Source organism: Myzus persicae, unplaced genomic scaffold (genome assembly GCF_001856785.1).
Source record: "Myzus persicae strain clone G006 unplaced genomic scaffold, MPER_G0061.0, whole genome shotgun sequence".
In the NCBI taxonomy this organism is placed as follows: Eukaryota; Metazoa; Arthropoda; class Insecta; order Hemiptera; family Aphididae; genus Myzus; species Myzus persicae.
The window spans coordinates 110,285-182,373 of record NW_019103987.1 but is presented as its reverse complement, the minus strand read 5'-3'; the positions used below and the strand labels follow the sequence as shown (position 1 = coordinate 182,373).

Genomic DNA, 72,089 nt, shown 5'->3' with positions numbered 1-72,089 from the left:
ATTCACATCCCTCTTAGAACAAAAAATAGATTCAATTGAATTTGAAAAACCAAAAATTAACAATTTAAATGAAGTTACACAAAATTTCACAAATGCTATTCTAGAAATAGCCAACTTAACAATAGGACAAACTATATTCTCAGGTAGAAAGCCCCCAGTTCCTTGGTGGAACTCTCATTGTAATGAATCTATCAAATCAAAAAAGACGGCCTTCAACAAATTTAAACGCACTAAATCCCAAGATGATTTCATAGAATTCAAAAAACGCAGAGCCCAAGCCAGACGTACAATTAAAGACAGCAAAACAACGAGTTGGCGCGCCTATACAAGTTCAATCAATTCTAAAGCAAACCCAAAACAAATATGGAATAAAATTAAGGCTTTTAAATGCATCAACAAATACGACAATATACAAATCCTCAAAAACGAAAATGACATAATATACTCAGAACCTTCAGAAATCGCAAACGAACTTGGCTCCTTCTTTTCAAAAGCTAGTAGTACTGAAACCTATCCCCTTGATTTTCAAAGATACAAATGCGCTCAAGAAATTGTACCTATCAATCTCTGTCAAAATCACGATAATACTCATATTAATAGTCCTCTCACTATCCAAGAAATGGAAACAGCCCTCAGTTCCAAGAAAAGCAATGCTTGCGGAATAGACAATATACCTACGATTTTTCTTCTCAATCTTCCAAAAAACGGAAAACTCTACCTACTCAAGATCTTTAATCATATTTGGATGGAAAACCAGTACCCAACAACATGGCTAACCGCTATAATCAAACCGATCCATAAACCCAACAAACCTAAAAACCACGTATCTAGTTACCGTCCTATATCCATTATATGTTCCATGACAAAACTACTAGAAAAAATTATTAACTCTAGACTAATGTGGTACCTAGAATCTAACAATCTAATATCCAATCTTCAACATGGTTTCCGCAAAAATAATTCTACTTTGGACTCTTTAGCAATTATTGAAAATGAAATTAAAGAAACTTTCAATCAAAATCAATACTTGGTATTACTCAGCCTCGACTTACAAAAAGCTTTCGACACTATATGGCGCCACCGTCTTATTAAATACATGGTACAGTTGGATCTTAAGGGTAACATAATTAACTTCATCATAAATTACCTCTCAAATAGAACAATACAAGTATCTAATAATGGTGCACTATCTTCCCCATTCATTCTTCATAATGGCAGTCCTCAAGGTTCTCCTCTAAGCTCAACTCTCTTTCTGTTAGCTATCAATGACCTCCCATCTATCATAAAACCCCCAAACAAAATCACAATGTACGCAGATGATAGTAACATATTTTGCAGGGGCAATAATCTACCAACATTAATTCAGCAGATACAAAATTGTATAAAGTACCTACTACAATGGAGTGAAACTTCAGGTTTTACTTTCTCTCCAATCAAATCACAATTCATTATTTTCTCAAAGAAAAACATCCCCTTCAACCCTTCTCTTAAAATGGAAAACACGAACATTCCTCGAGTATTCAACATAAAAATACTAGGCTTAACCTTTGATTCAAAACTAACATGGCGAACCCACATAAACAACATAAAAAATGAAGCAAAAACTAAACTCAATATAATAAAAACACTAAGTAACCTCGAATGGGGTGCAGAAAGCAAAACATTACAGATAATACACAACTCAATAATCCTCTCAGCACTAGAATATGGCTCAATACTATATGCAGGAGCATCTGCTGTTACAATCAAAACTTTAGATCCTATTCACAATACAGCCTTAAGATTGTCAATTGGTGCTTTCAAAAGCAGCCCAGTTCTTAGCATCATAAACATCACAGGCTCTAAATCTCTTGAAAAAAGGAGAATAAAACATACATTGGAATACTCTTCAAAAACATTAATAGCAACAAAAAATCCCATCAGCACAATATTAAGAAACTCAATCAACCAATTCCAAAATAACGATATAAACGATCTTGGCACTCGTACAGCCACCTATGCCTCGTACCTCAATATTACTTTTACAAACCAACTTAATCCTCAAGTCTCTGAACAGCCACCATGGATTACCTCAAATCTTCTCATCTATTTCAACCTAACTGCACACAAAAAAAAAGAAACCGATTCCTACATTTACAAATCAAACTTCTTCGATCTAAAAAACAGTCTTCCACCACATCAAGAAATATACATTGACGCATCCAAAAACACGGAAGGAACTGCAATTGCAATAATCCAGCCAAACTCCCAAACAGCATTTCAAATCCCATCATACAACTCAATCTATACAGCAGAATATCTAGCTCTTTTAAAAGCCACAGAATTAGCTGCCACCTCGGATATCCAATCTTCAACCATATACACAGACTCTCTCAGCGCCCTCACAAACTTAGCAAATCCACAAAAAAACAACCCAATAGGCAACCTAATATTAAACATTATATTCTTATCCAAAAAAGACATCAGATTTCTATGGGTACCTGGACACAACAACATACCTGGTAACGAAATTGCAGACAAAATAGCCAAAAGGGCAACGAAAGAACCAACTGATTTCTGGAATATAACAACACATTTAGATACAAAACTCCTTATAAACACTAACCTTGACCAAACCTGCCTTCAAGAATGGAGATCAGTACGGAACAACAAGCTAAGAGAAATAAAATCATCCACCCTCCCTTGGCTGCCTAACACATCACTCCCGCGTAGACATCAAATCGTACTCAACAGTTTACGAATTGGCCATACACTTTACACTCATGAACATCTAATGAGCAAAAAGGAACAACCTATATGCACCTCATGCAACACCGTGACTACTGTCAAACACCTTCTAACAGAATGCCTCCTCACAAAAGATGCCAGAGACAAACTCATGCTCCCCAACAACCTTTGTGAAATACTAGCACTAAACACGGAAAGAACATCTTCACTCCTAGAACTTCTCAAAGAAACAAACCTTCTGCAAAAAATATAACACAAATTCTAACATACAACACACAATTCATATTATTATATATTTATTTGTATCATATATCTTATATACTTTTTTTTTTCTTCTTATGCTCTAGTATCATTAAGTAAATTATAATTAAACTGTAACATGTATATCTTAAACGCCAATAACACTGGCAGTTGAGGCGTATTTCTAAATAAAAAAAAAAAAAAAACAATGAAAATGAAACGTTTTGTAATATTTTGATCATATTTTTCATTTATTATTTATTGCTATGTTACATTTAAAAAAAACTATGTATTATGTATACACATTAAAAGAAGTAGGTGTATGAATATATTTGTATTTTCGTGTCCATCGATACATTTGCTAATTTTTGGTCATTATTTGTTGTTCTATGTTATTTTTCTTACGAATTTGTTAAAACATTTAACATTTTTTTTAGAACAAAGACACCGACCGATTTTACCGTGACACTGATCTGCTTCACAGTGACATTTAATAAAACCTTACCCATTGAAAATTGAGAATTGTGCTATTCACGTCAGGACACAAATTTGAGTTTTTGTGCTTTGCTGTTTTCTAAACCATGATTTAAAACTTGTTGCAGTTCTTCTCTGGAACAACAGTTTTTTTATACCTTCCACTGTAAAAACTTGGTAAACGCCATTTGGAGCTTTGTCGTAGTCTTCCTAAGTCTGAATTTTATTTTTTCATGGTCGTCATCATTTAATCTGTATTTGTCATAGTTATTTCTTTATATAATACAGCAATAAATAGTTAATAGAAAATAAAGCTAAATTTTTTTGGTATACTACAAAATGTTTCATTATTTGACTAAATGTCCAGTAGGGCGGTGAAATTGCATACAAATTAAATTCAGTGACTATTTGACGTTATGACAACGACCTATGTAGGATACTTAAAATTGAATTAATTATTAAGTTTGAAATAACTACCTGTTGCGTTTGAGGACAAATCACTTGCATTATCTAAAATGTAATTATTCTAGTATAGACGATGTTTCAAAAATCGGTCCGATTTCAAAACGTTATAAAATTAACAAATGTAAGATACGTAGTTCATCTACTTATGAGATATCATGTTTAAACATTCAACCCTGTTCGAAGAATATTGAACATTTTATAAATGTTTAACTTCAAAATAATTTACAAACTTTTAAAACTGATGAATCTTGTCACAATGATAAATGCATAAAATTATATCGTGTCTATGTATACTTTAGGGGATTCAATCTCAACTGTACGCTTGCAAACGCTACAACTGTTAAAATCATAAAATCAATAACACTAGTTATTTTATTATTTAATTATATTTAATATATGTACACCTAAAACGCTTCAAAGAAAGAACGTAATAACGATAAAACTAAAATATTTTATGTTAGTTAAAATTAACTTACTTTGATAGTAAGTAAACTGAGTTAGAATACCTAAAAGATAAATTTTAAAAATGTAGACAACTTTGCATTAGTAAAATACACATTTGATTATTTAAATCGTTCACTTATAGTATCTAATTATCCAATCATGAGCCACTAAAAATTGCATTAAGGACTAAAATAATTGATTTATTCTATTTAGTGATTTTTTAAGGGAAAAATTCTTGATGTGGGACAGACATAACAGAATTTAGCCTCCAATCTTACCCACTACCTTCATCCAACTCTTATGTTCGGTACATCGTACGAGTGGAAAGTGGTGGCCTTCAATAGGTCAATATAAGATTTCCCTATGAGAAGACCAACTACAAGATAATATTGAAGTCGACAGCCATAGGATAACCGAAAAATTGCATAATTGATAGTATATGCTATATAGCATAGAAATATGTTTACGTGTCTTATCTATAAAGTTATTTTTTAAACATTGCAATGTTCACATATGGCCCCACGACTTCTGCAACGTTCCTGTAGGAATGTAATGGGATGTTCGATATCCATCTCGGTAATAATTCTGAATTCATTTTATTAAGTTTATTTTGAACTGAGTTTACATATGCTTTATTTTAGCTGTAATTCATTTAGGAAGGAATTTAAATGTGCCCGAACTCAATATTATATTGAACTCGTAGGTATTATGTATTATTCTTATGTATGTTAAATAAGGGGAATGTGAATTCTGCCTGAAAAAAACTACAGGAGAAAAAAACGAACATTTACAAAATATATAATTAATGAACACATGATAACTTGAATTAGGGCTTAATTTACAATCTCCCATTTAGTTCAGCGAGCTTCATAACGTTTACTTATGGCCACCTGTTGGTATTATGATATGTATTTGTGGTTCTGATAGTTTGCAGCTTATGGCAGGTGTAAATAGGTGTATTAGGTACCGTATTCCTAAACTCAAATAAGGCTAAATACAGGAGCAACGTAGCTACTATACATCAAAATATCTAATACCTGTACATATTTAGAATTTGTAGATTGTATTTTAACGATCAATTAAACAAACCATTTCGACAGCTATCATTCCTGTCCCCAATTCCGGTATGCGTGCCTACTGACACACACACATCTTTCTTTGTACAGTCCATAATTTTTTTTACAAATTTTTACTGTTGCGAAGTATTAAGTATAAAATAACGATATAGGTACCTAGTATATAATATTAATGATTGTGTATATAACATGGTAAAAAGTTTTTAAAATAGATCCGCTAGTTCGCTGTTTTAATTAACTCCACTTTTACTTGACTCATTTGTATCTACGTTAACTTAAAATCAACTTTTATTATTTTCAATATTCCCAATTAAGTTAATTTTGAATATTCATATTATCCAGGAAAATATTATTTGTATAAGTTATAAATTCGGAAAATATAGAAAATATTATTAGAAAGCAAAGGTATATTAACCAATAATTTCTTAAATATTTTTACACATAAAAACCTGTATTTCGTATTAATTAGGTACTAATTAATATTTAATAATAATATATAATGTGGTAACTGTCAAAAAGTATTCGCAATTCGCCCATATCAAGACATCCATAGATTACGAACCCTCGGACCTACGATTCATAATACACACTCATTAGTTAGTATTACTTATTATTTTTACTATTTAATACAATTATTGTACGATTATCATGGTTTGTTATTATGTCGAGCATACATTGTATTTAATATTATAATTTGTACTGTAACTGTATTACAAAAATAGTGACAATCACTACTTTCCTGTTATTGTGTATAATTATACATTATTTCAATCATAGTTCATACAGGCCTACAGTTTACACTGTTATTCAAATGTAGTAGATATTTTGAATAACCTATAGTCGTAAAATACAAATCTTTTATAATATATATAAATATAATATTCAACACTTATAAGAATACATGTACGTATTTATTTTTATAATTTTTAATGTTTGAGTAACTTTTTTTAAAATTCTACATGTTTAACAATGTATAGTAAGAACAGTTACTCTCAAATTGTTATTAAAAGAGCCCTACGTGAATTAATATGAATGGAGTTCTAAAATGATATAGCCTTACAGGTTTGAAATTAAATACTTTGATGATCTTTTATTTTTTATGATGATTTTATATTAATTTATTAAACATTATTCTTTATTATTTGTGAAATATAACATTTATATACTTAAGGTTACTTCGGCAGATCAAGATGGCTATTAGTCTCAAACATAATATAAGAATACACAATACAATGCATCCGACTTTTAATTTATTTAATTATGAGGTTATCATAAATATTATAAGTTAGATACTATTTACTTATTGATTATTAGTTTAAAATATTACCTTGACATGCATCTGAAAATAAAACAATAATATTTTATTAGTAATCATGATTGTCTCTTTGCTAAAAATCATATTAAATTATTCCATACTTTGTAGAGATTCTACTGGGTTATAAGGTGGAACAGCTAAAATAGCGCAAATTACAATACTTAAAATTGTAAAGGTTATTAAGCTATGCTTAAAAAAAATCATTTTGATTTAATATAATTAAATAATAAAAATTATGTGAACCTTGAACGATAAATAAAATTCTATTCCTTTTCTCGCTGTCTTTTATACACGATCTGATGCTAATCCATTCCCCTTCAACACAAGCTAAATAATGTTCACAACAAGTAGCTTATTTACTTATAATTTAGGAAAATAATATAATTTTCCATCTGTATGCATAAGTCATACCTGTTCATTTCAAGTGCTGTAACACCTGATTAAAATATGTATATTATATAACATTAAATGCATTGTATGCAGCTGGTAGAGTGCCATGGATTGGGAATGAATATGTGGTGGTGGGGTATTTTAGTAGTCGTAATGTTATGTGAGTAACTTTTTACTTGAAATTATAACAAAATTACTTAAATGGTAAAAGAGATTTTTTTTTTAAATTTTTTAACATTTCATTATTTGAGTCTATTTTGTATTTGTTGCATGACACAAAATATTTGTCGTGAATTGTTTCACGTTGAAAATTTTCCATTTTTTCAATCATTCTATATTCTAATGTTGTATATTATTATGTTTAAACTTATAGTTTAAGTACATATATACATGACTAAAATGTATATTCTGTTCAAATATTATCCAACATTTTCAATTTATTTTTTATCTCTTTGTTTAAATTATATTTCTTATATAATTTGAAGTTATTTAGTTTTTATATGTTGGATATAAATATATAATTACTAAATTATGTAAATAGAAACAATTATACTGTTTTAATATTTTTGTATCTTACTAAGTATATAATATCTAGTAGGTATCCGTTTAGTAAAATATTTGTGATTTTTTATTACATAATAAATATACAGTAATAATCTTTTACAAACGTATACACACACACAAATAATATCTCTTTGAAAGACAACTAAATATAAAATAATACTAATTTATAATTTTTAGTTGTTTATTATTATTTGCTAGATTATTACTTACTACTTATTTGATAAGTAAGTACTTTTCTTAAAAAAACAATATAGGTACTATGTGAAAATACTGTATGAAATACAAACATTATAGTTAGGGTTTGGACAAAAAAATAAGTACGCTATTGTTGTATAAAAAAATTTAACTTTTTTTTGGCTTAATAAAAAGTTAAACAAAAATGTGTATTAACTTTAATCTATAACCAAATTAACTTTGAACTTTTTGTTATTGGTGCACATTAACTCAACTTAAGTAAGTTAAAAAAAAAACCATTAACTTGCAAAAGCCTTGACTATAATATTGTATGTATGTATGTCCTGTATTAATTTTCCTTTAATCGTTCTTAAAAAATTACTTAAATAATTTTTGATAATTTACAAATGTACAAAGTTAGATAGGACAAGAACTTTTAGATGGGTTATTAGGTTTATTACTTTCAACGTATCCAATAAAGATATGTATAATAAATTAATTCATCGAACATTTCAATGTGTACACTGCACATCACATTACAAATAGGATTGATGTTATAAAAAGCGGGTAAGTGGATGTCGCTCTGCTGTACATTAGGTGTCTAAGAGGTCGCTGTAATGGATGGTGTTAAATTTGAATTCAATGTTATCAACGCATTGTATACGAAAAACGATTCTGAGTGGAGACAAAATGTCAGTTTAGGATGTTTTATTTTGTTATTACTTATTATGAATATGATAGCCGGTGTTTAATTAACTTTATTCATAAATAATCAGTGATGCTGCAGGAAAATATTAAATACACCTATGTAAAATTGGGCAGTTCTGGAACCGAATTACAACAAAATGATAACCATCATTCTTTATGTTTTTATGCAATATTGTCTATATTTGAACTGAAAATGTTTGTAAAAATATGTTTCATATATTTTTTAGATGTATTAACCTATTTCAGTTATGGAAAAAACTGCTTAAGTTGAACCTTGTTTTAAATGTTCAATCTTTACCTATAAAAATTGAACATTTTACACAATTTAACTACCTACAAAATCATTTTCAATTTGCAACTTGATAAATATCGTCAACATTTTAACTTTAAATGCTTATAAAAAAAAATTGTGCCTATGAATTTCTACCATTTTTCAACTGCTATTGTAACAAGTTATCAAAAGTCTTGCATTAAATTATTATGCTTTTTGACCCCACCAATACTGATACTGATATTGATATTTAAAGAAAGAAAAATGAGATAAAAAGGTATATAGAAATTTCCGCCAACAGCCTAAGACGAGTCAGAATATTTTGAAAATTGTATCAAGTATATGAATAGATGAAATAAACATTTGGTGTAAATTTCAAGTGTCTACCACAATTCGTTTTTCAAAATATGGCTTTGCGTAAAAATTGCCGTTTTTCCTTCATTTTTTGTTTATTTTTCCCATAGCTTTTGAAAACTATTAGGGAAAAAAGAATATTACCTTCCGAATGCACCAACTAGATTCACTTTCCTACTAGAAACGGTGCTATTTAAGAAAATTGAAACACTTTTACTGCAAGATATCGTGATGACAGACACAAAAAAAAAATAAATAACACATCATTGTAAAGACAATACATTCAACGCTCCGCTCGGAGTCTAAAATAATTATTTATTAATTCATCACATTTATTTCTCACTTTGTTGAAAAAAAAGTAGGTAGTAGTTTCTTAAGTTTAATATAATATTATCCTCTCTAAATATCTATATACATATATGAAAAGAGAATGGTTACTTTTTTTCTGAGTTAAAGATATATTTGGTTTTATTTTTTGTAAATCATAGTGCGATACATAAAGATACATAAAAGAAGTATCCATATTGTAATATTCTATAATGACTGAGTTTAATTTCTATAGGAGGCTTTTATCATTTAAGAGTACATATGTAAGAAGATATTATTTCAAATTTTAATCCATTTGTCATATCTGTGTTTTAAAAACTTGATACCGTATACTGGTTCAAAATTCAATTTTGATTTATGAAACTCACAAAAAATTAAAAATATTAACCTGTTTCAGATAAATATATAAGAGAACTCAAAAATATGAAATGCTTAAGTGTCCATATTTAAAAAAAAAACTAAAGAAGGGGACATTTATTATTTGAACAGTGTACCTAAAAGTATATGGATCATAGAACCATTTTATTCCATTTATCAATTATTTTACAACATAATATTATACTTATTTATATTTCAATATCAATGTTTGAAATTCACCAAAAAATATTCTCTATCAAACATTAAATGAGCAATGTAAATACATTGTTTACTCAGTCGCAATAAACAAGTGGAAGAGGCAACAGGCATTTAAAACAGATGTATAATCGTTCTTGTGCGTGGAATAATGATAAACTAGGTTGAATTGATTGTTATTAATAACAATTTCTTTTGAATATGTTTTCGTTAGGTTTAAAATGTAACAATATACATTATATTATTTATATTATGCATTTATAAGCAGGTCTTTGCTCTAAAATTATTTATTCGGGTTTCGCATGTCGGATGTGTTCGGGTGTTCAGACATTGGAATGAAAAATGTGAACAAATATTTTTGTGTTTTAATAACCGTAATTATTTGAGCGAATATTAGTTAATACGGAATTTCAGTAGTCTGGGCCTATATTTAGGCACTGAATCATAAAAATACTTTTTTTATGGAAATCAATCCCCAAAGTTGAAGTAAATTTTTTGTAGATCTCTGAAAAAAAACAGTTGATCAAACCAGACCAGATATAATGAACCATAAAATTAAGAAAAAATGGATATTTTAATTTATGCAACTACAAAATATAATAGATACATTTTTTATTTTATATTTTTATGAAAGTGATGTTTAAAGTACAATATACCTTATGGACAAAATAATATTTCATAACAAATATTCGGTGACGAATACTAAACATTAATTTATTTAAGAAATAAATGGGAAGAATGTATGCAATTATTTTTTATGTCATATATGTAGAGGAATAGTGATTGATTTTGTTTACTTTAATTAAATTAAATTTGTATTGATTATTATTTGTTGAATTTTATAATTGTAACTAAGTTTGGTTGAGTCACATTATTGGTACAGTATTTAATTTTATTTAAACGATTCAACCTTTGATGGGGTTGGGGAATGTTTAAGCTACTTCCACGCTGAGTGGTGATTGGCAGCTATAGTTACCACTGTCACTTCTAATTTGTCTTCTTTATGCAGCACTGAGAAGTCTTACCCTTCTTCTTAATTTTATCAATGCTGTTGCTATTAAACGGGCTGATAGAAAATCAAACTTTGAGTTTTTTTAGTTTTTTCAGCTAGTTTTTTTTTTCTATCATAGGACTTTGAATTTGTTTTGGCTGGTTGTCTTCTTTTTTGCATGACCACATGTTTTCCAAACCCAGTCTTAGTGTATAACATCCATTTGAATTTTGACATTAATATTAATTTTTGATTTTAATTTTTTTTTTCCCATATAGTAGCGTTCATTGACGGTTTCTAGATTAAATTTGTGTTTTCGTGTGATGTGATGTGTGTGCGTTGTGACATCTCCGAATATGTATAATTATGTATTCTGGTGCTCGAGATAAAATCTGTAATCTTTTGTATGTATAATTACGGTCTTCGAATCTCAGTACCCCATTTCACCATAGATAACTTGAGGTACATGGTGCACCACAAGTATTGTTTATTACTTACGTATAAACTAAATCACCATCTTTTTTTTTATAACGAATAATTCAAATTCAAATTTTTTGAGTTATTTTGATAAAACTAAAAAAATTTAGTTAAAAAAATATTACTCTAAAAGACTCCATTATAACGTTATTTTAAATGTAAAAATACATCCTCCTCTATCCAGTGTGAATGTCGAACAATGCAACCTTCAATTTTGTTTATAGACATTGTTTATTGTGTCTATATAAATTATATATTATGTAGTTGTTTAAAAATAAAAAACTAAAATGGAAAAGTGGAATGGAAAATGGATGTCATGTTATTTAAACTTAAATGTTTTTTTACAATTTTTTTGTAACTTTTTTAATTATGTCGTTACAATTTTAAAAATATTTTTATTAAGAACTCCATTACAACAGATTTTAGTCAAATGTAGTATCAAGCTAAAAATAATAATTCCCTTATATCCGGTGCTTGTTGATCGAAGTGTAATATATAAATAATATACTTTATAATTTATAATTCATAATTTATACTCTAATAAATGTATGGGATGAATAATATGTTAGGTGAAGACATATTTTGGTGTATAAAAATAAACGTAATTAAATATACTATTTTAAATATTATTAAGTAATCGACATTTCTAAACGAATACATCATCGTATAATCGTGAAAAGAACAGGAAGTCATTAAAATTCCCAGACGGACGCTCACTAAAAAACATGCTCATATTTGGGCATAAAGTACAAACGAAATTAATCAATGATAAAATTTCGAGCAACAACAACAAGTTATAATGTTCAATAATTTTCTTTATTACTGACACACTGTTTGGTTTCTATTCTTAGTGTTAATATAAGTAACAATATTATTTTGCAGACAGTGGTACACACAATACACTACAGGTACCCCACATTATTATTTAATCGTTATTTTGTCATCATCAGAAATATCACTCCAGTCATGAGTGGTTTTTTAAATATTCGTCATGAACGTTAATAGATATACCTATACCAAATACTATGTAACTATAACACTATGAACAAAGTAAACCTTCATATATTGTTCAGAATGTTTACCATTCGCTAGGTTTAATTATAAATATCTTACACCACGTGACCTTCAACGTTACACACAATAATATTCAAGTGGATTCTCGAATTGGTTGTCTTTTGCGTACATAATATGTGAAAATTTTGAATGCAATTAACTGGTAGGTTAGATAGGTACTTGTATTCACTTCAATCATTTTCGACTAAACTACTTACGAAATACATTTATAAAGTCGGCTGTTCAGGATAGTGTTTCAGTTGATGTTTGGACGCCTTTAAGCACTAATCGTGTAGTTTTTTATAATTAAAAACAAATTTTAAAACGAAAATGGAAAAGTGGAAAGGAAAAGTTGCTGTGGTAACAGGCGCCTCTTCTGGGATCGGAGAGGAGACTTGCCGACAACTGGTTGAAAAGGGTATGATTGTTGTTGGTTTTGCGAGAAGAGAACATAAACTACAGGTACGTTGTGTCGTTGTAGTTGTAAATTAAAATGAAATATTAGGGTTTGAAGAAAATATGTGTAATATATTCAACAAAATATTTGTATCCCTAAAAGGTTCATGGCTTCATATTGATCTATAAAATGGGTCTTACGTGTTTCATATTGTATCAAAATAGATCTTATACCACCATTTATTCATATGAGCATTTTCTATACCCACATGGCATACTAAATACATTTTAAAAATGTTCATACTTTTAACATTTGTACTTCATTACTAACAATTGAAAAATAGTAAAAGATTCCTCAGAAGTTTTTTTAATATAAATTAAAAATAAGCTAACGTAAAACCATATTTATCTCTTATGTGTGATTAAGATTTCGATAACATTGTTTATTCACAATATACGTAAAATTACGATTCATACAAAATATTAAAAATATTTTATTTCCTCACTATTGTTTTGTTTTCATAAACCCAATTTCAAATTTTCAAAATATTTTTATGGATTTTATAGGAATAATAACTTTCAAACCCTTTAAAAAGCTTGACAGTCCAATACACGGATATCCATAATGAAATTGTTTTCATAGATATTTAAAAATATTGTAAGCATATAGATTATGGCTACTATTTTTTTATTAGAGTTAAAGTTAGAGTGTTGACAACATTATTCAAAATCAGAAAATTTACAAAGTATTTTGCAATTAAATGCATGCATTTTTAGATTTTTATGCATTTTAAGCTTGGAAATGTAATATATGTTAATATATGTGAAAAATAAATAATGACAATTTTTTTAAACAGATGTGGACGAAATTGGGACATTAACAGAGAAGTTCAAATTTTACTAATAATTTTTTAATTTGAATTCCAAAAAAGTGATATGTTGAGATTTTTCGCCATTGCGTATATAATTCTTTACTTAATAACACAATCAAATTATTTATATTGATTTTAAACTATTATTTATACCACAAAACTATTCACTTCGTTCCACAGATCTCAGTGATCTCAGTGACGAAGTCTACGTCGTTAATGTAATTATACAAATAACAGAAAGTTATGTTATGTAGAAAAATATTGTAATAATTATTCATAAATAATGTGATTTAATTTTTGATAAATATGAGTTATAAGACAATAGAATGTTTAATAAAAATATAAATTTATAAAATGTTTATTTTGTTATTAATATTTCGTAAGCAGTGACTTATTATTGAATGTAAATAAAATATTTCCCTTGTGAACTTTAACAATAACAAATTCTACTCACACCTAATATTACTAGAATGTTTTTCTAATCCAACATATTTTTTTAGGAATTACAAGAGAATTTAAAAGGAAAACCGGGTACATTTTATTACTTCAAAGTTGATTTGTGTTCAGAAGAAAACATTTTAGAAGCTTTTAATTGGGTAAAGACAACGTTGAAAGCGGTTGATGTTCTAGTTAATAATGCAGGTGTTTGGAAGCAAAGTGACTTATTAGGTAAATTGAATTTATTAATTTATAGTAGTTAGATAATTCCAACGTTTGAGTAACATTGTTTGTATTACATATTATGATAAATAATATGAAATAACATTTTCAAAATATTTACATCAAAAACGATATGTACTATACTTCGAAATTGTTTATTCAACTTTAATATTTACTATTCTAATTCTTTTTGTTGTACTTACTTACCTAATACCTACCCGAAACCTGTGAGTAAAAAACTATAAAAATACTAAAATATATACCTAAATAATTATTAATACTGAATAATAACATTTTGAGCTTTTTTTTGAGTGTTATTGAATTAGAATAAATAAAAAAAAAGAGTGGATTGATCAAGGGTTTTCAGGTATTTTTCAGTTTATTATTCATTGAACGTTTATTATCAATCAATTAAAAATATATTTTTTCATTCAGTATACTTTATGTTCTTCAGTGGAAATATCTTTTTCGTCTATGACATATCTCCAACTTGACAATTGTTTCTGTTTAGCCAACTTTGACTAAAGTGTTTTTTAAAACTTTTTTATATACTTTATTATATTGTATATATATTTTACGTTTATAATAATCCGTTGTACGTTATTTTAAATATTAATGTATATTGATCAGTTATAATAATTAAAGATTAATATATTGTTTTCCTCTTCACGCCCACCCCCTCCTCCCAATATAGTTTATCTTCAACACAGTTCAAGTTTATAAATAGTCGGTTTTTCAGTACAAGTTTGTTACAAAGATGAATATCAAATATTAAGTTAAATAATCAGGTGATCATTTTTACTAACCTATTACCTACATAAATAAGTTTTTTATTTTTGATATTTTAAATTCTTTTTATTTAGGAAAAAAGGTCGTGTATAGTCGTAGTCAAGTATGAACCCAAATGAAAAGGCGTTGTATTAAAAATACTAAATTTTTTTTAAACCTGTATATGAGCGGTTAACCAAAGACCAAATCCATAGCAATATAGAAAGCCGGGTTTAAAAACCAACTCCAAAACCTATGACTTTTATTTTGGTTATTAAAACCGGGGAGCAAAACCTTAAGTATAAAAAACCGGTTTTAAAAACCAAAACCGAAACCGCCAAATTTTTTTGGGTTTTCGTCCCTGATTTAAATACAATGATGAAAAGTATTAGATAAGTGTAATCACTAATCGATGTCATAGCCTCATGTCATCAAAATATTTTTTCTAACTTGTACACTTCTAGGAAATACAAATGATTGGAAACATATGTTCGACACAAATGTCATAGGTCTTAGCGTCTGTACTAGAGAGGCCATAAAAATCATGGAAGAATTAAAAATCAATGAGGGCCATATAATAAATATTAACAGGTAAAAATGTAAATGTAATAAATTCGTATGATTGATAATCTAGTAATAATATAATTTAATAATTGTATTAATAAATAATTTATTTAAAGAAAGATGTATTTTTATTACAATGAGATGTTTTTTAATAAATATTTATTTATTCAGATCATGGTATAAATTGTAATTTATACCTACACTTTGAAATAGTAAATAATTGAATTTTATTAAAGTGTTGTAGGTCATTACCAATTTCCATATATGAAGGATATTTCAGTTTATGCCGCTACCAAACAAAGTATTACTTCAATCACAGACAATTTAAGAGAATTGATGGGCATGAAAGAGTTACCCATCAGAGTCACGGTAATTTATTTGTTTTTTGGTTTATAAAGACTGCACAGTGTATAGATGTATAATATTATATATTATATATTATAGAAAAATTGACTTGTCCGAAACTGTTTTTGATTAAAAATTCCTGCTTTTTTTCTTTTTTTCACTACGCTTTTGAAAAATGGTGAGAATTTTTCTTGCACCCCTTATGGCCCTATGTACTAAGTAGATTCACTTTCCTACCAGAAAAGATACTGAAGCAGAAAATGGAAGCTCTTTTACTGCCCCAAAATGTAATGAGTGATGACAGACACACATAAAACAAATCCAATCATTCACTATCAAAATCAATTCTTTCATCGATCCGTTGAATACCTAAAATTACAACCGTTCACTTATTTTTATTTCGGTCAACATGTTTTTTGTTAAAAATACCTCCTTTTAATTTCAGAGCATCAGTCCGGGTGGAGTGGAAACTGAAATGACTGTAGAGTTCAGCAAATTGGAAGGAGTGAATTTGTTGAAATCTATTGACATTGCTGAAGCTATTATGTACGCTTTGAGTGCGCCGCAACGTGTTAACGTAAGTTGAAAAGTACAAATTTAATAACACTATACTTTTTATTCCCAATTCTAAACAATAAACTAATGAAGGTACCAGAAATATTATTTCATTGTACTTTTATAAGGTTGTAAATATCAACATCGGGTGTACACCACTAATAATTTATTGTTATATAATTATTGCATGGCACTAACATTTGTTGTACACTAAGTTGTTCTGTTTTCTTTAATTATATAACTGTTTGTACTTAGTAAATATAGTTTTTATGACAAAGTTTTAATTTTTACAGGTTGCTGAAATAATCATAAGGCCAACAAGTGAAAATACACTAGGTTTTCTTAAGAATCTTGTATAGATATCATCAATTAGGATATTACAGATCCATACCTCAAGTTTTTGATGGTAAATAGTAATAATAATCATATTCACGGTGATATCGATAAGAGGCAGCAGCGTGACAAAACATAATATGTACTTATGACGTGTGCTAGTACGGTAATGGATTTTAGTCGGCGGAGAAATGCAGCACTTGCCTGCGATTTTAAATTGCTCTCTTCCCTTCCTTGCCGCAAAATTTACATTATTACTATTAATACACGTAACTTTCGCAAATTAAAAAAAAAATTTTTAATTTTAACTAACTTCCCTTTACATAATAAGTATATTTCATTACATACTCGTAGACTCGTAAAATTATATTTTGACGTTTTAGGAAATATAAAATTAGTCATAATATTAACATTAAAAATGGGATTTATAAAAGAAATCTAAAAAACAATCATGAAAAACAAGATTTTATTTGTTCCATATATTTTTGCAATAATTGAAATTATAGAAATTCAATATTGTAGTGATCCCGCGTACAGATGCTGAATGTACAAGGGTGATGGACGATAAGGTGTCATAATTCAAGTCACTTTGATATTTATTAACATGAATTTTATTGTGAACGTAAAAACGGTTTGAATATTTTTCGTGTAAATGAATAATTGCAGAGAGTCTGCTAGCGTGAAGGTGCTTGTACTCACTCTGACAAATCACGTCTGAATATCGGGTGACAGTGTCTCTATTTTATAGGCCTGATCTCCACTACTCCTCTCTTATTGATAAAATAATGTTGACTCCGTTTACTATAGCTTGTGTCCGTTCAGGTCGGGGAAGTGCTATCGTCCCACTCTCTTATGGTCGAATTGCAATATCTCGTGTCGTTGTTATCGACTTAAAATAGCGTAATTTCTACTGTTACAACATTTTAATAACTTAGCTATTACAGTATTGTATTTTAAACTGTCAATATCTACTATTGATTATTTGTCGTAGTCTTGTGCGAGCGTTTCTATTATCGATTATGATTTAGCATTTTAGCCTATTCTATTCGTATGTATTCCGCAACCCAATTTCTCTTATTCAATTCTCAGTAGATACTACTATTAACTATTTTATTGTTGGCCTAGCCTTCCCCGAGGTTAATAACATCAGGTATTCTAATATAAGCATTTTTCGACAATCCGTATATGGCGTTCCTATGCCTATCTCAAGTATATGTATATATGGCGAGATGTCAGTACATAGCAATATCAATCATTAGCCACCCATGTATAACTATGTAAATTTGAATTAAACTACAATTTAAAAACACTTATTCTTGTTTATCAAAGATTATTTATTTTTAAACCGTTACTTTCAAAATGTTAATCTACTATATCTATATGTATACCTATCCTATATGTGACTACGTATAAAAAATGTTAAGGTCCATATAATAATATGTTATACTTATGTAAAATTAGCAATAATATTAAAATTTATATAAATAAGTAAAAATCCAATTTTTAACAAAATTGATTTTTCTTATTTTGTTGTAATAAGTCAATAAACATATAGATACTTACTTGAATTTTTCACCAAATGTTTATGTGAGTATTTTCTTTTTAAAGCAAATGTTTTAAATGAGTTTATAATTATTCATTTGTATTTCACTATACATTTTTTTAAGACAAATTTTTAAAAAATCTAACATTTTAATGATCTTTGACTACCTATAACTTCCAGTACATTGAAAATAACTGATTTTAAAAGAACCCTTTCAATATAATAGTCGTATTGTATTATTGAAAAACTATATTTAAATTTCTTTTTTTTGTTCGTTTTGTAATTTTGTTTCGCATTATACAGATATTAATATATTATGCGTACGTTTTCTTTGTTGAGTTACTTTCAGACTTTTAGACTTTTATGAACAAATAAATAAATAATGAACATTAATTAACAAATTATTTTAATTAAATACTAAAAATTTTGTTTACAAAAAGTATAAAAATGATTTTGATTTCCTAATAAATTGTACTTACTTATTACGATAGTCTAAAAATTAAATTGGATGATTTAATAAGAATTTATAAATAATAAATATACAAATTAATACAATATATTTTGTTGATTTAAATTATTTAGTGGTAAGCTAATAACTATAATAACAGTTATAATATTTTAAAATGTGTATACACTACAACAATTACCAATCAAAGTATAGGTAATCAATATTATTACAAGTGTAATGTCTATAATTCTGTGTATTTTACATACATTTCACACTATTTCATTAATTTTAAATACTTAACTGCACATAACAATATTTTAATACTTATTAATTATAATACAGATTTAGTGAGTCGGCGCCTCCACTGCTTCACATCAGCTAAATTCCGTACTTCCGTTGCAGCATTGATTATAAAAGCTATTTATTTATTTATTTATTCACCTGGCACATTTTGATCTGTTGCCAATTATTGATTCGATTTTTCCTTAAATTCATTTTGATCTGTTTTATTATGAATTTAATTTTATGAACGTATCAGAATACCCCAAGTAGAAGCATATTGTTCCCGTAGATATCCTGAACATAAGAGATTTTTATCACCTAACCGTTATTTTTCGTTGGGACATTTCTATCAGTTTTGTTAAACATTTAATTTGTATTAACTTTTTATTTCCGATTTGTATTTTAGTAGATACCATCATATTATGTGACGAGAAACTAATGCTGCTCTACGCGGACAAAGCCGACTACAACATTACGAAATACTCTCGCCAACATACGATTCGTCCCAAGTAGTAAGTACTATCCATTCAATTCTACCACTCAATCAAAGATCATATCAGAAAATAAGTCACCCTGAGTCATAATTTTTTGATTATGACTTATATTATATTCGTTCATTTTATTGTCAGCCTGCAAGGCACTAAACAATTATTTAAAAAAATTTTGTGAACTTCTAATAATATTTGTTGAAATAAGTAGAACGTGACCAAATTTGACAACCACTAAGAGCGTCGTTAATTTCATTATAATTAGTATAAATGATTACTGAACTTTAGGCTCAGAGATAAAAAGCAAATGCTTAGTCTTATTCTTAATACTCAATCATAATTTATTTCGATCTACAACGATTCTAGGGCAACTTAATATACTCGTAAAGATAATAACAAAGCAAAATCCTCATATTAAACAAAATAATAAAAAATAAAAATCGTCTTAAGGGGAGGGACAAATTCTCCTATTGCCCCCCTACAAATACGCCTCTGGAGTAGTTGAGTCTCCGTCATCACATTTTGCTTACCTCTATTCGGCTCGTCTGCCGAAATAATTGATGAATGAGGTAAAGAAAAAACTATACATGTGGTGGCATGAAATACAGGTACCTATATAATCAACTATTTTATCGTTTTTCCCACCTTAATTTTATAAAAATATTGTAAAAACATATAGGTGTTATTTTTAATAATTCACTTGACTAATATTTATTATTTCAAACCATCTATACTCTACTGAACGTAACAATACGGAAATTGAAGATAAATCATGATGGTAGTCTTAAACTAAGGTACTCTATGCTCTGGGCACGTTTCATGGGTCAGCTTGCGTTTGGGAGAATTTTTAAAAATTGTAAGGTGTATGGGAAATTTAGCATGATATGTTTGAACGAGTTTCTGCTCGGCATTATCACCATCGAGTCTCAATAGAGTTGGCATTTTTAACGGTCAACAAAGTGCACGAGATCAGCTAGTAATATTATATAATGTGAAATAAAATTACAAAATAAACAAACAAATTAATATCGAAGAATTGAGAAACGGTAAGGATAGATTTTTTTATAATAGATATGTTATCATTTACTAACCAGGTTCATTAAAACATTATTACTTTAAACGGTGAAATACGTTCACGTTATAAGTGTGTTGTTTACCTATACTTTAATTATGGATCGCAGATATCGGGATGATATGTATTAATTATAATTGATAACTGCATTACTAATATAAATAATAAAACAAATTACAAACGTATTTTATAGTAATTTATATTTGTTTACTGTAGTTATAACTGCTAACAATAAATTACTTTAACTTTAGGTATACAAATAGTAATGATGTACATTAAAAAAATTTATATTCACTAATGACCAATGGACAGTCCTACTGATCGTAATATATGCGATACTTCTATACTGTCTATATTGCTGAGTGTACTACAAAATGCAGCATACATAAATGCTGAATATTCAACAATATCTACACAAGACTCTTAATAAAATCTAATGTATTTTCACTTGTTGGTCTAATGATGATTTCGGCGACCTGTAAAAATTAAAACTTATGAACACAAACTCTAATAAATGAACCAATTCATTGTACCTAACATAAAATGTACCAGTGTCGCAAGCATATGAACACGAACTTAAGAATCAAACATGGGCTATATGGAAAATGGTCATATAAATTTAGACCAAATACGTATTAGTTAATGTTGACATAGAAAAAAAATGAAAATTTAATGTTCACTCTTTAAAAAAAATTTACATGGATTGGGTAGGACTGTGAGGGTAACAAATTATTTAAAATTACAACATTTGACACAGATTATGTGGATTACAAATATTAGTATCTTTGGTAATTTCATATAAACTATGCAGTAAAATATGGTATAGTAAAACTAATAAAAACATAGAATTTACGATTCGGAATGGTGGCGACGTAATTTTTTAGAAAATGTTATTGCCGCCGAATGTTAAGCGTGCGAATTATTATGAAGATTGTTGTACAAATTCAAATAAATTACATGAAAATAAATATAAATATTTATGATGTTATAGTTTTCAAAAATTCAAAACGGATGGGATCAGCATGGTATATTTCACAAATACGTAATGCATGAAATACTAACAGTACAAAAAATTATAGTGGACGATTACCTTCATAAAATGATTATATCAATTTAATAATAAGTGATACAACTATTTTATACACTTATACTTGTATATTTTTCAAGGTTCATAATATTATAACCAATTTAGCTACCTAACAACAAGTATTAAGATACATAACTATAATTTATAAATAATTAAAGTGGACCAATTGTAATTTATTGATAAAAGTACTTAAAAATTAATTACCCAACCACTCAGGTAAGTATGGTATTATATTAGATACATTTTTTAAAAAATAACGATGAACGCAAAATATAGGTAGTAACTATCTATTATAATATGCAAATCTTAATATATCTACAATTTATCTTAATATTTTTAAATAAATTTTTTTTTAACTTACGTTAACACGTTGCGGTGCACTCAACGCGTATAAAATAGCTTCAGCAATGTCAATAGATTTCAACATTTTAAATCCTTCCAATTTGCTTAACTCTACAGTCATTTCGGTTTCTACTCCGGCCGGACTGATACTCTAAAAATAAAACGATTAATCTTTAACTAAAACTATGTATTTTGAAATTTATAACATTAAAATACATTCGTTTTTCATTTTTGAATTTAAATAGAATATTTTGAAATATATTACATCATTTTGACACGTATTACTTGTAAGGAAAAAAAGAAATATTCTGTAAAAATTGAATATGCAATAAATTATTATATGTGTGATGTTTAACTTTCTAATTTTTAGTTTCAGTTTGAAAATTAGTAAAATGATGTAGGTAATATATGATTCAAATTATTAATTCTAAGATTAATATAACATAGAATTTGTATTGAGTGTATACGTAAATCGATTTAAATACCGTTACTCTGATGGGTAAATTTTTCATGCCCAGCAATTCTCTTAAACTCTCTGTGATTATAGTAACACTATGTTTGGTAGTGCTATAAACTGAAATATCCTTCATAAATGGAAATTGATAATGACCTGCAACACTACAACATATTAAATTAATCATATTACGTTAATAATTCATCAGTTACTGTTAGGAGCTTAGAAAGATATGACAATTTATATCGTGATGAAGTGATCTTATATTTGTTGGTGTTATTCAATTAAAATTCAACAAATAATATAATTATCTAGACAATCAAGCTAGACTAAAAATACTTGAGTACTGAATGACTGAATAATAAATGTAATATATACATATTTATCTTTCTTTAAATTGTATTGTAGAATACATTAAATTCATACGATTTAATTAAAATAAAATTTAAATGGTTACCTGTTAATATTTATTATGTGACCCTCTTTGATTTGTACTTGCTCCATAATTTTTATGGCCTCTCTGCTGCAGATATTAAGTCCTATGACATTAGTGTCAAACATTTGTTTCCAATCTTTTGTGCTTCCTGGAAGTATAAAAATTAGCAAAAAATTTTAATGAATGAAAATCGATATGATTAATAATTATATTGATACTGATTATGAATAACTGATACTTCTTAAAATTTTTTTTTGTATTCAAATATGAAATTACTTGTAACTAAATATAAAAACTATTATGAATTACAACTAAAGTTAATACTTGCTCAAATGCTTTAAGGTTACCTAATACTATGATTTGTTATTTATGTCATAATAATTCATTCAAGTGTATTTTATTCTCCAACATTTTTTTTATAAGTATCCACATCAATATAACCAATAATGATTGCTACATTTCTGCAATCATTTGTTATTCAGCAGGGTGCAGGTTATAATGGTTACTTCTAAATATTAAACTTACTTATTACACATGTATATGGTTAAAAATAATCAATTTAAATCATTTAATATTAATATTTTAGTGAATTCATACCTTTTATCAAAATTTAAAGGTAATAATGTTTATTTGTTGCTTTTATAAAACAATATATTTTTAATTTCAAAACTAGTTACAAGTATTTTAAAATCGACAAAAATAAATAGTAAGCTCTTGACTTGTTGAAAAGGTAAATTTCAAAAATCTTATCTATTAGATATCATAGATCTAATAATTACTCTAATATTAAAAATAACAAGAGAAAATGGATTATTTAGAAATTAAAATGTGATATGTTATAAATTTGTAAAACTGAGACAACACTTGCGAATCTTGTGGATAATATTAATTGTCGTTATATAGACAACACAATATGATATAAATTTATTACAATTTAGCTACCAATTTAACTTTTGATCTGCATAATTAGTAATTATAATAATTTATTATTAATGCATACAGATATAGTTTAGATTCAGAAAAATTAACAAAATTAATTTTATAATTTTTTGACCATGATAAAAAGCTGTAACTACAGTATATGAGTAATTATCCAGTAGGTATTAATATTCTATAAATAATTGTTGTAATTGTATTATTTACGTCATGATTTCAATATTTCTACTTTAAGTTAGGTACCTACATCATAACAATAATTATACATTTTACACATTTATGGTTACCTAAATTAATAATACTGAAGTACAAGAATTCACACGTTTTTAATATTTGTCATATAATATTTGATAGGATATTATTTGACATGCATAGTACGTTTACAGTTAATTATTGTGTTACTGACTTACAGTTACAATCATGTTTTGGAAAATACTTAAATACTATAAATCAATATATTAATGAAATTTACCTAATAAATCAGTTTGCTTCAAAACACCAGCATTGTTAATTAGTACGTCTAACGATTTCAATGTACTCTTTACCCAATTAAAAGCTTCCATAATGTTTTCTTCCGAACATAAATCAACTTTAACGTAATAAAATTTACCCAGTTTTCCTTTTAAATCGTTTTCCAACACCTGAAAAAAAAATGGATTAGATACTATATACTCAATATAGGTCTGGATAACTCAATTTTAAAACTTGAGTAGTCCCTCTGCTGAGTATTGAAAGTGAGTGTACTTTTCATTGAGCAAGTTACTATACTATTGAAGTGTTAAATATTGCAATTCTATTATAAATCATTGTCTACGAAATACCTTAAATACCTATGAATAAATATATATATATATATAATTTATATATTTATACATAACTATTAAAAAAACTATTATTTTTCTGTAGGTGAGACGGTATAGATATAGGTTAGTCATTTTTATCAAAAATGCATTACATACATCTATCTATCTAACTATACATCTATTTATCTTCTAAATTCTATCTATCTTTATAAATAAAAATAAATGTCGCTTTTTTCCACACTATAGTAATCGTTAAAACTACTAGTCTGATTGGCTTGAAATTTGACTTAGATATTCAGCCAGATCAGGTGAAGATTTGGGATACTCTTTATGAATTTTACATTAGCACACCAATCATATTAGTACTCTAAAACATCATGTCTTATTTCAACTATTAGGACAAGAGCAAACACCGTAATTTTTAACTGTAGCACACTAAAACTTTTTTATTAGTGCACTAAAATTTTTGATAAGCTTATTATAGTGGGTATCTATCACACTAATCATCTTTTAGCTTATATATAAACATCGTTGTTAATTTTTTGTGTGATAACAATACAACAATTTGGGTACTTCAAAGTAAACAATTTATTATTGACAAAAATCAAGCGGTGAAAGGCAGTATGTCACCAGAAATACGTTCCCCGGCAACTCGCGGCGCGACGGGTCAGTGGTTATTGGCGCCGCTTGTTGGCGAGACCATCTGGCGACTTGGCAGGGGCCCGGCCCACCCTTGTAGTGACGTACGACCACACGGTTCGATGGATAGTTATTTCGGCGAGGGAACCGATTCCGCCCCGAAGATACTTCGATGATGGCAGAGCGTGCACGAAGGCGAGTTCTGGCGGCGGCGTTGGAGACTTTAAAGTACGGCGGGAGAGTGGTAGAGCTAAGCTAGGAATTGGAAGTCGCAGCGTCACAGAACCCGCAGAAATTCAATTGTGAGTTTCAGGGTGCGGGGTGAAAGACTTCCGGACGGCCACCGGACGTAAACTCGGGCGGCGGGACTCTAGGGCAAGAATCACGGAAGTATCAGAACCGCGGTGCGTCGCAGCGCTGTCCTCAGATGCTCTCCCGTTTTTGTCCGGTGGTGGTCCCACAGGCCTCCGGTGGCCGTCAATTCCACAGCAATCACAGTTGCATTCGCCCACCCAGTGCTTTTGTCTCCGCCGTCGACGCCGCGACAGTCGTCCTCAGCATACCTGCCAATCGTCGATCGCATAACATCGCGCCACTAGCCACTCCACCGCCAATCGCCCAGTCACTTGAGAAGCCGTTGTGGTCGGGCCCAAACAAGTCGTCTGGATGATCGTCTCTGCGAACAAACGCGCAGGCTATTGCGCTCGTCCGTCCACGGGATCGGTCGTAGGGACGTATAGAGGTGACCAGTAGCCATTTGAGTACAAACCCACCTCGACATCCCGTGTCAATCCCCTATAAAGCTTTTGGTGTCTTGACTGGTGTTTCTTTTTTTTTTGTAGTTTAGGTTAACTATTACCTGCCGACTTAAGGCTTTTGGCATTTTTTTAAGGTATAACAGATTATAATTTTTTTTTTTGTTTTTTTTTCCGAATAAATTTGAAAAGGCCATGTTTTTTTGTTTAAATACTAACAATGTATGTTTTCAAAAACGACCACATTGTGTCAAAAATTATTGTACTAAATGACATAAAAAATTTTTTTTTTAATTTACACTTTGTGTCATAACTACATTATCGACACTCACGCTGTATATTTGCGGCTGTAAAATAAAAATACTGTTACTAAACAAGATATTGTTTCTTTTTTTTTTATACTAATAGTGGAAGTACATATTTGTATTTGCATTTATTTTAACAAAATAATGGGCTTCGATAAATATATAATGCTTGTCAGCTTGTGTGAAGATGTGTGTTGAAAATTATAATTCATATACTTGAAAGTGTCCACGGATAATATTTTTAAATTACGAAAAAATAAATTAAATTGTTATTTTTCATTCAAATATATTATCAAATGTCGTTCAAATATGAACTTGAAATATCTGCCGAAATAAAAACTGGGTTCGTGTATTTTTTTAGTTACGCCATAAACTACTTATGAAAAACCTCGTTTTTCAAACTTAACATTTCATACATTTTAAACTACAAAATGATTTGAAAATTTTCGTGATTTTCATGAATTTTGTCAAAATTTTAGTTTTATAAGCTTAAACAAAATATCCTTGTAATGTAAAATCTTTAATACTTTTAAACTTTTATTGGGTATACCAATTCATAAAGAAATCTACACTAAATCTTCAAGTTTTTTTAGATCGATAGCAGTTTAAAAAAATATAGGTAATAGCTTAAAAAGAGTTAAAATTGTATGACGCATGTAATAATAAACATATTTGAATTAATCAGTTGTACTATAGTGAGCTTAAGCATATTTTTAAAAATATTCTTATTTTTGCATAGTCTGTTTAATCATCAATTATTTTATTTGAAAACAAATTGAAAAATATTGAATAGAACAAAATGTAGTTATATTGGCAGATAGTAATGGTTTATTAGGGCTAAGATTTATATGCAATAAAAAATTGTACTACACACTTACTAACCAAAGTATACAAAAACAATTTTTTTCATTTCTACATACAAATCAGAAACTAATTGAAACAGAAATTACCTACTAATCAATGTATATTTCTTATTTTTATTAATATTTTTATTTAAATAAAATTATTATTTATTATAAGTACCTGGTTATCATGGCAATTGAATATTACTGTTTTAATATGTGCTCTCAAGTTTCAAGGGAGGCAATTCGATATATTATAACCCAATACTTATAATAGACGTTTATCACATAATTAATATCATTTAAAATTCATCTGATTGTCAATAACCAAATTACAATACTACCATGCTATACCGTATGTTCAAAATATGTTAACATATGCCAAAATAGTCGGATCTATTTAATCGAGATTAATTCAAATCACGGACTTACCTGACGACCAATCAATTTGAACTCAAAGAAAAAACATGCAAATTCATAGAAATAATGCCCTATTCATAATAATTACATTAGTCATTACCTAGTTCATTATTTTCGTTACTTTCACTGTATAGTAAAGATATTATACACAGGCCATATTGCTACATGAGAAACAATTAAATTGAAGTTTCGCCAATATGTGACTTCTTTTTAGGTGTTTTCTGTTCACTCTTCGTGACTTGTTATTAAAATGAAATGGTATAATGTAATAATGTTCGTGGTATATTAAAATAGTTTGAAAATTTCTTTCAGTAGGTATAGTAAACAATAATATACGTCATGGTGAAAAGTTTCAAATCTCTACGAAGTATGAATAACATTTTTGAAAAAAAACGATAAATACAAATGTTTTGTTATATCTATTGAATTTGCTCTAAAAATCTAACACTTTAAATGACTTTACAACTACAGCGTACCTGAAGTTTATCTTCTCTTCTAGCAAAACCAACAACAATCATTCCCCTTTCAACCAGTTGTCGACAAGTCTCCTCTCCGATACCAGAAGAAGCACCCGTCACTACAGCAACTTTTCCATTCCACTTTTCCATTTTCGTTTTAAAAATATATATTTTAATATTATAAAAACTACACGACCAGTGCTTACCGGTGTCCAAACAATAACTGAAAATCTGAAATATCATTCTAAATAGCCGTATTTACTACTTATATATACGTGTTTGCTAGATACTAGATAGGTAGGTAGGTAAAAACATATAGAAAGAAACAACCAGTTAATTATGAGTTGTATTTAAAATTTGTTGCCATGCGAATGCCCACAAATCGAGAATATAATAAATAATAATAGGTATGCACCTGAGTATTATGGTGTTTAATGTTTAAATCACGTGATGTAAGATATTTATAATATTTAATGATTGAGATTATGAACAACAAAAAACCTATTATTAGCATCAAGGTAAACAGACGGACCTTGATTATACCATTTTTGATCCACAATTAACTAAATAGGTATATTATTGTTGATGACGAGCATTTTAAAAACTGCCTTAATGATAGGAATTATGATGATTCCATGATAACACGCATAATTTATATAGGTACTTACGTGGCTACGTCATTGACCAGAATAAAATTGTTACTTATTAAAAAAGAAAAGAAACCAGATAGGATATTGAGATAAATTGTTGGCCATTAAAAATTGTTGCTTCGATCACACGCACAGGATAGAAAACATTTTTATTATACATTTAAGCTATTTAATTATTTGTTTACAACAAATATTCTTTTTAGTCTTCAGTATAATCTACTAAAATATAATCTCAAGCATTTTATTGATTTTGCAAAAGAGTGTATGTGGCACAGTGATAAGTGATAACGCAGAGCCAATATCATTTTTTAAATTAGGCCTCAAAATGTGTTAGTAAATGTAGGTTGATTATCAAAAAATTAAATGATTATTGGACTGGCAGTGGGCATCATAACTTCAGAGCAGCGTTTGTGGTTATCCCCGAAGCTCGTATTTCTAAAAATAGTGTAATGCATTTAAAAACAAAATTAAAATTATGACTTAGAAGGGCACAACCATGTATCTAGAGCGACCCCTGTTTGGGGACTAAGACACTAAGTAGATATAATCCATGAATAATGAATATTAAAACTATACTAACCATATATTATGTTTCTATAGGTGCCAACCGGTTTTATTTCATACAGAATAAAATATAAGAAGTTTTTTATTAAAAGTTGATAGTTAATTACCAGGTGTAATCAATTGTTTTTAAAAGTTCCTAAACGTCAATTAAGAATAGTATAATATAATAATACATTTTTTTGTGGAAAACAGAATGAACACTGAATTATATTAGCTATATTTTTTTTTTATTTCACAACTACCTACTTATATACGTATTACGTATATACACATTTTAGATTCAACTTTTATAGCAAAGGATTGACAATTTCAAACAAGGTTCTACGTAAGTTGTTTATTCTGTAACCAAAAAATCTAAAAATAAACATAACTTCTTTTATAGTTATTTTAAGTTCACATTTAGACGAAATTACATATCAACAAAAATAATAACGATTTTAGTCATTTTGTTGTAATTCGTTTCCAAAACAGCTCAATTTTACCTAAGTATGCATAATATTATTCCAGTATTACTCATAATTTAAGAATAATACTAATTCAACTTACCGACTATCGTATTAATAACAAGCAATAACAATATAAAATATCTTAGACTGACATACCGTCTCCGCTAAGTATTGTTTTTCGTATACAATGAATAATGACATTATAATATTATATCATTAAATTCAAATTTAATTCCATTCATTACACTGTAGGTTAGGTTGGTTAAAACTTCTAGATACTTAATACAGCAGTGCAACATCCACTTACCCGCTTTTTTATATTTGAAAAAAAGATTAACATTCTTAATTAAAAAATATACATGATGGCATTCATAATATAAGAATGCATATTTTATGAATATCTGTAATATAATATATTTTTGTTAAACAAAGAAATAAGGAGGTAGGTACTTGAATAATTAGTTCAATTATTGTGTATAACTATCTACCTACTTCAGGTGCGGATGTATATTCATTTTTTATCAAAGAAATATGTACAATGCTTCTTTAAAAAACCTATACGGACATACAGTTATACCTATTGTATTTCTTGCATATTGGTCTTATGATGATTTCAGTAACATGTAAAAATTAAAATTAAGAATGAAATGTATTTATTCATGGAATACAAAAAACTCAAAAAATATGTGTTGCAAATGAAGTAAACTTGTCCCGTTCTGTTTTATTTCCGTAACAACGCTAGTCAACAAATTACTTTTTATAGAAACGAAAGTATTATATCATATTTTTATTATTTTCATTTTCAGTTTTGAATAAATATAGACGATAAAAAGTTGTATTTTATAATATAATATTGTATCCACAACGATGATAGACTTAGGAGTATTTAATTTCTTATCAGCGATGAAAAACCGCCGGCAGTTTGTGCGGCCCGTAGAGGAGAGTATTTCTCCGATAGTGGACATTGCGATGAAAGCGAACAAGATCCAGCGAGACGACCTACAACCGTTGGAAGCACTGAGGACACGCATTGCTTACGCATTAAAGCAGATCGACAAATTGGAAATTAGTAGGCACAGGGCAGCAGTGGCTATGCGATTGGAGTATTTGGATTTGATGGAGGATAGACGTTTGTTGATGAAACTGAAAAACAAATCACCAGTTTCAAGGAGCACACAGACATTTAATGAAAAGAAACCATGTCGAGTCAGGTACTTGTTACGGATAATAAATTATTATTAAGCAACACTTGTCGAGTTTCCCTGCAGTAGACGCGTAGTCGGCCAACTGTAAGCATGTGTCTTATACAAAGATAGGCTACTATTCACATGCAAATCCCACCAAGGGCCATTTATTTGAAAATTACTTAAAATTAATTTCAAAAAAATAAAAAAATGTAATTTAAATTAATCACACTAAAAATTTTAATGTGAAATTTATCGATCGTTTGCAAATATATTTGTAGGTTTGAAATACCTCCAGTGACATGGGAAGAAGAGACGATGCAACAGATGTGGCTGTACCCAAAATCAATAACACCGTATTTAACAAAAATTTGCGTCATTTCAAAGTTTATTTTGATGCATTTATCAAATCCAGTTATACTGCGCAAAATAGCCAAAAAAATATATGTTGGATTTGGAAAACTTATTCAAATAACAACGACAGTTGATGTTCCAAACAACACTACTACGATTAACTTCAGAGGTTTTCCACGACATTCCACATAAATTTGTAAAATTAAGGGTTAAAAATTGAAAAACAATTTGCAACTTATAATCTACTCTCCAGATGGTTTCAACGTTATAAATAGAGGTATTTAAAAATGTGACAATGCACAAAAATAGTATTATTGTATTTTTAAAAAATGTTTATATAAATATATTATAGTATTCAGATCCAAACAAGGGGGGGGGAGGGGGGCTGGTAGACCTCGAGTACTGGGGCCCTTCGAAATGTATTTGTAATTTTTGAAATTTTAGTAGAAATACTTATTTTATACTAAATAATATTGTATAAAAAAACATTTTATGATATATTTTATATATTTAGTCATTCATTAATGATAGTTACCTAACCATTGATTACTAAGAAATTATTGTGGTTAATAATCTCGATTTTTTAATAAATTACTAGCTGATTCGGGAGATGTTGTCCTGTGAATATTGAATTCGAATTGGTATAACTAAAAAACAAATATTATTAATTTATAAGTTTTATAAAGAGCCCGGATTAGAGATTACAATCCCGGTCCTAATTTACGATCCCGAGATTCCGGGATATTTAGCTATTAATCCCGGGATCACGGGATTATCCCGAAATTTAGTGAGAAAAAATTTAAAAGAATTATGCATCAATTTTTATTTTTATTTTTTTATATAATTCTATATCTATATAGTGAATAATGTTATTATTATAAATTACAATTGCATATTATTTTCTACTTATTTTGAAAATGTGAACGTAGGAATAGTAGAGCGTCTAATGTTCCATCTCCCAGTCTGCTTCTTAGCTTATTTCCTATGTATGTTGCTCTTGCTGAAAATGCACGTTCTGATTCGATACTAGTATTAGTAGACATTAAATACATAAATACTAGCTCTAAATGATACCCGTGAGTTCCTCCATTTTCAAAAAGATTTATTTATTTTTTGGTGATTTTAACCAAATCTGTTTGTTTATGTGTTATAGGATCAATGTCTTTTTTTATTTTTGCCTATTTTAAGCTCCAACTTTTCTTGTAAAGTTAATTGTGTGAGTGTAATAGACTCACTTCTTGTTTGTTCTAAACGTTGTTGTTCTTCATCATTTTTACATGGATTGTGATTTTGTATCTTTTCAATTAATTTTATTATTTTTGTTTTTAATAAAATCATTTTTAGGGAGTGAAAATAAATCTTTCAAATATGTTATTTGATCATAGTGATCATGAGGATTCTGTAATAGCTTAATACGCCAGATAACTCTGGACGTCGTCTTCTTTTTATACTATCACTCAAGCATGTCCTCATTTTGTTAGCTAGCATTGAATTTGTTTCAAACAACTCCTTGAAAAAATTTAAAAGCAGCATATGTAGTACACAAATTGGCATCACGACGACCGATTGCTTCCACTGTCAATTTAACGGGTGCAAGTACATCTCTTATCTCAGTAATTAAATTTGAATCAGAATCGTCTATACGGACTGGGTGGTTGAGATCTAAAAGAGATTTTTGAATGTTGATTTTAAAAGAATAAAGCGTTCTAATATAGCTAGATTCTAATGGTTAAATCTGGCATGTCTTGAATAAAAGCATTTTGCGGAAGAATATTCCGAATTAACCTGAATTCAGAAAATATGTTTGAAAAAAGTTTGAATATTCTTCCGCAAAATGCTTTTATTCAAGACATGCCAGATTTAACCATTAGAATCTAGCTATATTAGAACGCTTTATTCTTTTAAAATCAACATTCAAAAATCTCTTTTAGATCTCAACCACCCAGTCCGTATAGACGATTCTGATTCAAATTTAATTACTGAGATAAGAGATGTACTTGCACCCGTTAAATTGACAGTGGAAGCAATCGGTCGTCGTGATGCCAATTTGTGTACTACATATGCTGCTTTTAAATTTTTTCAAGGAGTTGTTTGAAACAAATTCAATGCTAGCTAACAAAATGAGGACATGCTTGAGTGATAGTATAAAAAGAAGACGACGTCCAGAGTTATCTGGCGTATTAAGCTATTACAGAATCCTCATGATCACTATGATCAAATAACATATTTGAAAGATTTATTTTCACTCCCTAAAAATGATTTTATTAAAAACAAAAATAATAAAATTAATTGAAAAGATACAAAATCACAATCCATGTAAAAATGATGAAGAACAACAACGTTTAGAACAAACAAGAAGTGAGTCTATTACACTCACACAATTAACTTTACAAGAAAAGTTGGAGCTTAAAATAGGCAAAAATAAAAAAAGACATTGATCCTATAACACATAAACAAACAGATTTGGTTAAAATCACCAAAAAATAAATAAATCTTTTTGAAAATGGAGGAACTCACGGGTATCATTTAGAGCTAGTATTTATGTATTTAATGTCTACTAATACTAGTATCGAATCAGAACGTGCATTTTCAGCAAGAGCAACATACATAGGAAATAAGCTAAGAAGCAGACTGGGAGATGGAACATTAGACGCTCTACTATTCCTACGTTCACATTTTCAAAATAAGTAGAAAATAATATGCAATTGTAATTTATAATAATAACATTATTCACTATATAGATATAGAATTATATAAAAAAATAAAAATAAAAATTGATGCATAATTCTTTTAAATTTTTTCTCACTAAATTTCGGGATAATCCCGTGATCCCGGGATTAATAGCTAAATATCCCGGAATCTCGGGATCGTAAATTAGGACCGGGATTGTAATCTCTAATCCGGGCTCTTTATAAAACTTATAAATTAATAATATTTGTTTTTTAGTTATACCAATTCGAATTCAATATTCACAGGACAACATCTCCCGAATCAGCTAGTAATTTATTAAAAAATCGAGATTATTAACCACAATAATTTCTTAGTAATCAATGGTTAGGTAACTATCATTAATGAATGACTAAATATATAAAATATATCATAAAATGTTTTTTTATACAATATTATTTAGTATAAAATAAGTATTTCTACTAAAATTTCAAAAATTACAAATACATTTCGAAGGGCCCCAGTACTCGAGGTCTACCAGCCCCCCTCCCCCCCCCTTGTTTGGATCTGAATACTATAATATATTTATATAAACATTTTTTAAAAATACAATAATACTATTTTTGTGCATTGTCACATTTTTAAATACCTCTATTTATAACGTTGAAACCATCTGGAGAGTAGATTATAAGTTGCAAATTGTTTTTCAATTTTTAACCCTTAATTTTACAAATTTATGTGGAATGTCGTGGAAAACCTCTGAAGTTTATCGTAGTAGTGTTGTTTGGAACATCAACTGTCGTTGTTATTTGAATAAGTTTTCCAAATCCAACATATATTTTTTTGGCTATTTTGCGCAGTATAACTGGATTTGATAAATGCATCAAAATAAACTTTGAAATGACGCAAATTTTTGTTAAATACGGTGTTATTGATTTTGGTATAAGTAATAATGCAAAGAAACTTATACCAGCAAACAGGAAAGAAATAACCAATAGGTAGTTGGAAAACTGTATGACTATACTTACATTAATGAGAAACTTACATGAATTGAATACTTGAAAAAAGTTTGCGTCAAATTTGCAAATCCACAATTTAAAATTGCACACAGTATTGATAATTTTTTAATTTTGTATAACTAAGTGATGACTGGTTGACTTCTAAAACAACGATTTTGAATTTCATACACCTATAATAGTTTATGTTTTTAACACACATAACATTATATTTTTATCCAAGCCTATTTGAAAGCTGGAAATCCTTAGCCTGTACAATTGAGAAGGACAATGTGCGTAATTAAACTGGAACCAATTCGACTTACCTTAATGATGCAGCCTATCAAATAACGGGAACCACCTCAGCATGCATGGTTGGGGATCGAGAACCAATACGTAGGTACATTGCCCCAGCTTCATCCATTTTAAATTTGTCTACGCCAATATTTACTATTTGGCACGTGGTTTGTATGTATTTGTACGACCGTTTCCGACATTTGTATGCTACTGGTTTGCCCGGAAAATAGAATTTTCTGTTGGCGGGGTGGGGGTTAGGTTCAAATTTTGACAAAATATATATCTTTCAAAATTTACAAATAGTTTTATAGATAAGGATTGAAAATTTAAAACAAATTTCCAGGGAAGTATAGGTTATTCTGTAAACAAAAAATCTAATAATATATAATTAGTTTTTTTTTTTAGTTAAAAATATTATTCGTGGATACTTGAAACTGCTAAAGTATTTTTATTATATTTTATACACTCAATGACTTTTCAAATGTATCTTTTTCAGCGAAAAAGGAATTTAATCTACTAGGTACTGTAAAAGTACTTATATGCTTAATACTTACTAGTAAAATAAATTACTTAAATCACAATAATATCATCAAATATACTACATTACTAATTAATAATATAGACTGACAGAGCGTCTTCGCTCTTGGAGAAAGCGAGTCAAGCTGCAGAGAGTAGGTGAAACTGACCCACTCTACACCACCCTCTATCCTCACAAGGTCAATAATGCAATCTGCGGACAGAAGAACAACGTGGAAGACAATGCCATGCTGCACAGCAACCGTCGGAGGTGTCACCGACCCACGTTCTGCTTACATCCCTTGACATCACGGGCGGATACGGCGATCACGGCATCGTAGGACCAACCACACGCAGAACATGATTCCAGGGCGGCGGACTCCGGTCGACCCGCAAAACCAACAGCAGTAACCAACGACGCCCTTAGCGATTTTTGTTTTTTTTTTTTTTTGATGCACCGATCTCCGATCAAAGGTGGACACATAACTAACGATAGGGAAAGTCCACTTGGTAGCGGAAAAGGGCTCATCCCAGGATGCCTATTGCTGTGAAATTACTTATGTTTTTATGCACAATAAACGATGGGGATCGGGGGAGAAGCAATGCAAACACCAGTTCCTCCCTCGGTTCTAGATAACAAAAAAAAAAATACCGTCTTTGCTCAGAATCGTTTTTCGTAAACAATAGTTTTATATCATTGAATTCAAATTTAACACAATCAAGTACAGTGACCCACTTGTAATATAGGTACTGTACAGTAGAGCGACATCCGTTTACTCGCTTTTTTTAAATTAATTTTTGAAAACATTGTCAAATATTAGAATTTCTTTCATTTGTAAATTCTAAAAGAGTTTTTGTATAGTACTCCTCTAATTGAGTGTAACCAAAATTAATCAGTGAAATAACATTGTAGTCTTTCACGTGACATAATAACTACTTATTATATTTTTTCCTTCAAAATTCTTACCGATTTTTTTATTTTATTTTTAAATGCTGAATACTTATTATATCATGTAATTAATTCCTTAAGAATTAGGTAGGTAACTGCACATTTTAAACAATAAAAAATACTATTTTCAAAATTATGTCAAACAAACACATAACTATTAATAGAGACGATTTGTATTTTAAATGCCTAGTCCCTAGTATGATATACTGAGACTAATACTATGGTCTATGATTAATGTTAAATATCATGATAATTATTCATATTCTCTTCTATTTTTGTTGAATGAGAAAGTAAGCAACTTAGAACTAATGGGCATAAGTGTGTAACAAGTATGTATAAAGGTAAATTTATAAACTCAATCTAAAATAAGAACTTTTCATTATTTTTTGAAAAATACAAAATATATAGTGTTGACTGTCGTAGGTATTATAGCTCAAGTAGACAATAATTAATTAATTTTGTAACAATTGAATATTATTAAATTTAAATTAATTTATAAAATATGTATATACACATAGACGTAAATTCCAGGGGTGCTAAGGATGCTTAGTTCCCACAATGTATTTTATGAAATAAATATTACAATTCAGAATATTAATTGTTTTAAAGATGTGGAAGAGTACTTGTAACTTATGGGAAGTGTGAGTGATATAACCACTCACGGGTCACTGATAAAATAATTTTAGAGGGACTTGAGGACATTAGCCTAACCTACTCTGGAAGTCCAACAGAGTACTAAGTGGATTTGCACAATTGCACCTATATGCATACACCTATATTTTATTTAAAATTACCTTGCATTTTCGGGTGGTTTTTCTGACCTAATACCGTTAAAATAAGACTCACAGATTGTACAACGACCTACAATAGTTACATAATTGGAGCTGCTGGATACTTTTACTCTTCAAAATGATAGACAGTATGCCAATCGAGTATGTATCCAGAAATATTTGACAAATTGTAGGTATTGACAATATTATAGAAAAAAAATAATTGAAAATGTCGGTGTACTTTTAGCTTAGCTTAAAAAGAGTCAAAATATTTTTTAAATGTTATCAAATATATGAATATCAAAGTAAATATATGGTGTGAATTTCAAGTGTCTACAGTTATTCGTTTTTGAATAAATACCACAAAATAAGAAAATCGCTACACGAATAGTCGAGCGAATATCCAATGTTGTAAAAATTGTAAAAATGTCAACTCCAAACACTCATAACAATATTTAATTTGACTTTCCGGTAAATTTTTTTTTTTGATTAAGATGGACAAACCTCGAAGGAATTAAATTTTAAATCTAAGAAATAAAAATAAACATTTTTATGTATTTCTAATAAAAAATAATTTTCTAATTTTCGTGATTTTTAAGAATTTTGACAAAATTTTAAGTTTAAACGCTCATAAAGAATTATTGTGGATTCACTCTAAACTTTTTTTTTTAATTTCCACTAATACCAACTTACGGGGAACCTAAAATTATATTTTAAAGTTTTTTTCCAAGCGAAAACATTTTTATAGTAGTTAAAAAAAACAAATAATCGAACATTTCATATGCCTATAAATAATTCAAGGTTAGATTAGGTTATCAAAATATTTTGAAAATTGTATGGTGTATAGAAAATATTGAAACAAACATTCAATGAAAATTGTCATTTTTTTAGAGTTACACTAAAAACCAAAATTGATTTTTTCGAAAACTGGTTTTTCTTACAAAATCCGGTTTTTATTATTTTTTTGTTTGTTTTTCCTGTCATTTTTTAAAACTATTGGGAATTTTGAATTTTGACCTCCCGAACGCACTAGATTCACTGATCTACCAGAAAAGTTGCTGCAAACAGTAAAAAAAAAACATATTGTAAAATCTATACATTTATAGATGCCTTTAGAAAATAGAATCTAAAATAACAATTTTAAGAGTATGTCGTACATCTTACACACTTATTACATAGACATTTTTCGTTCGCCAGTTTTCTATCGTACTTTTTTTTAACCAACAAAGCTTATGACTTAAAGTTCAAACTTATTTATTATAATTTATAACTATATAAAATAGGCAACGGACATAGCCCATTCGGCTCCCGATTTTCCCAAACGGCTCCTGTCGAAAAAGGTTTTACGAACAGGTCAATACCCAAACGGCTCCCATCGAAAAAAGTTTTACTAAAATCCGGGTAATAATCCTGTTTTTTACAACACAAATTCCTTCCCACTTCATAAGACTTAGGACTGTCTCTAAAGAGGTGTGGTTAAAAATTTGTTGTTGTTTTTTAAGGTTAAATTATAAAAATTATATTCTGTGAATTAAATGTAAAAAAGTTTTAAAAATAGAAAAAAATGTATGTATAAAAATATAAAAAAAAATTATAGAATAGGTAAATTTTTTATGCACAATTTTTTTATATAATCTGTGGTAGTTATTTTATTTGATGAAAATTCTCCGATAATGTTTTCAATGAGCTCCTGTTTTTTTGTCGGTTTTGGTGTATTTACACCATTTCGAGCTTTAATTTGTGTTTCGGATTGTATTTCGGTTAGTATGTCAATAACCTTAAAAATATTAGGATGAGCAGAATTGAATTCGATGTTAAATCTGCTGTGGAACGATTCTAGAAGAACTTATTCCTAACCTAACCTAACTTATAAGAACTTTTTTCGACGGGAGCCGTTTGGGAATTTACCTGTTCGTAAAACCTTTTTTGACGGGAGCCGTTTGGGTATTGACGTAGGTAACTACTTACTTTCCTCTGGTTTTAAATTCATTCATATAGAATCAAAAAATGAGAAAAACATTTTCAATAATTTGATTTAACCATACATTCTATCAATGGCTGTTTTACTGAAGTATGAGCAGAAAAAATTTGCTCAATCCATAAAATTTGGATTATTTTTAAGTAGACTTTAATATTTTTAATGTGACCGTACAATTAGATTATTACGAAAAATTGTTCTGGAAATAAATTGAATGATAATAATAAAAAAACATAAAACAAAAATATCATGTAGGACGTTTTTATTGTTGTGGCAAGTGTGTGGACAGTATATATAAGTAATGTACAAACAAATAATCTTAAGCCTTTAATTATTGCTTTTATACATCTAAACGAATAAAATAAATAAAGTGTCTTATACGCGAGTACACAACTATAGTAACCATACATCAGGTCTTCAGAATAGGTGTATAACATTTCCGAACATCACTAAATTAATACATAGGTACATTTTATTATCATATTACTAAACGATAATTATCAACACTTTATATCCAATTTCAAACACAACAATTTAACAAAACAAACAGTGGCGCAAAGATTACATTCCTATTATAATTTAGAACATCATCGCTAACTGATTTGGAACAAAAGCACGAGCAAAGCATCAAGCATGTATAATAACAATAATAGTAATTTAAATTAAATGCTGGTAGAAAAAGGAATTTGTAAGTATACATTTGTTAACCATTTCATGAGTCAACAGACAGATTATAATTTTTAAATGGACTACATTATGTAGGTATAGTATATATTTTTTTTTCTTGGAATACAGATTATTAAGATTTGACTTGTTTATTTGCATTTGCTTAAATTACATTACAATATTTTAAAATTATATTGTTTAAAGACATTATTGTATTCTTTAAATTGAGATCGATTGATGCAAATGTATAATATTGTATGTCCACAAGAAAATTATTATTTCAGCACAATGTTAAAGACTAAACAAAATAAAACTTTTAGGTCTGCAACTTACTCAGATTTATAAATCTAAACAACTTAGGCTTTTAGCACAACAATACAAGTTCACTAACTACAACATATTAAGTAATAAGTATACACATTGTATGTCTTTAGATGACAATATTGTGTCATCTTCAAAAAATTAATACATTAAAAACAATCAGATTAAGTTAATTTAGTACAATAACTACTGTTTACAATAAATTAGACTCCTGGTTAAGTAATAAAATCATATTATCATAGATTAACCACCTTAAGAATATGCTATATTATGCTGATAAATGAAAACAATATAACAGTTAAATTAAAAATGAACACAACAAAATCTGAATCCATTTATAACAAAAAAAAAAAACAATTGCTAATATCGTTGATTACAACAAATAAAATTTAACTCAAGTTATGTAGGAAAACCAAAATATTAGCACATTGTGCTAATTATACAATAATGAAAATCTTTTAATAAATCTATGAAATTCATTTAATATTACTCACATTATTAATAAAGTGTTTTATTTTATTGTTATTTATTTAATTACAACTTATGTGCTATTATGGAGATCTTAAGCTATACTGGCAAATTATAGATCCACGACAGTGCAAAAAAGGTCATAGTTTTACAAACAGTAACTTTTAAACACAACATTTTATACTTTTCGAGTAAATATATTTTCGTACAGTTTACTTTTTGGGCAGAGATATATTTTTTTTTTAAGTAAAAATGAATCATGAGTTAGTGAATAATGAGACATTTTACCTTATGATAAATAAACTTAAAAGTCTCATCAAAAAAAATATTCAAAAATTGTATTAAATTAATAGAACAGGAGTGTACAAAAATATAACATTTAAAAAGATTCATGGTTACTCAAAATAGTTTTATATAATACTCAAAATGTCTAAACTGTTTAAATGTATGGTAAATAGGTTGACGTTAAACACTATAGTATAAGAATAAAATGTATAGAGTTCCAATATTTAAGGTATGTTCACAACCTACTCGCACATTACATTTGATTATTTATATTTTATAACACAAAAATTATTAATAAGTAATTGTTGATATCGCTATTTTAACTTCATTATTTTCAATAATGATGTTTTTTAAAAACGATTCTATGGGTATGATTTAAGTCTTAAGATATCAAAAAACATATTTTCTACAAAATTAATTTTTTTGGTGAGTAAAAATACAGTTAACTTGAGAAAAAAATATTAACAAAGCATGTTTTTTTAAAAATTAAATTTCTAAAAAAAATGTATTATGAACAACTTTACTTCATAATCATAATTATATAGATATTTTAGTATAAGGAACTTAGGCATTGGCCATTTTAATTTTATTTTAGGGACTATTTATATATGCATTTTCAGAATTTAATTTAAGCGTTTGTAGATAGATTAACCATAACTATAAATACATATAATTCTATAAGCAACAGGTAGTGTAAAAAATAAAATACTTTCAAACAATCAATAAAATTAGTAACATTAGTCATGGCAAACTTAATAATTTTAAGATGCAATGATATGTTTTTTAAATTTTCATGATTAGTGTCCACTAAACACAACAACTGTTTATAATCTACTGGGAGAACAAGTAAAAGAGGCTCATGCGCAAATAATAATTAATAAGTTTATAATACAATAGAGTTATAAATATTCATAACTGAAATATATTATAAGTCATATTATACACTATTATATTATTAAATTAAAGATAATAATTATTGTTTCACAAGAACCAACAGCAAATCAAAGTAAACTGAAATATAAAAAAAATAAAATAATAATTTAAACCAATGAATTAAACTAAATGTTTTTTAAAAAAAGTCAGACTTCAGAAGAGTAACATAAAAGTATAAAACACTATACTAAAGTTCAATATAAAGATAATATACTAGGCAATTAAAATATAAATTTCTTAGTAAATATACATTTGAATTTGTAAACAATTAATATCAACTGTGCAATTAAGTATATTGAAACACAATTTCTTGTATGGCAAGATATATTATAGTTGTTTTAATTTTATTTTTAGTCAGATGAGGCAAGAAAAGTAAAAAAATTATGTATTTCTTATGGAAATGTACAGAATGTTTATCAAAAAAAAGCAAGTCCTCAATTTTAAAACATTTGATATGTGTTTCAAAATATTATGTTTTTTTTTAATGTATTGCAGTATTTTAGTCTATATTAAACAACTTAAACTAACCTAACTTTATTTTAATATTTTATGTTTATAATATGTATATTCTATCTAAAAATCATCTTTGGTAACGATTATCACTTTTAATACAATTTAACTCTCACATGGATATTATTATTTATAATATTATAATGTTTTATAATAGCCTCAAAGGTTGTGTTCATAAAATAATCTGATTTTAAAATTGATTTTTTTTCTATCTTCAACCAAAAAAACTCACATGAAATGTTAAAACTAATCAGTCGAAACTTATAAGGTTATCTGGTAATTTAGTGTCAGGTTGGTGTACTGACTGTGCTGCATGGTACAATCGTCTGTACCATTGTAAAGCTGTATTGTCACTCTCGGCTCGAAACTTATATGTATTTCCTAAGACAATAATATATTTAGTAAGACAAATATGTTACTTCATAGTACTAACAAATCAAGTTGAAATATTTACTTTGATCAGGATGCTTGATTAAGAACGTATCTGGATTATCACCAAGACTAATAGTACATCCTTTTAACGGACAAAGTTTGCAAGGTTCTCGTTTAAAGTCATTTCTATTACAACTGTAAAATAGACAATATGATAAATACATGCATATTGATATTTTGGAATACACTTACCCTTTAAAAGACTTGGGTGAGTAATAAATTAAAACCGATGCCCATAGCTGTATCCAATAACGTTGCCATGTTGTTACAGCTGGTTTTCGTCCATTTTTCAAAACCACTTTACGCCTTAAACAACTTTCTAAACTTATTTTATGGGCTCCTTTCAATGTTCTATTTAAACATTAATTTCAATAAATTTCAGTTATACACTTTATTTAGTATCTCCATTAAAATGATCACTACAATTTATGGTACTCACTGAGAGGGTGATAGATTCAAATTAGACAGATCTAATGTATTCTCTTCTATGAGCGAGTCATCTAGTAAATTCCTTGAGTTTACAGTTGACAATATGCCTTCATCAGACTTATGGATCAAACTAAAAAAGTTATAGAAATGTTGAATGAAAGTAAATGTAATAAATCAGTACATTATTAGGATTTGAAGATAATATATCTGATTGAAAACATCTAGTATTATAAGGTTTGTATGAGAAAAACAATTAATGAACTAGGAAATTATAAAGTAATAGTATCTTTTTAAATAAATGTAAAAATATCTCATTAGTTCTTAAAAGTTCATATTTTTTTTTTTTTTAATGTTTATATTAAGAGGACGTGATACCTGCATGTGTTGTCTCTGTCTTACAAGTGCGTAACATAGCAAATTTTAAGCTCAGCAGAACACGTGTAGCTCCGTCAGTTTAAAAATTAGTGAGAATTGACCTCTTATAAAATCTAAAGGTAAGATTATTATCTAGGCAATCTCATAGGTTTTTTATTATATTTTAATTTAAACGCGAGTTATGAGTATTTTAAAATTGTAAATTTTTTATACATCTTAAAATACTTATAACTCGCGTTAAAATAAAAATATAATAAAAAGCATATGAGGTTGCCTAGATAATAATCTTACTTTTAGATTTTATAAGAGGTAAATTCACTTTAATTTTTAAATTAATGGAGCTACGCGTGTTCTGCAAAGTGTGCAATTTGCTATGTTACCCACTTGTAAGACGGAGACAACACATGCGGGTATCACGTCCTCTTAAGCAGTAAACATGTTATTAAGTTTAAATTAACTCTATATTTTTCAAAATACACATTAAATTATTATTTTACAAATAAGATAATGAAAAGTTACATCAATTTTAGTATACTATATTAATTATCTGTATCTTTATGAACTATGCATAAAATAACTTAACAATATTTTCTCCAGTGACACAAATATATTATATTTTATGATTATACTGAAAAATAATGATAATTACTAATTATATACTATACAGCGTAAGAAAGTGGGGTTTAGCCATAAAGAAATATATAATTTTTAATGCCATGATAGTCATTGATTCATGAATAGTCTTATGAAAATTGAATTATTATTATTGTAGTGAAAAAGTAGTAATACTATTACTATACTTTCTTGTCAGTTGAAATTATAACATCAATGATGTATAAAATCAGACTGTAAATAAACAACAATTTAAACAGTGCTAATGAAATGTTAAATATTGTGTGATAAATCAATAATTGAATATACATTTAAAAATTGTAATTAAATAACACCATTATATCAAACACTAATTAAATTAACACAACTTTTTGTACATTTAGAAATAAAAATACATATTACAAAATATGTTTACCGACCTATTGTCTCCAATAAAAACAAAAAAAATTATTGATTTTCTTCCTGAACAATAAAACAATCTTACTTCATAGTATGTAAATTTAATAGTCAGTATGATAGAAGTTATACATTATTTTATGCTTGACACACATGCATTATGAATTAATGTATCTGTGTCAACAACACACATTCTTACATATAACTATTGTTTTATACCAATCAATAGTACAACAATCAACCAGTATTTAAAGGGGGTTGAACTAAATTAGAGTAGATAAATTATTTCCACTTATAAATACAAACAAAAACTAATAAGCTACAAAATTAATTGAAAAAATATAATTTAAAACATACAATTAGAATTTTTAAAATATATGTATATATAATCAATTAAAAATATTGCAATACCTAAATACTCATGTACATTTTTAGTTGTATAAAATAAGAAACTACCAAACCAAAAATTAATAAGTTGAAAAAAGCACATTAATTATGTTTTTCAGCCAAAAGCAAAAATAGTTAACAGCAAGAACTATAATAGTTGTGATAAAACATACAAAAAATTATGTGCAAAGAATCAACACTCCAAAACCTAACTGCTTACCTATTATTATTACACACGGCAGATTGATTCACAGGTTTTTTAAGAAAACTACGTGGTAGACTTGCACTGCGATATCTGATTAAAAAATAAATTTATGTTTAAAATGACTAGGATAGCCATTAAAAATGTACGGACAATAATAAGCATGATTGTCAGATTTTTTTATACTTAAATTTAAGTGTTGATGATAATATTTAATCCCATATTTAGAGATCATAAAAGATGTTTGATTTAAGTATTATAATATCTATCTTAATATATGTGTGTACTTACTTTGAACAATTTGTTTTCTGTTGTTGTTGTTGTTTGCATAAAGAAAATTTTCTTATTCGCATTAAATCTGTTGATTTTGCTGGTGATAAACTCAATGAATCTAACAACACTTGATTGACAGATTCTTTGGAACCTCTAGAGTTTTCTGTTTGGCAGGATAAAGGTTCTAACTTTAATGATAATCTAAACACAATATACACGAAATAGAGAAGTATAAATAATTAAGGCATAATTTTCTATATTGTAGTGCATACTTATATTGGTCGTCTTGAACAAACTTATGTAGTTCTTCAATATATCTAATAGAGTTCAAATAATCATTTATTCTAGAAAACCGTATCAAATGATCATAACGGCTCTGCTGCATATGTGATATTACTCTTAAAATGTTATTCATTTTCAGACGTCTTGCTTCAGATTCTAATAAGCCACTACTTTTATGAGGATGTGCCATATCAACATATACCAAATCCGTCAAAAATACACCTAGATGTACATTCATATTATTAGAAAAATTAATGTATATAAATATACCTATTATATTATTATATATTTATTATTTACCTAAATAAGGTATGCATGGTAAACGTAAGGTTTCTAGGTGATCCCGAAGATTCCTCCAATTATTGCATTCTGAGAAAACATTAGCTAGTTTATCAAATGATTGCCGATCTTTCTTCGACACATTGTTCCATGATTTGGATAATCTAATCAAAAATATAACACATTTTGAAATTTGAATTTAATTACCTTATGAATTAAAAACTCACCTATAAACTGAAGCACTTTGAAGGGAGGAAATAACAGCAAATAATGAATGGAAATTATTAAGGTCATACAATTTTTTGGAGATCTTTATAAATTGAGTGATCAGATCAGCACGCAGTTTTGGAGTGGTGCCTTTCAATATTTCTTGAACAACCCAAAATGATACCTGAATATTTATCATGTTTAAAATTCAATCAAAAATATATTGTTACTTAATTTTTTTACTTACATGATTGAATTGCCTAGTAAATGCTACTACATTTGGTGCAACTTCTAATTTTTGTTTCTTGTTCCAAGAACACGAAGACAACTCTTCTGGAGATATTTGACTAAATATATTTAAATCTAATAATGTGAGTTGGGCAGCCCAATCTTCCGGGAGTATACCAGGAGACAAAACACCCTTAGTCTTATCAACATCTTTTGCATCGACTGACGAAACACTATAAGGATGTTTTAATGTCATATTACAAGGAAGACTGTGAGTTTTACATTGTCTTGCTAAACCACTGTAAAAAAATAGATAGAAAACATGTAAGTACTTAATGGACAAAAAAATTAATGCTTGACGTTCGAGTACTAATAAATTAACAATATATTTTATTATACCAATGGCACTATAACAAAGTCTAGTTGTTACACAAAACCAAAATGTTACCAAATATTATAATAACAAATCACTTCTTTACAATAATGTATATAATTGTATGTTGTAGGTATTATTTATTTATCATGTCTTCAGTCCCTGCATTTGCAAATACAAATACAATGAAGGACACAGTGACTGTGTATGATCTGCTTTCATTAGATGATAGTACATTTAATTATATTACCATTTTGCGATAACTTTTATTCTCATCATAATGTAAAAACAAGTAAACCAGTCACAACTGATATACAAGTTTTCTAATTCATTGGATACTTGAAGTCGTACAAAAATTTCAATAAAATAATTTTGTTTCAAATATAAATGTTTTTCCTTTCAATATAAAAAGTATTGATTTTAAACAATAAGGTATAAATATATAATAATAGCTACCTATGTAGGTACATGAATAAACTATATTCAATAAGAATAAGTATAAGTAATAATAAATAAATAATATTAGTTTCTTAACTTATCGTTTCATCATTTATACCCAAAATAATTATAATAAATAGCAGCCGTTAAAAATGTAAATAATATTAGTTTTTAATTATTTTATATTTACAAAATAATAAGTCTGCTCACCATGTTAATGTTTCTGAAAGACGTCTTCTATGCCTTTGTTCACACGACGGAGTTGATAGATTTGATGGATGTTTTTTCAAAGAGTTGTAGGTGGTTAATTTTCTATACTCTGTGTTGGAAACTAAGTGTTCTAATTTATCATCATCATCATAAGCCTTTGACTTCACTTTCTGTATACAACACAACATTTTTAGAACTTTTTTCAAGATCAATAAAAAAAATTAGGTAGGTACAATTTGAAAAAATGATAAAATAAATAATCCACAACTTTTTAATACAGTTAAAAAAATATATTTATATGAAAAATTATAAATGTAGACTGTTCAATATGAAAGAAATTAGAATACTAAATTACAAAATTAATGTAAACCAATAAAATGCATTATCTTTATTAGTTAATGTTTATCATATCTAGAAACGATAATAAAACTGGGAATATACATATAATAATACAAACATATTATTATGTTCATTGTTCATATTGGTAATAAAACTTAAAGTATTTATTATATAATTATTTTAATAAACCGTTATAACTTAGGTATCTAATTAAAATAATACTAATTAAATTCAGAGCAAGGTCAATAATATTAGATGGATTCTTCTGCAATTTGATTAATTAAGAAACAGAGAACATGATTATCTACTTTTAACAAAAATAATTTGAAATGGGAAAAAAAACTATTGAGATTTACATCAAAAACCATGAGCTTATAACATGATGACATACCTATTATGATATATTGATAAATTAGACCGATTATTATGAAGTTAGATGGAAATAACTAATAAGGAATAGTTAACAAAAGATAAATCCGTAATTATTTTACGACACTAGTATTTTTTAATGACACATTCCTATACATTATAACATTCTGGAAACGAAAATAATATAGATTATCCATTAACTGTTTGTGGTAAAACGTGGAAATCAAACCAGAAATAAAATATGTAGGATAGGTAGTAGGTACTCAATTATTCAAATCATCAAAATAGGCTTAAAAAATGGAAATTTTCAAGAAAATATTTAATGCAAAGAACACAATTTTCCAAAAAAATTCTAAATAAACATGCAATGTTAAGTAAATCCTGGTATTTTGCTACTTAATTTTTTAAGTCAGATAATTGTATATGTATGCAATTATACAACTTGCACTTAATCAGTGTAATAAAGACTAGTGTTCTAGGTTTAGACTCAGTGTTACCTAATTGTTTGTTACACATCTTAAGGCTCATTTTATGGTTTGGAACAAATTGCAGGTAATCGGTATAGTGGCTTGCAGGTACACCCTGTATTGATAAATAATATTAAGTACTTAAGAGGATGCTACCCACGCGTTTGTTGTCTCCGTCTTACCAACTTACGAGATAGCAAATTCTCGTTCCCTAGTTTGAATAGCGTGTCGTTAGTTTTGATATTAGAGTGAATTTAAGGACAGTGAAACTTTTAGGTGAGAACATTATCTATGCTTATTGCTGCTTAAGTGTCGGCGGATTTTCGATATTTTCATTTTCAGGCTAGATACAAGTATGTGAAATAACACAAGTCAAAAATTCTCATACCTCGCTTGAAAATTAAAATATCCAAAAATCCGCCGACGCTTAAGCATGGATAATGTTCATACCTAAAACTATTTGAATTCACTCAAATATCAAAACTAACAGCACACTATTGAAACTAGTGAATGAAAATGTTCGTGTGTAAGACGGAGACAACAAATGCATGGGTAGCATCCTTTTAATTCAGTTTTCGTTCTACACACCAAATTTGTAAATCATGACTTTTTAACACTTCAATTGCTCGTCATTCACTGCACCCATCCAAATTCCAATATCAAGGTTATATAAGTTCATAAATTCATTTATTAACACTACATTACTATTATCGTCTGATTATAAAGTATATAATACAACCATCCTGATTTCATCATTGATTCAAGTAAAGCTTAACAATTTAAATTACGAATGATTCATATTCTACGTTATTTTAAAATTGATATAAGTACACACTTTATACATGTATAACACCATTGGCGCCAGTAAGTAATAGGTCTTTAGTATTTACCTATAGGTCTACAATTGTTTTTTGGAGGGTGGGCTAGACTTTTATCCTTTAATAATGCATTTATTAAAATTCTGATTTTTGGAAAATTTAGGTACTTAAGTACCTAACGAACAACCGTGTTCTTCATAACTCACTGGTGTCGTAAGCAATCTATCAAAATAAATACGTTCTAATAGTTCATACGAATAATTAAAGTAAACTTTATTATTACTTTATATTAATTTATGAAAAATCAGGTTAAGTAAAATGTTATTACAAAAAATCACATAAAAAACGAACAAACAATTTATAAAAATGCATTTAAGGGGATTCGATACCGTGATTTTCTGTCTCCGTCTAACACACAAGCGACATATGGTTTTAGGCATGTTCTTTGCCAAACGTACCAATTGATATAGTAAAGTAATAAGAATTCTGAAAACAGATTTGAATTTGTTGTCAAGTCTACTTAAGATAGATTTTCCCACGTTTATGATTTTTTGAGTTTAACTTCTCCAAAAATTGAAATACGACGATTTTTTAATTATTCTCTTTTAATATAACGTTTGTAGAAATTTGAGGGATAATATCAAAAACTAGGGAAAGTCCACTTCAAGTAGTCGACGACAAATTTAAATCTGTTTTCAGAATTCTTAACGCTTCATTAGATCAATTGGTACGTTTGGCAAAAAAAAATAAGTCTAAAATCCTATGTCTCGAGTGTGTTAGACAAAGACAATCGCGGTATCAAATCCTTTTTAAAAAAAATGTTGTATTGAAACATTATTATTACTAAAACCATATTAATTAATAAAAAAAGTTGGTTTCGTTTAATTTAGAAAATCGTGGATTATTGAATCCTTTGATGGATGCATAGATCTCCTATAACCATAATACTTGCAACCGCCTTTCAAACTCCATGCCTCTATTGGCACGCAAAGAACATTTTTGTTTCATAATATATTAAACATAAAATGTGGATATGGCAGTATGAGCTCCAGTTTATGGGTCTACAAATGTGGCTTTTATTATTAGAGGTTAGGCGTTACCTAGTAAAACAGATTGTAGATCGTTTACGACATCAGCAAACTACATACAGATCACATAAAACGCACTGTTACCAATATTAAAGTAATTTTAAAAACCATATTTTCAAATCTTTGAATTTTTATACCACTTAAGGAGTATTTTATTAAGGTACTATTGTTTACTATCTTCCCTCCACTAACCTGTATACAATTTATAACTCTACCATCACTTTGAGTTTACCACTCAGACTGTATTTTTAAATAGTGTATTGGAAAATTGTTGTAAGGTTGCAAGGACCTATATTTTACTGACCAAAATTGTGTTCCGTTATTTGTAGGTAAAAAGGAAAAACGAGTGCACTCGTGCTAATTTTTTGAGAGCAATTGTGATGCGTTTTTTGCATGCAAAAAGGTAGGACGCAATCGTCTTACACCCCGTATTAATCTAAAGTCTAAAATTTCGATAATCATGACCAATATTTGTCTGTAGCTATATCTTTTATGTAGGTTAGTATCATACGACGCCACGACGGTTGACGAGATCTATTTGTTGAAAAAGGGTAAATATTTCTTATAATATTTGAAATTGTATTTTATTATATTTGTATGTGTTAGTATGTTTTCTTCTTGTACCTGTACATGTGTAATTAAAAGTGGATACCTATCTTACAAACCTTATTAGCTTTTTTTAAAGTATTGTTCAAAATTAATTTTGATTAGTTATTTCCCCGCAATATTTAAAACTGATATTTAATTTTAAAATCAAAAAACAAATAAAATGTGTGCCATTTAAAGATCTCTAGAAAACTGTCTTATTTTTTGAACGTGTAATTATGAAATATTTATTATTAACAATACTACTATTAAAGTATTAACTATAAATAATTTATTATGATTATTATTTATTATAACTTCAAAGTTATGTTACAGTATATTATAAAAAATAGCATAGTATAATAACGAACGGTCAACCGGTGACGGAGTGATAAATTTTATATAGCTCGGCGGGGGACCATAAACATAAATAAGTACCATATTTTATTTACCTTTTGGTACCTTAGTGATACAAACGTAACTTATTTTTTTCAAATGAGGACCACTCTTTTTTACTTATTATTTATTCATATCATTGTTGGTCTGGTGATTTTTTTAGAAATATTAACGCATCTTATTATAAAAGTTTAGTTTCTAGAATGTAACATAGCCACATGCCTACATTAGAAGGTATTTTAGAGTATAGATTAGACTCAAAACTCGAATGGTATTGGTATTAGTCTATTTCTAGTACTTATTCTACTTGGAGTCCGGACAAAGTTTATAAATTATAAAATTGTAATAAACGGATATGAATTACTGCAATAATTTTCAAATGATTATAATTTATAACCTCCATATCTTCTAAACGTCTAAAGTATATACTTAAACATATTATCATAGACGATCCAATATCTTTAGAGACTATAGTAGTGGTAAACGCTGACTCCGAAATACAAGCATGGTCATTTGTCATAATGTATTAATAGAAATACATTAGTATTATAGGTATAATTTGATGATAAAATAATGTTTGTATTTTTACTAATTATATTTTTATTGCGGCGTATGCCCGGAGAATTCACACAGATCCTCAGTACTTATTACTTAAAGAAATAACTCGAAAACTAATAGCTCGAATTTCGATATACATCAATATTTTCAACAAATCATCTTCTATTCTTATACTTATACAATATTTTCCAATAAAAGTAGTTCACTTTTGAAAAATCAAGTTTATTTCGCTACAGGACGCTATTCAAATTTGTATAAATACTTAAATGTTTGAAAATATAATACCTCAGTTTATTAAAAATTAAATTCAAAAATAAAAATTTAAACAAATACATTATTGAAAGAAAAATCGCGGACATGCTTGGTGGATCACCCTGTATAATCTTTAACTTAATCCGATCAACCACTTAGTCGTTTATATATTTAAATTCGGAATTAAGTATACCAACCCGATCTGGGTGATAATATTAGTTATTAGTGCTACCTATAGTTTTTAATTTTTACCAATTATGAGTTTATTATAATAATCATTTAATACCATTGAAATTATTATAATTCTAAATAAGTACATATATACATGGGATATTTTTAATTAGAAATCATTTGTGTGCAATCCATCTTAAGTTGGACTAACAAGATTTGAAGAAAATATATGGGGAGAGGCGATGAATAACAATATTCGTATAATGACGGAGGTACAAATATAAATATATTATATTATATTATATTATTTGGGCTGATGAGGGTATTTTTCTTTTGTGACTAGTTTTTATAAACCGAGTGAAACTATAAATTATGAATACAGCTGACACGACAACAAGCACAAATTACTTCACGCTTAAAGAACACCATAATATTTAAACAATTGAGTTTTTTAGAAAATAATTCTGAATACCCAAACATAAAATAAAGACTATACATTTTAGTATTTTATATGACACCGATTACCGAAGACTGAATCTCCGTTAACACTTGCAGATAACATAATATTATTATTCGTCGTTTGTTAATCTAAAAGGTTAAAAATTTACTTAAGGCAATAACCAGCTATCAAATTCAATACATATTACACATTACAATATTTGTATAATTTATAATTTTACACCAATGTTCATTTAAATTTTGATATATACAAAGTTATTCTTGAATAATGAATCATAAATTTCACAAGATGCAATGAACTTTCAATACGCCAGTAGGTAGTACTGCACAAATGCACAATATTATACCCATGTTAGCAGCAGCAGCTGTCATTTTTGTATAAGAATACATAGATACTGTTGACACTAGTATTAGGTACCATTTATACTTGCTATTTTTATTTTTGACTTGCTTACGACTCATTCATTAATTATTTGAAACATATTTGGGACTTTTCTCCAATTTGCTATCCAAAAATTATAAGTATAAAATCGTTAAAATAAAGGGAATATATTCCTTTAAAATGAATAAAAAGTAAAAAGCTGATACATATATGCACATAAATATGCACGAAAAATACTGAAACGATATAATATTATAAATTAGCACAACGCAACAAGTGATATCCCACATTTTATCGTATAAGGTAAATAAATAAACAAGACATTATTATTTTTGATTTCAAAAGGATTTAATCTCTTTTCTAAAGGGATTAATATTGCAAAAACACTCAAATTTACAAATGTAATACCTTCCAAAAGTAGATGTGTCGTGTAATTTCTAGGCGGTAATCTAAATAATAACAATCGTTATAACCTGCCAGTCACGCATCATAGTCATAAAATAATAAGAAAATGTTTTTCCATACTATGATATAAATAAAAATATCCGAATATCCAAACATTTTTTTAAATGGAACCTTCACATCGTGTCACCATGAAACGCATTTGTATTGAACTAGATTTTAAATATCTACACTAATTTCTTTGAAATATTCGATTACGATAAGTTATTTTTTTTATAATAGTATATTATTTAAGTAATACACTAATAACTTAATACATATCATTATATTATGTATACATTACTTTTAGAACCATACTGCACAGATTAATAAGTTAATAACAAATAAAAGTATTTGTTAAATTCAGTTTGTTTATTTTGTAAAATCCTTATAACCTTGAATGTTTCATATTTACATTAAAAAAATATAATGTATACCTCTACTAGTCTAGTCATTCACATGACAGCTAAAAAGAATCTAAGTAAAAAAAATAGTACAATGTGATTGTTATAATATTCTTCTTCTCAATTTACTTATTTTTCATCTTTATTTAAAAATAATATACCGACAATATTAGAATTTATATTTTTATACATCTTAGTATTTAGATAATATACATTTATACACTGTACAATCACGGTAAATAAAATTTTAAAAACCAATAAATTTATAAGGTAGATAGTAGATAGGTACATTAATATAATACATTTGTGAAAACGTTACCTCAGACACGTTGAGCGAAGGGAAATTATCAATAGATACATCTCTGGGCATATTATCTGCATACCTCATCTTTGCCATAGATAACTGATATTCATTATACAAACAGTCTGTAAATAAAAACAAATCATTTCAATATAAAACTATAAATACAATTGCTTAAATAGAAAATAACTATAAAACAATAGGTAAACCTATTCAATTATTTAACGATGTTTCAAAAATATTATTTATTAATTTATTATAATCAAAATTGTAATGTCATAAAATAGTTTGCGGCATGTATAGTATAAGACAATTCCTAGAATACTAAAAAATTATTGATTGGATATATTTTTATTATTCAGTTATTTATTCATGTAAAGTGTAAGGCAAAACATTCGATTCAACACTATCATAGGTACATATCAGTTTTTTATATATAAGTAATTGGTTCGAGAATGAATGTACAAGTTATTTAGTTTATTTAGCTCATAGGTATATTTTAGGGGGAAAGTGTTACAATCAAAATATAATTGCGTATAGTATAAACTATAAAGGAAAGTGTAAACACCTTAGATCATAATACACAAAAACATGGTAAACACCATAATATATCGGTAACAGGAAACAGAACCCGCGCGGTGTTTGACAAAAATACTTTAAACAAAATACTATATATTAACACACATCAATACATCATAATGAACTATGAAGTATAATATAAATAGGAGTGCCAAAGGTCGAGCGACTACGTTACATATAATATAAGTTACAATTATAATACAAATTGTTATTCATGAAAAAGAAGCTGTCAAAAATTTAATGTAGGTTATTTTAACCTTCTGTTAGATAGCTGGGCAGTTTTTTTTATTGACACGAAAGCGTAAAGGAAGTATTTATATTGCAATTATTGTTTCTATTAAAATAAATTGAGCCAACGGGCATGCGATATACGATGTAATTTATGTGTATCTATATCTAAACTAAAATATACAAATAGCGTTTTTATTATGTCTACAGTGGAATGTATTTTAACGATTAAAAATAATTAAATATTGAAAGAAATTTGAATGATTTATGTAATTAAAATTATTATTATTCCTCTATATGTTTCTAATTTAAATTATAAAAAAGTATAAAAATTAAAATTAAATAAATTCGCAAAAATTTGGATATTTTATTTTTACATTCATATAAACTATTTAAAAATGTTAGTATTTTATAATTATTTCACGAGATATTTTACTAAACATCTGAATAAAAAAATATTAAGAAGACGGGGGAGGGGGTGTACTTAAATGGGATGTCTATCTTACGCAATAACATACCAAATGGTAACAAATTTTTTAGTTAGAATAATCACTTTATTCAGTAATTTTTAATATTACAGTGAATTGAAGTATTATCGTCAGATCCAAGGATGTGGATTTTAATTTTAAGAGGATGTCAGCGCAATATTTGTTTTTTCTCAGACTCATGCGCAACATAATGGATAAAACGTTTTCACCTAAAATCATTTTTTATGATTTTTGAGTAACCTCAGAGTAAAATTACCTATTACAAAAGTTAGAAGACAGTATTTTTGAAGGTGACATCGGTTTTGTATATTATATCATTATTTGACTGAGTATTCGATTTTCAAAATAAAAAAAATATATTGTAAATTTAAATGATGTTTAAATTGTTTTGAGACAATATTTAGACAAACCGATACATCAATCCCTCGAAAAAATTATTCTCTATCAATTGTGTAATGGGTGATTTTACTCTAAGATTATTCAAAAGCATAAAAAAAATTATTCTGCATAAATGTGTTCTGTCTATGTTGCGCGTAGGCCAGGGAGAGAAAACAAACAGTGAGCATTTCAAAATTGTGAATCCGTCCAATATTAAAAATAATAGTAAAATAAGTATACTGATTCTAAACGTAAAATTGACTCTTATGCACTTGAGCTTTAGATCGAGACAACACGTTCGGGATATGACGTCCTAATCACCTTATACTCGTACATATTTTAGTTTATTGATGAATGGTACGATATCACAAAAATTAATTTTACTATTAAAATAGAATAGATTTTTTAAAATAATAACAAGTATTATTTGTATTATTTAAGTCAAAACAAATTAGATAATGAACGAAATGCATCCGGTCATCCAGCATTAGTTGAATTCATTCAACCATCCTATGCCCATGTTATCAAAAATATCATCCGAAACTGTTGTATAGTGAATAATATTGTAAAATATAAAAACCACGGATTTTTTTTTTCTAGTTTTTGGTTACTCAGATTCAGTTGAGAAAATATTTTAAATTCTTCATTCTTAGTCCTTAATTAAGTTACTTATTTTATATTATAGTAATTTTTTAACCATAAACTAATGGATAATTTCCACGTAGGTATTTAATCTTGTTTGGAATCTAGCCAATTAAATTATTTTACTGAACCAATTTGTTATAAATAACTTTCAATTGTATAATATTGCTTCTAATGAAATTAGATTTTTCTAGTTTTCTTCAATATTGTTGAAAAAACATCATAGGTACATTAAAAATGCATCAAATACAGAAAATAGTTGACATGGAAAATAGTACCAATATTTCAAATACAACTCATTACCAAGAGTTAAAATAATGCAAAAATGGTTCAGATTTAACACAAAAATAGTAATACAATAATTTAAACTCGAGATTGAATTATCTTAGTATATGATATACAAATATATTTAATAATTATTAAAATATTAATTAATAATTATTAATTTGATACTGAATATATTTTATTAATCATTTCTAACAATAGGATTTTTCAGAACTCGTCTTCGCAGTTCACGTATACGGTGTACACATTTTCAATAACAATACTTGAGCAGTTGTACTTATAAGTTATAGATAAAATATTAATGTCAAACTCATAAATAAACTTATAAACTCATAAACTTCTTCATTCACGAACGGTCAATAACCCACAACACCAATAATTTCCGTTGTGGGGTCTAGACTCTTATTTTTGCAACAAATACGATGTGATGATAACATTATTATATACAACTGTCAACTATTATATAATCGATTCCTATAAAACAATAACAAATTTGATTTTTAAAAATAATCAATAGGAAAATGTAAATTGAAACAATAGTCGTAATTTTCTGTACACCTCATATAGTATAAACAATATTTTATGTATTTTGCAGTTTTACTAACGCAAACACTTGCATAATATAATATTTATATTTTATTTAAATACTTATCAGTGTGATTAAATTAACTCGTATTAAATATAGAATAATACGATAATGTATTTATTATCCTCATAGTAACAAAAACCTTGTAATTTTAATTTACACATATAAACTTTTAAGTAAATTAAAATAACAAGATAACACATTAGCATAACGTGACAAATATAATATGCAGTTAAGAATAAAGTAAAAAATAAATTACGTATTTATTTATTTTTTTTTATTAATCAAACCAGCGGCAACAACGCCATGGCCATTGGGTGTATGTAATATATTATGTATATTTTAAAGAACTTTTACATTTTACAAATATGTATATCAAATTTTAACAAAGCGAAAATATAATAGTAATAAAATAATGAAAAAATGACTTTTTTCAAGTCGCCTAATAAAGACCATTAATTGTTCTAATAGAAGATGATGATATTATTCATTTCAGGGGTGTCCAACCCATATACATGGTGTAGGGGTGGGTAATGGGTATCTATACCCAAGTAAATTAACTTTAAAACCAATTTAAATGAATGGATATTTAGTCATAATATTTATATTAATGTAATGGTTGCTACACGTTGGAAATAAGGGAAGAATATTCAAAAAAATATATTTAATAACTTTTGGTGGGGGGTTTAAGTATACACCGCTACAGTGGCACCCGACTTATGTACAAGGAGCAGCAACCACCATATATTTAAAGATCTTATAGGGGTAGAGGTTCAAATTAATAATTTAGTTGTGTATTAATATATTAAAATATACTATAATACTAAAAATACTAAAAATACAATTTACATAATAAGATTTTACTAATATTTTTATTGATGGAGGTACCTAGATACTATCTTGGTAAATACATTTAAAGACTAAATAATACAATTTAAAACACATATTTTAATAAGAGACATGACCTGATATTAAAGTTCGAAGATATAAATAGTTTATAATTATACTTTTATTAGCTAGTAATTGTTATGATAAATTGACATACCTATTTAATAATTAGTAAAATACAAAATAACATTAAAATATATCCAAGCATTTTAAGATAAAGTATGATTAGAGAAGCACTTAAATTAAATAATGTCTGTTTAGATAGTTTATTAATATTCAATAATATTGTAAGCTACAAGTAATTTCATTTTTTTTAAATAAGGTAAATACTAAATAGGTACCTATACTTGATATTATGTAGTTAAGTTTATTTTATATGTGATGGGTATTATTTTTTTATTTCTATTTACAAAAAAAAAAAAACACTTAAATTCTAGTTTTATATGTGTTATTGTTCAACCACCATAAATTCATAAGTCCGAGCGCGGGGGTGGAAAGGTAGGTAGTTGCCTCATACAAGATCTTCCGCCAAAGTACTGATATTACTGTTTCTTAAAAATATTTCCAGTATTCAATCTCAATATAGAAAATACCTAATACAATTATGTCGTATCTAATATTGATCAGTTATCGTAGTATTATATTTTATAATAGACATATTTTATATAGATATAAATATATACTTATTATACATATTTTCTTAATGATAACTGATAAGACAGCTTCAACTGTGGCTACTGGTTTGTTCTGTGACAAATGACAATACCGACTTCTCATACGATAGGCTAACCGCAAATCAGTATTAAAATTTTACAAATGTATTGAACAATAAATGTGAAGAACGAATAAACTTGTTGCGATAGACAGAATAGTTTCTTTTTATAATTAAAGTTATTATTTGTTACTATACAGGTAACAAGTTGCACCTGTGAAAGATTCTTCTCAAAACTAAATATTGTTAAAACAATGCGGCGAAGTACTAAGGGTCAAGAAAGTTTAGATGGACTCTTAAATATGTTTATTGAATAGGATCAAGCTCGGGATCAAGCATATAGTGCTGATTATGAAGAAGTCATAGAAGTTTTTAAAATATTTAACCTTACTGTCAAAAACTATGAACTAAAATTATATAAATTATTTTGAAAGTTTGGGATTTAAATTATGTTCTCTATTTTGTTGTTTTTTGAAGACAGTATTATTATCAAAAAATACTTATTGAAAACTGTTGCGGTATTTATATGTTTAGCCTAACCGTATAGTCTGTATAGATCAATATACACAATAATAACACTACATTCATGGGGAGGTAGGCCTCCCCAAACAAGAAAATCTGATGCTTATGTCAACCATAACATGTCTTACTTCGTGAATTAAAATTAACTATTAGTATCATAAGAACTAAAAATTATAATACCTTTTTTCGTACAATATGGCCTACATTACAGTACACAATATACCTACATTATATTATAAAATAATAATATTATGTACCTATACTAGGTAATAAGCAAAATTAAATAATATTAATCATTAGAGCTTTAATTGGAGTATTGAGTGATTGGAATATTGGATAATTGGATTACCTATATTACTATTATTTACAACACAAGCTAAAGCTGATATTATAAATTAAACATATGACAAATATTTTTATCAAAATAATAAACTATAAGTAGATAATAATAGGTAATGATTTATGAACCATGATGGATAAATAATTACAAGACATCACATAAAGTGTGTAATCTAATATACCTCGTAGGGTATAAGTTTGTTTGACTTATATCGTTTATAACCCGGACAATTTTATTTTGTTGCCATTCCAATAGTAGGAGCCAAAAATTAAAATCAGTCATTAGAAACATTTAAATTAGGTAGTGTAATACTGTAATGTACCTACAATATGTACTTATGTATTTACTGTTTATTCTATAGGTATAATATTATAATACAACATACAGAGCCTAAAGTACAAATATCAGTAAATGATAGGTAGGTAATTATACATTTATAAGACCTCACTCACTGTTGGTATTTTTATGAAAACATCAAAATATATGTATGTAAATACAAATACTTACCAACATTATAGGTACGAATGGTCATAATAAATTGGGTAATAAATTAATTTTAAATTTTTTTATATGATATGGTTAAATTGACCCATGGGCTTATGATTTAGAAAACTATATCATCTACTCACAAAACTGGTAAGTAAGTAATAAAATTGAGTATGTTTTTGGCTCATCAAAAATAAGTAATATTCTTAGCATTAAGTGGATGATTATGTGAGGGATTCACTGCAATAACAATCCCCTTGTTGTCGTTGGGCTCAAAACAGAAAAAAAAGGTAGGTAGGAAGATGATAATTACTATCATAACTATCATCAATTATTACATAGTAGGTAGATAACGGAATGTGTAGTGAGCATATGGTGGGCACATTTTCTATCCACACTAAATATATCGATACAAAAACTTGGCAAGCACTACCTACTAGGCAGGGTGGTCGTATAAAACAAGCAAATAAATTACTTACGGAAAATATTGAAATCAAAATCCCTGAGCGGCGGGGTTAGTGTTTTGCGATCGAACGGGGGTAGTTGGGGGCACTGCGTCAAACGAAGTTGTGGACAAAAGGAAAACTCTGCAACGACAGGTGTTCTGCTGCTGCCCTCGTTTTTAATTGGTCCGTTTCAGCAGTTAAATATCGTCGTTATGGTCGGCTGCCGGTCAGGCGGACGTTTTTCTCACTGAGAAAAATCGAAAGATGACGATATGCGAACCTGAGGAAGGTAATATAATAACGTCATGAGGTCTTGTGCCGAGGCGTCGCGGAGTTTTGATTTCGTGAACTACCTACCGAAAACCGTGAAACGAGCACCGAACAGACGCGTATCCGAAGAATTTGCCTCTCCAACGCCGGTTGGAGGAGAAAAAAATCGAACGTAAACCAAATAACAAAACGGCTCCTCACTCGGTCGCACTATCTACCTGTAGTGGCCAGCCGCAGGTCAGTGTAGGCCGTTTGTAAGCGTACTGGAAACTGGAGTAACCCGACGTCACTAGCAGTTGTCATGTACTTGTGTATACTATTATACTAACGATATTATTGTAATGTTATAATAATATTATATTTTAATTGTATTATAATTATTATTATTATTATTATGATAAACACGACGGAGATGATAATAACAAATAAGTTCCGAGCGCGCACGACGGCCGACTGCACAGTCCGACACACCACACACACAAGCGCGGTTACCTACTGATCGTTATCACACAGCCGTCCGTCGCGTAATCAGTCTTTGGTCGTTGTACGAGTGGGTAAAGCGCGCAAAACACGCCCTCCGCCGCGCCATAGGAACGCCGTAGACTCGACCGACCGGCTGTCGTCGTCACTATGACGTATAATATTAATATAATAGTAATAATAGTGAATAAGAAAAATTCGTCAAAGCGGCAAACGGAAGCAGTGGGCACTGAGCAGCTGCAGCTGCCGTAGTTCGCGCTCCGTGGAATAGCGTTTCGTTTTTGTTATTATTATTATTATTATTATTATTACATTTACCGGCTTTACCTAGTATGTATGCATACTATAGCAACTAGCATTCATAACAGAAAAAAGAAACGCCGTAATTTATGACAAAACCATCATTTTAAATCGAACAATATGGGTTTTTATATTTTAATTTGCATTGCCATTCACATAATAAATTTCATCTAAATTCTGAGGGACTACAATGTTATTTATTTATGTACACGAGCGTCCTGGAAAAAGGTAGAGGGAGCTAAACCATTCAATTTAAAATTGCCCTCCCAAAACCGTATTGAGCTCACTGTAGGTCTGTTCTTAGGTAGGTACTATATGAATATGGGCACACGTAAACGTAATTAAATATGTATAATTTTGAAAAAAAAAACAAAATATGTTAATTAATGGATACCTTATAAAATTGAAGTTATTTTATGAAATGTGTGTGATTTTAATTTAAAAGTCCACATTGCGGCATTTGACTACCTATAAATTATAATATACCTACATATATAATTACAATTTTCAAGTCAAAATATAATTTGTAAACAAAAAGTAAAAATGTATCTAGGTGAATATTTTTAACTCTTTTTCTATAATTTAGTCTAGTTATACTTATAAAGTTACTACAATTTTATCTATTCCTTGGATTATAATAGGTTATTGCAGACTCAGTTACAGGCTACTGCGAGCCCGAATGGTCAAAAACATTTCTTTTGCATATTTTCATTACAAAATATTACAGTCCTTAAGTCTACATTTGAAATTATCATTTTTTCCATATTTCAGCATCTAAGTCCTTTCGAAAGAAAATAAGTGGAGTTTAAACCATATTATATACGACCATAATATCTGGTACAGTGTACCAACAGGCTACCACAGGATGATTCCACCAACCTCGCTCTATTTTTTTCCTTTATCAATAAATTTATTCAAATTCTGAATTTAGGAATTTTCCATATACTTACTTAAAGACCATGTTTTTAGACCATTCTTGAGATTTTTTTGTACAACTTAAGACCAGTGGTAATACAGTACACTGAGATAAATAACTCAACAACTACTTGTTCGAATTTTAATTTGGTGCTTCAACATTTTCAGAATAATTAACTGTTAAATAATCTACAGTATAAATTGGTGATTTGAATAACAGAAGTTTGTGGCTCCAGAAAAGTATAGGGCACTCCTTAAGTAGTACATTAAATCTCAAAAATCTTCAAATACGTCTTTTAGTATACGTGAAAATGATTCCAAATCAGAGTTTGAATCACTGCATTATTGAAGAAAACAGGGAGTGAGAATGCTTGGTGAATCAGCCTGTGGCCTGTATTTAGGTATTCGATTGTAGAGACTAGAGACAGACTTACCTAATAGTAAGCTGCACTTAATTTTACATCTAGGACATTTTCAAATCTGGGCGCCAGTGGCCGTGGGATATAGAACTATTTAAAGCAATTGCTTCATGTCTAATATAGCTGGGTGATATAAATGTGACACCTTAATATAAGACTGTAGGGACCCCCCCCCCCCTGGCTACAGCCTTGCCACAACACTATAATTATCATAATAAATATTATAGTTAATATAATCTAATATATGTAATTTATTATCATTTTGGTGTAATAAAGGGGATGGTTGGTGCTAAAAATATTAAAAATGCACAATTTTCTTCAAAGATTCAAAAAGTTTGCGCCACCACTGCTGAGCTCTAAGGTTAAGTTAAAAAAACAGAAAAAAAATACTTCAATAATAAACATTTTTTCACGAGCCCGTTCAATTCTATAGAAAAAATTCCGATGAAATACTTTCGATTTAATTACAATACGAGTAGGTGGGTACGAACGCGAGTATATCATTATTATAAATAGAAATATCTTGAAACTTGATGCAACTTTTTTGAAGTACCTACATAATATTCTTATAATATATATAGGAACTCAAAAACTAAATTCAATGAGTACTTTACACAATGTGTATTTCTGATGATAAATAATAATAAAGCACCTACCTCGTATGTTTCTGAAATAGGTACACTGTTGTTAATTATAATTCAAACACATTTTAAATTTTGCACATTGTTCATACTTTAATAAATAATTTTTCATAAATTTATCCTTTCAGTACAAAAATGTAAAACTAATTGTTTATCACGGATAATAATAATGTGCTATTAAATTAAATTAATATTTTATTTTAATTTCTGTCATAAAATGTTTCAATACAGTTTAGTTTATAACTCAGTCAAGCTATGGGTACGCCTTTACATAATATATGCACCTCATACTGTTTCTGAATTTCTGATTAAAAAATATCATATATTATTATATTTCATTAACGAAAAAAATAATAAAAAGTTAGTAGTTTTATAGTATAACATATTGGTAATCATTATTTTAGAATTTTGTTCAATATTTATTAGAGAGGAATTAGAATTTGGGATTTTGGGAAGGTTCATGTATGTATTAACTAGGTATCCATACCGCTACAGTAAAATAAATCACCATACACTTTTTAATACATATATGATATATATTATATTATAAACGTCAATATTATATATATACCAATTAGGTGAGATTTCTGGATATAAACCTATAACCTCGGGTTCAGGGTACCGTTCAAGGCCCCAAAAATTTTAAATAATTTTTATTATTACTTTTTAGGTACCTACCTATATATACAGATTGCGGTACCTAATAAGAATCTATATAATATAGTAAAAATTAAAATATAACAATGACTTTGGAAAAATTAAAAATAATTAGGTTGCTAAAACTTCTACAGCGTAGAATATAAAAAATCCTATCTAGTACGTATACGTAAAATGATTTATAAACATTGGCAACAATTTATTTTGTTAATAAAATTGGATATAATTAGTAATTATAATTATATTTTAAACTAAAATAACATTAAAAAAAATCTTAGTTAAATCAATTATCATACAAACTAATGAACCATTATACACGTGTTTTCCTTTTCCCTTTGTTTTTACCGATTAATTTGGATACTGTATGGTACTATAGTTTTATTACTAAATCTAAATAAGTAATATTGAGTACCTACCTAATTACCAAATAAGTATAATGTGAATGAATGATAATGCAAAATTGGACAACGGGTTAACTATTTAAGATTTTTTGAACTAATAATATCTGCATAATATAATATGAGTATTATACATATATATGATGTAATAGTATAATAAATTATACAATGTAATATATTATGATAATAATATACATATTGGAAACATATGTGATATGTGTAGACGTATTGTAAGGTACAGAATATAATAAATGTATCTATCACAAGAATAATATTATATTTTGTACTTACTCTAACCTAACTTACTCAACAATCACAAATAAGATTTTGTATATATTATCTAGTAAATAGTAATACACTAATACTGTTTAGTGTCTACGTACTGAATACTGAAACAACTAGAAGATGAATAATGTTATATTGGTATTTCAATATTTAGGTATATACATTATAAAACGATTCTGCAGGTGATAATTTCACCTGTTGGCCTGGAGTCTGAGCATAATATTATATTAATTCTTGAAGTACATCATACACTATTTACGTCTCAAGTGAACCTTACTCCAAACCATTTGTACCGAATACCTGTATTATTGATACGTCATATTATACTCGTATTAAAATATTGAAGTCAAATCGCTTGCAAACTATACGACGCGTATGTTTGACGCTACATAATATTATTACGCTTTAACACCGTGCCCTGCACAGTTCCAAGAACCGCAGTAGTTTAACCGATGTTTATATTGTGTTAAATGAACAGTATAAACTAAACTCTATACATATACGTGTAGTGCATAAGGGTGAATATTGCTTGGCGTCCTCGAGTGGGCAACTAGTCATTGGGGCGAGACACTGAGACATGAGAGGTTCTGCAGCGTTTATAATGTGGTAATGCGTTTATTGTGTGTTACAATATATTATTGTATACGGACATACGGTATACTTGTATACTATATAGGTATATTATACGTAGGCCACACATATTATAGCTGAATCAGCGCCCTATCGAATTCAAACCCTTCGTCTTTGCATGGTCGTCACTTCTCGGTGTATGTGTAAAACGACTACAGCGTGTTACACATTCCACAATAATAATAAGGCTTGATGTACGTCTCGAAAGAATATTTACATATTTAACGTTTTGTTATAAATTCATTTGTACCTACTGGCTACGGAATAACGAAGAGGGACTTAAACATTAAAGCCAACTAAATGTTAGGAGCCCCAAAGATTTGAATCATGACAATAATATTATTTTAGTCACCTCTATTAACTATATTGTATGTGTATACATTTTTACATACATAATATAATATACATTATATCTATATATATGATAATATATAGTATACTATTATCAGAGTATATTACTTTAGCATCCAAAAAACGTGACACTAGTGACCCCCCCCCCCATAATTTAATGCTACCCGGTGGTGGGTGTTTACTGATTGTGACCACAATAACTGGTGCCACTGACTAATAACTGCCACTGACATTCTGACAATGAACCAAATTACTTGAATTAAATTAAAAATTTTATAAGATAGGAACATACAATTTTTTTTCGCTGTAGAAGTGCAGCTACTAAGTACTAATGGTGTTGTCCAACGCTATCGCTGGTACTATTTTGAGTAAAATAATAACTTAAAGCGCATATAAGCGACGAATCTCATGACAGAGATGCTTGACGTGTGCATGCATGGAGAGAAATGTCACATATTTATTTATGCATGCGGATTGATATAAATAAATATAAAAAACACTGCTAAACATGCTGTGGTTCCCCTCAAGCACAGGGACGCAGATCTCTATACCCACGTATATATGGCGAGTGCCATAATAAAACATCCATGTTCCCCTACGTGCACCTATTGGTAGATGGGTAGGTTACTATTAAAATTCAATATTCGCCATACTGATTTTTTTGTAGTTCAGCGTCACTGCTCAAGCATGAGCTTATATAATGTACTTCAAATTGTTAATACAGGCCATTAAGCATGGCTCCATCCATAGTTTATGATCTACGGTTTACTGTTTTCCGTGACTAGATGGTTATACTGGTAAAATTAATTAATATTTTTTTATATTACGTTTAAACAATTATTTAGATTGTAGGAGTGATATTAAAGTGTAAGGCTCTGTTCTACTTATTTTAATAAGGTTTAACTATTGACAAAATAGGTAATGTTGATATTGTATGTCACAGTGATAGCTAAGTAGATAAACCTAAAAAACGTTGAGACCGAAGGGTTGAGTTCATCTATACCTATGTTTCTCAAGTAGAACATTTTTCCAAAATATCACCCAGTAAACATTCCTTGAAATATGCTATAAATATTATAGTACCATAATACGTATTAATCATTTGGTACCTATATACATTAAAATGCGACTAGGTAGTATTAATAAATGCGATGAAAATTATATTTATCATTTGTCTACTATGTTTCTTATTTTAATTTTATTTTGACAGTTATAAAATAATAATTAATAAATGCGAAAAATATTAAAATATTGTACGAGAAAATATCTATAATTTTTTAACCATATAAGAATATAAATATTATATTATAATATCTATACCTGTTTATGCATTTATCATACATTTATATTTTATATAGATAAAATCATTATTATTTTTGTCGATGACACAATTTAAACACGTTTATAATATTCTTATGGTGTTTAGTCGTTTGATAAATTTAATAAAAATACCTTATTGACTATAAAATACAACCGAGATATTGGATTAATTCGGTCACTTTTATATACTACAAACTGTATTCGTACTAAATTCTTCATTCGGTTAGTAGATGAAAAAACGGTGTAAAACGGTAAACAGGTTTTCTGCCGTTTGTACGGTAAACAATATATAATAAGGCAATTATTAATGGCATCACAGACTGCTGTAATTGCCGTTAATGTAAGTTATAAACACGGATACATGGTACATATTGTTAGTGGCGCACGGCGTATCAATGATAGAGGGGGTGAAGGACTTACCCCCCACTTAAATTTATTCGATAGAGTTTTATATTAAGTATATGGAAGTTCGAAACCGAAGTTCTGCGTTTTGTGACTTTGTGAGTCTAGTATAAGTTCAAATACAAATCTTGTTCTAATAGTTTAGTCCTAAATTTTATAAAATTGTTGTTTTGTACTTTTTCCATGGAACTGCAGTTTAGCTGTTGTAATTTGTAAATAATGAAGGTTTTCCTCCAGCTTTTGTTCCTTTTGTTGTTTGGGGAGTTCGGTTGGGCTTCCATGACAAAATGGATGAGTCTTAGCCATTTTGGTGCTAATTTTTTTTTGCTGGCTTTTTCTTGCATAATTTGTTTCATCATCTATTTATTTTTTTATATTGATATTTTACGATTTAATTGGAATGTATATTATGATTTTTTAAATTGACCATTTATTTTACTATATCTATATTACTACTTTTAATTTAATGTTTTATGATTTATTTTGACGTCACTATTTTTGATTCATGATTTAAGATTTTGTTGGTGATTTTAGTTTTCTAAATACGGTAAAACATTAGTTTTGTAAACAAATATCATTGTAGCAATTAATTAGTGCAAGAATGCCTTCATCGACAGTATACACTGATAATTTAAATCACATCAAAAATACATAGATAAAAAGTAAAAACACTATACTGTAAACCGGGGGCGGCCAAACTTTTTTAGCCACGATCTACTAAAAATATACTTCATCTTTGAGGATCGACTATCGTAGAAAAATTGTTATGATTGAATATAACTATAATTATTAAGAAACATACTTGTATAAAGGGTATATAAAAATACAATAAGTATTGTAAACTAATTACTTACAAAAAATACTTGTAATATAATGATAAATAATAATTTCTAAAATCTAATTACTAAAGTTCAATTAACATATTATTTTGTTCATCTGGGTATTGTTGAAGTATGGCATTGCATGTCGTTGACCAATTGGTCGTTATTGACGTACGAAACCAGAATAAAAGATAAAAATTATACAGTAAAAGCTTATCGACAATTTGTTCACTACAACCTTGATTAATTTTCGTACACGTGTCCCTAAAAATAAATTCTGAAATGATCGATTTTGAAATTGTCCGCGATCGACCGTTTGGCTGCCCCTGCTGTAAAAAAACAATAAAAACAAAATACTTAACGAAAAAGTACCTTATATTTAAACCTATAACACTTAAATTCGTGATTCTACATAAAATCCACTTTGGGGATAGCTGCAGGGTATGTTTAGCTAACTTTTGGGCATTAACACTATTTGTATGATAATTTGTAATAGCTTATTAGTCTCCCTAGCCTGGGATAAAATACATTTTTTTCGCCATGTTTGAGATTTACCATTATAATCTTTTTGGTGCATGTAATCGAAAATCATCATCACATTTATTAATATTTTATATTATTAATTATATGTGATATTTTTGCAATAGTTATTTTATCATTATACAATATCCATGAAGTATAAAGTATTATTATTAGAATATGCTAAATTTAAGTATTTGTCAGACTTTTTGTGTGGTGATGTACCTATAATACGTCATATTGTATAAGCGCCTAACTTAAGCGTTACACGCTTAGAATAAATTCAAAGGGTGCCCTTTGACCTTTACACTAAATCTTTGAAACTATAATATGTCCTTATTATGACCACATGTGAATAGGATTGTAATTTCATATAAAATAAGGTCGACAATTTCCATAGTTTGGAGTTAAAATCGTAATGAGGTTACATCTTGATAGGTATAATAATAGTCAAGTGTAATATCATTTTTCATCATCCTAAATATTAAAACACTACGAAAATAAACAAATACCTATGAATGTATATAAGGAATAAATAATCCGGGAATTAAATTTCTTCTGCATGGCGTACAGTATGAGTGCGTTCCTTTTTTTCATCACAGTAATTAGTATATACAGCAAAAAAAAAATGTTTTGAAAAATATGCAGTTTTTGGAGAGATATTGTGATCGTCACACTAAAATTGTTAGTTGGGGTACGTATACCTATCTTTTATACCTATAGTGAAACTTATATACGTATTGAATCGGATTTTGACAATAGGAAGAATAATAGTGTAGATAAAATATAATGCGTAGGTACCTAAACCTAGGTCACTTCATAGTTTTATCTTATATTTCCTGCTGTGTTCCAACTTGTCCTTCGAATTTACAACAATTACATTTGTAATATCACATTATTCATATAGGTGATATGCCTACACTGGGTGTAAATTATTATAATATTATTTCAGTCAAATTTCAATTACAATAGAACATAATATACTTTAATACTTTATATAATATAATATACGACGGCGAGTATACAGTATTCATATAGTCAGTTATGAAACTATAAAATTATATACTAAGTTATCATATTGTCATATGTTATTAAATCACAGAAATGTCAAAGAGTAGATAATATATTGATCTGTTAGTGTATTGTAGGTACCTACTTGTGGGCTGTAAATAAAATAGATACCTACTATAAAGTTATATACATTATTTACATATAGTTTTTACACCCATGTGTTTGTGATATGTATCCACGTAAACATTCTTTGTGCGATTTAGAAGCAATACAAATATGATGAAATATTTCAATAGTAAGCTAGTGTATATATAAATCTCAGTTATTCCAACTACGCAAAATAAATCAATATCGAAATCTACACGACATTTACATTCCTGTTTAACATAAGTACATATATTTAGTGTTTGAAATTTGAAATATTTCACTATATTGTTATAAAGTATATTGGATTTCAAAACTATTTCACTATTTGGCTCTACTGTCTTGCAAATAGGATTAAGCTTCCAGCCAATTTAGCAGATAATTACATATTTCCATATACATTTACATTAAACATAATATACGTATTTTTAATAATTTTACATTTTGACTGATTGCAATGTAAAATACGCTCTGCTCAGAATCTAAAATTACAGCACAAGAAATATGTACAATATTGCAAAATAAAAGTATGTTATAAAAATGTATATCAGTGAAACATTACATTTTTTAATTTAATTATTTTAAAAGATAAGAAAACAAAATTAATAATAACAGTAATAAAATTTAAAATGTTTATGAAATATTACATAAAAGATGGATGTATTGTCAATGGTCTCCGTTTTACTTTAACACATAACATGCCTAGAAAATATTTACACATCCTAATAATAAATTTAATGTTACTTTTAATATTATAGTGAATATGTCCCATCATCAAATTTGAAGGTATAAATATTTTTTTTAACTCGTAGAC

General features: G+C 28.0%; 4 protein-coding genes across 7 annotated transcripts; 2 read left to right on the top strand and 2 right to left on the bottom strand.

The window, feature by feature from the left end:
- Positions 1 to 12,953: 12,953 nt before the first annotated feature.
- Positions 12,954 to 20,656, top strand: LOC111037243 (farnesol dehydrogenase-like). Of its 2 annotated transcripts, XM_022319653.1 has the most exons (7): positions 12,954 to 13,085; positions 14,392 to 14,560; positions 15,784 to 15,910; positions 16,120 to 16,252; positions 16,674 to 16,805; positions 17,077 to 17,189; positions 19,796 to 20,656. In XM_022319653.1, the coding sequence occupies exons 1-6, from the start codon at positions 12,954 to 12,956 to the stop codon at positions 17,140 to 17,142; spliced, it is 759 nt and encodes a 252-aa protein (XP_022175345.1). In that variant the 3' UTR covers positions 17,143 to 17,189; positions 19,796 to 20,656. The 2 variants fall into 2 exon arrangements, with proteins under 2 accessions (XP_022175345.1, XP_022175344.1); XM_022319652.1 differs by lacking the exon at positions 19,796 to 20,656 and having other exon boundaries at positions 17,077 to 17,411.
- Positions 20,657 to 21,128: 472 nt separating this feature from the next.
- On the bottom strand, positions 21,129 to 28,684 carry LOC111037242 (farnesol dehydrogenase-like). The gene is made up of 6 exons (XM_022319651.1): positions 28,445 to 28,684; positions 24,677 to 24,845; positions 23,290 to 23,416; positions 22,864 to 22,996; positions 22,398 to 22,529; positions 21,129 to 21,425 (listed from the first exon to the last, which is right to left on the bottom strand). The coding sequence occupies exons 1-6, from the start codon at positions 28,667 to 28,669 to the stop codon at positions 21,360 to 21,362; spliced, it is 852 nt and encodes a 283-aa protein (XP_022175343.1). The 5' UTR covers positions 28,670 to 28,684; the 3' UTR covers positions 21,129 to 21,359.
- Positions 28,685 to 30,561: 1,877 nt separating this feature from the next.
- Positions 30,562 to 31,908, top strand: LOC111037247. The gene is made up of 2 exons (XM_022319658.1): positions 30,562 to 31,297; positions 31,552 to 31,908. The coding sequence occupies exons 1-2, from the start codon at positions 30,954 to 30,956 to the stop codon at positions 31,814 to 31,816; spliced, it is 609 nt and encodes a 202-aa protein (XP_022175350.1). The 5' UTR covers positions 30,562 to 30,953; the 3' UTR covers positions 31,817 to 31,908.
- A 10,168-nt stretch (positions 31,909 to 42,076) lies between these two features.
- LOC111037244 (ras-specific guanine nucleotide-releasing factor RalGPS1-like) lies at positions 42,077 to 62,478 on the bottom strand. 3 transcript variants are annotated; one of them, XM_022319655.1, is made up of 14 exons: positions 61,746 to 62,478; positions 55,151 to 55,257; positions 48,103 to 48,272; positions 47,101 to 47,380; positions 46,874 to 47,037; positions 46,668 to 46,810; positions 46,358 to 46,589; positions 46,104 to 46,286; positions 45,831 to 45,905; positions 43,851 to 43,970; positions 43,604 to 43,762; positions 43,434 to 43,546; positions 43,212 to 43,360; positions 42,077 to 42,547 (listed from the first exon to the last, which is right to left on the bottom strand). In XM_022319655.1, the coding sequence occupies exons 2-13, from the start codon at positions 55,226 to 55,228 to the stop codon at positions 43,230 to 43,232; spliced, it is 1,848 nt and encodes a 615-aa protein (XP_022175347.1). In that variant the 5' UTR covers positions 55,229 to 55,257; positions 61,746 to 62,478; the 3' UTR covers positions 42,077 to 42,547; positions 43,212 to 43,229. The 3 variants fall into 3 exon arrangements, with proteins under 3 accessions (XP_022175347.1, XP_022175346.1, XP_022175348.1); XM_022319654.1 differs by lacking the exon at positions 42,077 to 42,547 and having other exon boundaries at positions 42,680 to 43,360; positions 61,746 to 61,992; positions 62,070 to 62,478; XM_022319656.1 differs by lacking the exons at positions 42,077 to 42,547; positions 45,831 to 45,905 and having other exon boundaries at positions 42,680 to 43,360.
- Between the last annotated feature and the right edge of the window lie 9,611 nt (positions 62,479 to 72,089).

Coding starts and splice junctions, on each gene's coding strand:
- LOC111037243 (XM_022319653.1), top strand. CDS start 12,954: ATGGAAAAGTGGAAAGGAAAAGTTGCTGTGGTAACAGGCGCCTCTTCT. Junction 16,253..16,673: donor AGTTACCCATCAGAGTCACG/GTAATTTATTTG, acceptor TTTTAATTTCAG/AGCATCAGTCCGGGTGGAGT. Junction 16,806..17,076: donor GTGCGCCGCAACGTGTTAAC/GTAAGTTGAAAA, acceptor TAATTTTTACAG/GTTGCTGAAATAATCATAAG.
- LOC111037242 (XM_022319651.1), bottom strand. CDS start 28,669: ATGATATTTCAGATTTTCAGTTATTGTTTGGACACCGGTAAGCACTGG. Junction 23,417..24,676: donor GAAGCAAACTGATTTATTAG/GTAAATTTCATT, acceptor TTATACTTCCAG/GAAGCACAAAAGATTGGAAA. Junction 21,426..22,397: donor GTGCACCGCAACGTGTTAAC/GTAAGTTAAAAA, acceptor TAATTTTTACAG/GTCGCCGAAATCATCATTAG.
- LOC111037244 (XM_022319655.1), bottom strand. CDS start 55,228: ATGGCAAAGATGAGGTATGCAGATAATATGCCCAGAGATGTATCTATT. Junction 47,038..47,100: donor TTACTAGGCAATTCAATCAT/GTAAGTAAAAAA, acceptor ATAAATATTCAG/GTATCATTTTGGGTTGTTCA. Junction 43,763..43,850: donor TTGAATCTATCACCCTCTCA/GTGAGTACCATA, acceptor ATGTTTAAATAG/AACATTGAAAGGAGCCCATA.
- LOC111037247 (XM_022319658.1), top strand. CDS start 30,954: ATGATAGACTTAGGAGTATTTAATTTCTTATCAGCGATGAAAAACCGC. Junction 31,298..31,551: donor AAGAAACCATGTCGAGTCAG/GTACTTGTTACG, acceptor ATATATTTGTAG/GTTTGAAATACCTCCAGTGA.